Source organism: Sturnira hondurensis, unplaced genomic scaffold, assembly GCF_014824575.4.
Source record: "Sturnira hondurensis isolate 20B ecotype Veracruz unplaced genomic scaffold, ASM1482457v3 Scaffold0005563, whole genome shotgun sequence".
NCBI lineage: Eukaryota > Metazoa > Chordata > Mammalia > Chiroptera > Phyllostomidae > Sturnira > Sturnira hondurensis.
In genome coordinates this window covers 1,311,857-1,383,945 of record NW_028078194.1, presented here as the reverse complement: position 1 = coordinate 1,383,945, position 72,089 = coordinate 1,311,857, and the positions used below count along the sequence as shown (strand labels likewise).

General features: G+C 41.1%; 1 protein-coding gene and 2 pseudogenes across 2 annotated transcripts; all 3 read right to left on the bottom strand.

Annotated features, from left to right (window-relative positions):
* Nucleotides 1-8,933: 8,933 nt before the first annotated feature.
* On the bottom strand, nt 8,934-10,010 carry LOC118988012 (AP-1 complex-associated regulatory protein-like; annotated as a pseudogene).
* Nucleotides 10,011-14,330: 4,320 nt separating this feature from the next.
* LOC118988020 (AP-2 complex subunit beta-like) lies at nt 14,331-17,225 on the bottom strand (annotated as a pseudogene).
* Nucleotides 17,226-32,039: 14,814 nt separating this feature from the next.
* FAS (Fas cell surface death receptor) lies at nt 32,040-65,310 on the bottom strand. Of its 2 annotated transcripts, none has more exons than XM_037047294.1 (9): nt 65,219-65,310; nt 43,067-43,178; nt 39,071-39,208; nt 37,802-37,910; nt 35,801-35,859; nt 35,591-35,659; nt 34,352-34,410; nt 33,393-33,417; nt 32,040-32,635 (listed from the first exon to the last, which is right to left on the bottom strand). In XM_037047294.1, the coding sequence occupies exons 1-9, from the start codon at nt 65,246-65,248 to the stop codon at nt 32,271-32,273; spliced, it is 966 nt and encodes a 321-aa protein (XP_036903189.1). In that variant the 5' UTR covers nt 65,249-65,310; the 3' UTR covers nt 32,040-32,270. The 2 variants fall into 2 exon arrangements, with proteins under 2 accessions (XP_036903189.1, XP_036903190.1); XM_037047295.1 differs by having other exon boundaries at nt 35,594-35,659.
* Nucleotides 65,311-72,089: the final 6,779 nt, after the last annotated feature.

The following is a 72,089-nucleotide window of genomic DNA, read 5'->3' as shown; positions in this document are numbered from 1 at the left end:
TTTCCAGTCTAACTGCCACTAGTGGGTGTTGGGTCAACTTGTTTTTGTCTCCATCTTTACTACCAGTCTCCATGTCGATTCTTCTGTATATTTTTAAAAATTTAATCTTTATTGTACTTTTTCCCATTACTATTTAGTCCTCTTATATCTCCCTCTCCCCAGCAATCACCACACTGTTGTCCACGTTCATGAGTCCTGTTTCCTTTTTGCTCAATCCCTCCACCCCCTCACTGTCCCTCACTGGCTGTCATCCTGTACTCCATCTTGCGTCTGTATATTCTTAGTTATAGGACTTCTGTTCATCTAGGTCTCAGGTGGTTCTCAATGATGGTTGTTCTAGTAGTTTAGTTGTAATTTTGATGTGGTCATGAAAGGAGGTAAGTACAGCGGTTGCCTACTCTTCCATCTTGACTGGGAGCCTAGGTTTACTTCTAATCTTTCTTTTGAATCCTATTCTAATTCACCTTTCCACCAGATAACTTAATAAACTATCTAAGTATTTTCTCTAACAACATTTCTTTAAGTATGCATTTTGTTAAAATGTAGCACATATACAAACGTTGAGCTTAATAATTTTTTTTACAAATGAATATACCATGTAACTAGCACCCAAATAAAAAAATAAAACATTACTAATACCTTCATGCCTCTTAACAAGAATTACCTTTCTAAGAATATCTGCTATCCTGATATATAACACAGATTATTCTTCTTGTGTTTAATTTTATGTAAATGGAATAATACAGCATACACTGGCTTTTTTGTTCAATATTATATTTGTGAAAATCATCCACATTGTTGCACATGATTCACTGCTGTTGCATGAAAACATTATAATTTATACATTTATTTTACTCTTGATGTACATTTGAGTTGGTATTAGTTTGATGTTATTATAAATAATTGTGTCACATACATTTTTGTATATGTGTTATGATGATTATCTGTATGCATTACTTCTGGGTATATTTTCACAAATGAAACTGCCGGGTCATATAATAAAACTGCTCATGATCAGTCTTACCAGATACTGCCCAGCAGTATGCCAAAGCACTTGCCCCAGCATGCCCTCCCACCATGAGCAGGTAGGAGGATGCAACTTGATCCACAATATTGACAACACTTGCCGTTGCTTATCTCATTTGAGCCATTTGTGTAAGCGTGAAATGGTGATTAAATTATTTTTAATTGGTATTTGTGTAAAAACCTATAAAGTTGAGTACCGTTTCCTATATTGATTGGACATTTAAACATCTCCTTTGGTAAAGTGTCTTTTCATGCCTTTTGCCCTTTTTTATTGCATCATCTGATGTTTTGTATTCATTTCTATGATTTTATATTGCGTACAAATGTTTTTTACCTATTTCTTTTGCAAATATCTTCTCTCATTGCGTAGCGTGTCTTTTCACTACCTTAGCGATGTCTTCTCATTAACTGACACTCTCATTATTTAAGTTAAAAATGCTTCCTTTATTACATAAAGCCAGTAAAGCTTCTTTTAAGTTCAACTATTTGTGTATCTCGACAATATTCACTGTGTTATGGCTGTGATGTTGAAGATAATCTCTTCCAAGTGTCATCGGGCAGTGGCTTTCTCTGGGGGGTCATCATTTGTCATACCTGCTCCTCACTTGAACTGACATTTTAAATTATAATGCAGTCCAATGTATCTCTGTTTTTCTCTATGGATGGTACTTTTGAGTGCATTTTATTTATATAACCTTTACCTACTTCATGGTTATAAAGAAGTTCTGTATTTTCGCAGAGAAGTTCTATTATTTTATCTGTAACAGCACTTGTCCATCTAGGATTAACTTTGCTTACAGTGAGAAGTAGGGGTAAAACGCAAAAGCACAGTAACTCTTTCCACCGCTAACACATATGGCTAATTCAGTAAACAGTTTAAACTTTGAAGCAAATAGACTTAGATATATAGGCTTTTGAAAGTTCACATGTTCTTAAAATTGGCTACTCTTATCATGAAAGTGCTAGCCATGTGCTAGATTTTGGGAAAGCAAAGATGAATCAGGAATGGTCACTTATTTCCCTAGGGTCTCACAATATAAGCTAATAATTTTAATATAAGAGATGGCTACTACTATGATCAAAGAAGTCATTGGGAGGCCATTATTAAGAGAAGTGAAGGAGCTGAGATTTTACCATCCTTGTAACCTAATGAATTTATCCAACACAGCTTCATGGATACTGGCAGAAGGCACCATTCTCCTGGATCAATGACAAAAGCCTCCATTACTCATGACACAAACAAGAGGACATGTCGGCATCACTTCCCATTATCCAGCAATTCTCATGAGGGTGACACAGAGGGAGCCACGTGGAGCCTGCACAAGCAGTGGGCATGTGTCACAGCTGAGGTCCCTAAGTTTAGGGAATCTGAATCTCTCAACTACACAGAAAACCATTCTGCCACATCCCTCAGAGGGGGAAGCACTGTATTCATCTCCCAAAGTTTATAGGAACAGCATTTCCTATAAACACCCTTGAAAAGACAGGCAGAAACAAAGGGATAGTTAGTGCCTCACTCACAAGACCTGCAGAGTCGCAAGAGTTCTGTCTGGAAATTGAGGACAGCTTCCTAGAGGAGTTGCCTAATTTTAAGAATAAATTGAACACCAGGCAGAGAAGTGGAGGGGAGATACTTGAGAGAGTGGAAACAGTGAATGAAGAAGATGTGGAGGTAGAATGAGGAAAAGCACAAGGACGATTTGGAATTACTACAGAGTGAAATGTTTGTTGACACTTCAAAGATTTAACCAAATTCTGATCACCATTTAAATTTATTTATGCTACTGTTCATGTCGTTGTGGCATGGTGATGTTTATGAGACAAATCACTGTGTTGAATGCACTCAATGGGGGGATGTCAGTCAGAGTCCCACTCTACAGGGATGAATACGTTATGCCTCCCAGAGCCATGTGGAATGAATGCTCCCCTTCCCACCCCACTTTATGACAGTTCTGCAGCTCTGTGAAGGTGGGTCGTTACCCATGGCTTTCAGACCATTCAGATCTTTCAGCCACTCCACACGTGCCATAGTTTTTAAATTCTTCCCCATCTTGATCTTCTTTTTCTGGACTTATCCAGGAACACTCTAAATGTGTGTCATCTAGACTTAGACAGAATTCGGGGGTCTTAAGTTCATTTTTTATTTTATTTTATTTTATTATTGATGCAATCATGTTGTTTAGGCATTAGCAGTACAGCCCTCCCTATATGCTCATTGGGTGGCCACGCAACCCCAAGAAAAGGGTGATGAGTTCTTATTTTAAACTGCTGAGGATTTAAATGACCATATCTATTTATTGCTTCTGATTTTATTAGAATTCATGTTGCCAAAGCAGTAGGGGTGTCATCCTACCGGCCCAATCAATATTATACATGGCTTTAGACTTACCTGGCTCTGCCAAGAAAGGTGCTGACCCATTTAGAGGCAAGAATTCTTGTTACCCTAACAATATTTCCAGAATTTGGGCCAGAGGATGGTCTGCATCAACTTAATGGGAAGGAGGAGAATCGTGACTGTTAAATGTGGATTCCTGAGCACTACCCACAACAAACTAGTCCCCTAGCGAGTGGGAACTGGGAAATCTGCGTTTTTAACAAACTCCTGTGATTTTTATGCACTCACAGATTAGAAAACTCCTTGCTTAAGAGAGCCCTTATAAAATGGGCCCTTTTTTCCTGAAGGAGTTAATAGACCTCCCTGAGGAGCCAAGGCACTTCCCAGCCCATGGAGGAATTTCCCATCTACTCCTGGCATCATTCCTCCAACACCCCCCAGAGGAAAGGATGGTGCACTCTCCTAATCTCACCCTTGGAATGGAGTGGGAGCTGAGAGGGTTTTCTGTCGTCCTGAGGTGACTGACTAACACAAGTGACTCAGGAGCACAGCCTACACTGATGTAGTCAGAGGTTCACAGTTGTGAGTATGAGAAACACAGAGTTTATTCTTGTATTATTATTTATTAATTATTGGGGGTTTTCATATGGAAAACTGTAAACCTACTTTTGCCCCACCCTGTAGTATGGTGACAAAAGCTACAAATGTGAAAATATAAGTTACAATGTAACTAAAATGTAAGCACAGTGTCCTACCTAAAGGAAAACATGAGTTATTTCCAAACTTTCCAAATGATCTGTATGGGTTGAAAACATCGATGTCTGTGGCTGGGAGGGCTTGGAAGGCTTCTTCCAGAATCATGGGCTTGAGATGGGCTTTTTGAAATTAATAGAATTTGGTGATGGTCTCAGGAATAGAAGGCATTTACTCTGAGTTAACAAGAAATTTAAAAATATAAACAAATGACTAATTACAATACATACATTAAAAATACCAGTTTAACCCTGGCCAGTGTGGCTCAGTAGATTGAGCACTGGCCTATGAACAGAAAGGTTGCTGGTTCAATTCCCAGCCAGGGCACATACCTGGGTTGCAGGCCGGATCCCCAGTTGGGGGTGTGTGAGAGGCAACTGATTGATTATCTCTGTCACATTGATGTTTCTCTCCCCTGCTTTCTTCCTCCTTTTCCCTCTCTCTGAAAATAAATAAACAAAATCTTAAAAAAATTTAAATATTAGTTTATTCAGTCACACAACATGCATTCACTGAAGATTTACAGTGCATGTAATTTTTCAGTTCCCTGAGTGCTAGGGCTCTGAAATCATACTGACACCCAAAGTCTTGCTGAAGGGTTTGCAACCCAGTTGGGGGTATAAGATATAAAATTATAAAGTGATTAGTGATACAACTTAACAGCACAATGGAGTTATATAATAGGGCATTCAACTGTCTAAATCAAGGAATATGACAGTAAATGATAAGGTGATGTTTGTTTAGATACATGAGCCAAGGAAATCAGAAACAAAGTATGTTTGGCCTCTCAGTGATTTTGGAAATTCTGTGGAGAAAAGATACTGAGGCCAGTCAGTGTGTGCATGTGTGTGCGATTGTCCTGTTCCAGGAAACACAGACACAAGGTGTGGCTTAGTCTTTCCATATTTTTTCAAGTAAATTACTTCCTGACACTGTAAGAGGAAATGTGTGATATTTTCCTCTCCTCTTAAAAGTACACATTTCTAGTAATTTCCTATTTCTCCGTGCTTTGTACTACAATTTTTATTTTTCTTTTTCTAAGGCTGGGCATATTAACTTCCGACTTGATTCCAGATACAGTGAAATGTTCTTAGAGTGCAATTTTTGGTGTGACTATTTCTGTAGTGCTTTTCTGCGGGGGTATATATTTAACATTTTTTCTCTTCTTAAAATATCTGAAACACATATGACAAACTGCTGATATTTGTTACACTTGGAAGATGAGTATATGAATGTTATATTGCCCCATTGCATTCCATAATGTTGTATTATATTTCTATGTATCCAATATATACAGTATATAACATATATAATTGTATTATATTTTAAATTTTCAAGTAAAAACAAACTTTTGCCCAGTTTTAGCACTCCAATTCTTGGCACTGGGAACACTACCCACAGTTACAACCCAACACCCACCATCAACATATGATGCAAACTCCAGGGTAACTTAAATCCAACCCAGCAAGAATGAAAAAGGAGAAAAAGGTTAGCTTGGGCTGACCAGCTAACCTGTGAGCTTGAAAACCTGGTTTTACCATGAAATGGAAGGCAAAGCTCTAACTTCAGTACAACATAATCAAATTGCTGTACAGCTAAGTGCACCACACAGACAAGAAACAGAAGCAATAGTACAGTTCCACACTTATGGCTGCCCCTCTTTCTAAGGCTTCCAAACACAAAAGGCCTAGATCCTCAAAGAGGCCTTTATCAGCCCAAGCTCAGAAAAGCCTTTAGGAACTCAGGAAATGAGGTGGCTGGCTCGCTAGGGCATGAACCCCACGGGAGTCTCTCCCCACCACAGCACATAGTTCCCCCTCCTATCTGAGCACTGGAACCCCAACTGTCATCCCAATAGTTGAGGAACTATTTTTTGTTTTTGTGTTTGGAAGACAATGAAACCTTTTTTTAAAAATTGGATTTTGTTTTATTTTGCTTTATTTTATTTTATTTCATTTTTGTGTTACCTGAGAATATGTGTATTGGTTTTAAAGAGCGAGGAGAGAGAAGGGAAAGAGAGTGGGAGAGAGGGAGAAAAGGGGAGAGGGGAGATAGAGAGAGGGGTAGAGAGAGAGAGAGAAACATCAGTTGGTTGTCTCCCGTATTGAACCCACCAGGGCTTGAACCCACAACCTAGGCACGTGCCCTGACTGGGAATCAAGCCTGCATTCTCTTGGTGTATGGATGATGCTCCACCCAACTAAGTCACCTGGCCAGGTCTAGACTTTGTTTTTTAGAACAATTTACAGTTTTACAGAAAAATTGAGGCATGGTTAATGAAACAATATTTATACATTATTATTAACTAAAGTCCACACTTTATTCAGATTTCTTTAGTTTTTACTAATGTCTTTATTCTGTTCCAGGATTTCATCCAGGATACCACATCACATTGAGTCACATGTCTCCACTGGCTACTCTTGGCTGTAGCAGTTCTTTGTTTTTTGGTGAGCTTGAGAGTTTTGAGGTGTGCTCATCAGGTATTTTGTAGGATGATTCTTAGATGAGATTTGTCTGAGGTTGTCTCATGATTAAACAGGGGTTATGAGTTTGGGGAAGGAAGATCACACAAGTAAAGTGCCATTTTTATCACATGATATCAAGGCTACATACTATCAGTATGCTTAATGGATGTTCACCTTGTCACCTGTCTCAGAAAGGGTTTGCTCAGTTTCTCCGCTGTGAGGTAACTCCTGCCCACCACTTCCAAACCTTACCCTTTGGAGGAAAGTCACCGCACACAGCTCACACTGATATAAACAAATGAGGGAAGAAATCAATAACTAGGGTTGAGGAGACAAGTCTCCTGTGGGGAAAAATAATTCCCATGAAGGTTGCTGCAGATACTGCTCATTCCTAAGTGTGAGTAGGTGTGTGTGTGAGTGTGTGTGTGTGTGTGAGTGGCCTTGACATGGAAAGGTGTCCTTCCAGGATTGGGTCCTGCCTCGGCTTCCAGGAAAGGCTCTGGCCCCCATGACCCTGAACTGGAATTAGTGGGTTGAAAAATAGTTATCTTACTTGGCTTTTATCATCTTTTTTAAGTTTTTAAATGTAAAACTGTGTTTATTAACAATCCTTAAGAAGTTAGCATTCCTTCAAAAAATACTTTATGAACAAAATGCAAAGAAAATACAATAGTAGCTTATACCAAACCAAAAATATACATCTGATATATATAAACTTTATTTTTTTAAGATTTTTAAATTTATTTATCTTTAGAGAGGAAGGGAAGGAGAGAAGGAGAGAAATATCAATGTATGGTTGCTTCTTGTGAGTCCCCTCCTGGGAACTGGCCTGCAACCCAGGCATGTGCCCTGACTGGGAATCGAACCTCAGTCGTGTGGTTTGCAGGCCCACACTCAATCCACTGAGCTACACCAGCTAGGGTTATATAAACTTTAAAAAACATAACACAGGCAGTGTGGATATAGATTACCTTTCAAATATTTTCCATGATATAGCTACAACTTAAATTATGCTAAACTGGAAATAAATAATATTACTTAAAGTGTCATATGTATTTCTATGAGATAAAAAAGAAAAGATGAAATTGTATCATTGCCTAGCAGTGCAAATATTGAGAGGACTACATTATTTTTTAAATATAAGAACAGCAAAAACTTTCAGTTGTTATTTATATCTGGAACTTCCAGTATTTTTGAGAATATGCACTGTCATTTTTGCAAGAAAAAGAAAAAGCACTAAGAAGAGACTCAGAAGAGGTTGCTTACTGAAATCACATCAACCCTCAGCAAAACCAGGAAGCAGATAGGGAGTTCTTATATTCTTGGCCTTTTGAACTGGTAACTAAGCTTTAGAGCTAAGAAGGTTCGTTGTACATCACAAAAAGTGGTTTCATACATATAAGTAGACAAACCGAGTTTTATCCCATAAATGCACCTTATATTACAAGACAAAGGGAAGCTAAACAAAAATCAATAGATCTTCTCATACGAGAAAAGATTTTATTTACTTTGCAATACCCATATTGCCTTTTTAGATTTTCCTTTCTTACTAAATCATGCATTGGGAATATGCTCAGTGTAAAATCTTTCTAAGATCAGTAATTGGAAATACAAAAATTTTTTAAATGACATGTATAAATTTTATATAAATTAATTTAAAGCCAATATTTATTTATAGTGCACATAAAAGGAAGTGAAAACATAAGTGTACTTATTTTCTTCAATATTACTTTTGATTACCATTATTAAGTGTCCAAACTCTGAAAGTGTATTTTATCACATCTTATCTTTTCTTTCAGGCAAAATCAACATTATCATACTTGAATGTGCAATAAATGTAGAATTTATTTAGAGTCATGTACTAAAATTAATTGTAGCTGCTATTAGATAATAAAATTCAAATCAGTTGTAGGAATAAAAAATGTTGGAAAGGGAACACTTTTCTAAATCTTCGCCTGGTAGTCCGTCCTCATATGGTCTCACATCTGCTGAGCAGTAATGCAAAATGCCTTAACATCTTCATAGTTAGCTGCTGAAAGAAGCTCATGAAAACATACTAAATAAAACTAAAAAGTGAAAATCTATGCAGGCTGAACAGGGATGCTACAAAAGAGTTAAAATAAATGTAATCGATAACATGACAGAATGATTGTCTTTGAAACGGGGCAGATGATGAAATTACACTGAATAGTGAAGCAGTTCAGATAGAGCCCATCATTCCTAGTCCCCTCTAACACCACTTACAACATGGTTTCTACCTCCCTATAGAAGGCTCACCACGGCTTCTGCATTTCAGTTGATTCTTAGCATCATTTGGTCTTAACTACTAAGCAGGGTCACCAGATTTCACCCGCTCACTTCTTCTGTTCATCTCCATCAGGCTGATTCATGCCAGAATCAGATGGTTCCAGTACAGGATTTATAAATCCAGAATACTCAGAACTGTCACTGCCCATGTCAGCACTCACAAAATCACTCTCCCACGCTAGACCCTTGGAGTCATCAGGGGCTGCCACAGGACGATTTCCTGGCGTGGCCTCCTGTGTCAGAACACTCTCTCTTATCGGAAGCATTCAATTCAACCTTTCTTCACCTTCCCACCCCGGATCTAAGGATGTGCTGTCATCATTCCCACTACCTATTTCAGTTTTGGTCATTGAATCACGATTGTTTCTGTACTTGGTGTCAAAACTGTGGTATGCGATGAGAGTCCGTTACATAGAAGAACTTCATACTGTGACTTTGTATTTAGCAAACAAGATTCAAAGTCGTCTTCGGGTCCTGAGCTTTGACACTCTGTACCATTGGCGGGCGGTCCAGCCCCAGCACTTGGCCTTTCCTCCCAGAGCTTCTGCTGCTTGGCTGCCCTGCCTGCTTCCCACTGTGCAGCCCATAAAGCTTCTTCTTTTACTCTTCACTTCTCTTCTCGTAGGTCAGTTCTTTTCTAATTTTCATATCGAGATCTTTTGGGGCCCTGATTGGGTAGCTCAGTTGGTTAGAACATCATGCAGATACGCCAAGATTGTGGGTTCACCCCTGGTCAGAGCACACACAGGAAGTAACCAATGAATGCATACATAAGTGGAACACAAATCAATGTTTCTCTCTCTCTGAAAAGAAGATCCTTCTGTTTTTCAGCAATAGAATCATAATGCCTCAGGTCTCTTAGGTCAATAATTTCTTCCTCAGTAAGAGGTCTATGACTGCTTCCTGGGCTTTCTCCTTCATCACTTTCTACTAGCTTCTCAGACTCTCCAGTTAAACACTCACCTCCTGAGCACATTCTAAAATATTTGGATCCTTCACCACTGCAGCGACCCCACTTTCCTTCGGAGCCTTCCAGCAGTCCTTCCCCATGGCAGATGCCTGGCACTGCCCCTGAGCCCACTCCAGGCCCCTGGGCAGCCATCTCCACAGGCAACAGGACCCATGGGTGCCAGGAACCAACTGGATGGCCCAGTGGGCTGTGTGGCTGGTGAGGCTGGAACAAAGACAGTGGCTACTTTCCCAGTGCTCAGTCTCCTCGGCAGGACCAGGAGCACCAAGCTGTGGGCTCTGCATCCTCAGGCCATCTCCATGGTGCTGCATTCACCTCAGCCTTCAGCTCATCATCTTCCATGTCTTTAGAGTTCACATCTATTTCAATGTTTAATACTAAACATATTTGGGATTATTTGGAAGTTTGAAGTTTTTGTGACCAGGAATATGCTGTAGGAACTTAACTCTTGTTCATATTAATTAGCCTGTGGTAAACGCAGTTTTGGTATACATGGTTTCATCTGAACGATCCATGGTTTCCAGGGAATTATCTATGGTGTTAAATGAGGACTTACAGTACTTTACTGGTAGAGGAGGGGCAGATGGTCATAGAATGAGTTTAACCTGAAGACTTTCTCTAAAATATATTGAGGATGTGTGACCAGAGAAGCAAAATACTCTACCTTATATGTTGTAGAAAGACTAACCTGGTCGCCATTTGGAGAATGGATTCAAGTAGGGTGAGACTGGACGCTAGCTGATGAATAGTTCTGAGGGTTTTGTCTAGAAGAGTAGTAGGCAGAGTCTGAATAAATTGATAACAGAACAAAGAGCAAGGTACTGGATAAAAAATATTAAGGAGTTCCATGGACCAGCATGGGTGATAGATAGGATCTGGGAAATGAGGGAGAAACAGAAGGTGAGGATGTCTGAGTCTTCTAGCTTAAACGATTCCTCACTGAGATGGAGCAAACAGCTGGGATGTTTCATGAGTTACCATTTCCTACTTTCCGGAGAGCCCGATCTTGTTCAAAAGAGGCTTCCAGAAACATATTCAAGGCTTGAGGGTTTTTAAAAATAGTTTACCAACTAATTGTTCAATGTCTTAAATGTCTTAACAATTTCTTATCCAATGTCTACACACACACACACACACAAATCTTTCAGCCAAGAAAGGATGTAATAGCAATACAATTTAGACGTGAACTCTGCTGAAATGTGTCTGAGAATTCCTGGCAAAGAAGAACATGAAGTCATCTGAAATGACTATCTACTGCTTTATCACAAGTCATGAAAAGACACAGAACATTGCTCAGCAGGCGTATCTATTTGGGTATTTTTCCATTTGAGCGGTAAGGAGAAACTATTCTTGAGAAAAGAGGAAGGAGAGAAGATCTCTGTCCAGATTCCTCCCAACTGATGTTTCCCAACGGTCAAATTTTTCCCATAAGGAAATAAAACCCCACAATCCTGGGCTGTGTTATCCAGTCCCTTCAGTGACCTCTTGGGATGTTAGATCTAAAGCCCTGGTATGTGGTATTCTGTCTAAAGTCAGAAATGGTGAATAAAACCAGAAACTCCAAGTGTGTAGGTAGCCAGCCAAGGCGGCGATAACACACTCTGGGTGGACTTAGGCAGCAGAACGATAGGATTAAGCAGGGTTTAGGCACCATGTTGACAGGTGGAATAGTTGGGGTCCTGGGAGATACATGGAATTGAAGGAGTTTAAAGGGATGCATAAAATTTGTATCCTTACAAATTACAAATTACAAATTACTTATTACATTCTTTGCTTCCATGTCACTGCTGCACACCAGGTGGTTGAATCACATCATCTAATCTTCACAATCTCATACACATTGTACATGCAAGGCAAGTAAGACTCAGAGAAGTTCCATGTGTTGGCTAAGGCCATACTGCTAGGAATGCAGAGAAATTTGGAAAGAACGTGCAGGTCACAGTACTAGACTGGCAAGTTTAGAGGACTCCACTTGACCGGTGTCACAGGGTAGAGTATGTCTGCTTTGCTCCCACTCCATTCCTAAAGATAAGCACAGTGCCTGCCTCGTTGTTTGTTTTCAGTTAGTGCTGTCTAAATGAATTTGATAAGTAAGCCACTTGTTACTGAAAAAAAATGTTATCAATGCAATTCTTTCTCCTGTTTTCTACTGTGTGATTATTCAAAACCACAGGACTCTGGGCAACTTTTGAATGCTGAAAAAACTAGTTTCAAAGAAAAAAGGGAATCTCAATGATATACAACCTGATTTTTCACTGGAAGCAATATTTTTATCATCTATAATACATTATTTGTGAAAAGGTGCTTACTAAGAGGAAACTCTAATCCCCATCTCATCATTTAAAAGGAAATCATTAAAATTTTAACAATAAACCAGCAGACTTTTTAGTATCAAATGTTAGACTCAAGCATGTAAACTTAATTCCTAATCAGTCAGCGAGACAGTATAAAAGCCCTTGAAGTACAACACTTAGTAAGTTTTTAAGCTCCCAAAACTTTAAAACCATAATATTTCAGATATTTTGACTGCTATAATTATGTTTTCCTTTGGTGAGAATTGAATATGGAATCATTATTCAATAACACAGCATCTTGAATAGTATGAATGTCTGCCAATGACATATATTTTGAGTCTAATAACAAGAAAGAAAAGAAAGAGAAAGAATAAAATGTACTTTACAGTTATATGCAACTTTTTTGCAGAAATGAACAGGCTAATCCTACAGAAAATTATACAGAAATGCAAAGACCACAAAATTGCCAAAATATCTTTAAAAAGGAAGAACAAAAGCAGCAGGCTTACATCTTTCTATTTCAAAATATTCTGTAACCAAGGCAGTGTAGTACTGACATAAATACAGGTATACTGATAGAGGGAACAGAATTAGGAGTTCATATGTAAACTTTTACAGTTACCAACAATTGATTTTTAATGAGGGGAAAGATAATCTCATCAACAAATGGTGCTGGGACAACTGGATACCCACATACAAATGAATTAAGTTGAATTCCTATCTCATACTACACACAAAAATTAACACAATCTCATATACAATCAAACACGGGCTAAACACTAAGCAAAAAACTATGAATTCTTAGAAGAAAACTTAGAATAAATATCTGTGACCTTGAGTTAAACAATAGGCTATTAACTATAATACTAAAAGCATGACAAGAACAAAAAAATAAAGTGAATTACATTAAAATGTAAAACTTTAATGCTGCAAATAATACCATTAAGAAAATGAAAAGAACCCTGGCTGGCATGGCTCAGTGGATTGAACGTGGGCCTGTCAATGAAAGAGTCACCAGTTCGATTCCCAGTCAGGGCACATGCCCGGGTTGTGGGCCAGGTCCCCAGTAGGGGGCATGCAAAAGATAATGACACATTGATGTTTCTCTACCTCTCTTTCTCCCTCCCTTCCACTCTGTCTAAAAATAAATAAATATTTAAAAAAGAAAAAGAAAATAAAAAGACAGCCCACAAATAGGAGAAATATTGAAAATCATACATCTGGTAAGTGACTTATATCCAAAATACATAAAGAACTCTCACAGTTCAATAATAAAAAAACAAAGTTGATTAAAGTATGAGCACTGGATTTGAATATACATCTCTCCGAAGAAGATGTACAAATTGCCAAAAAGCACATCAAAAGATGTTCAGCGTCTTTAATCATTAGGAAGTTACCAATCAAAACCATGATGACCCACCCTTTCATATCCACTTAGGATGGTTATAATCAAACAGGCAAGTGTTATGGAGAATGTGGAGAAATTGGAACCTGCATTCTTTACTGCTAGAAATGTAAAATGATGAGGCCACTTGGCAAAAAATTTGACAGTTTATCAAAATGTGAAACATAGAGTCATATGATCTGGCAATTCTGCCTACTTCTCAGTATATACCTAAGAGAAATGAAAACATATGTCCACGCAAAAACTAGTACACAAACATTCATAGCAGCATTATTCGTGACACCTAGCTGTACAGACAGCCCAAATGTCCATCAACTGACAAATGAAATGTCATATATTTATACAATGGACTATTATTCGTTTGTGAAAAGGACTGAAGTACAGTTTATTTTTTGTTTCAGTGACACTTATTCTTGCTTTAATATTTTTGTCTTCTCCTGCCTTTGAAATGAGCTCTCAATTACAAAATATCAAACTACACTAAAAACTGCCAGCCACCAGCCCAGTATGGAGAAGCCCACAAATGAGGACAGATAGCAGCAGCAGGTGGCAAGAGGCTAGAAGTGATTGAAGCAGTGATTAACAAATGATCACAGGAAGCTAAAACTATCCAACAGGTCGTGTGCTAATTTAGCACAGATTACACTAGTCACTACCTCAGTGGGTGGCCTCAGTATATTTGGGTTCAGATTCTATATGGCAATATAATTTCTTCCAGTAAGAGTTCTCCACTTGCACTGATCACAGGGTGGCCGGAGGGCACCAGACGAGTCTATTAGTTTTTCAAAAGGCTGTCATAGACCTAATAGATGTACTAAGAGACTTCAGGAGGTCTACACTTCAGTGACAGCACATAATTGGGGTTTCCTGGCTGGATATGCAGCTCAGCCAAGGTCTAAATGCCACTGGTGAGCTTTAGAGATTGGTACAGCATGTCTTGCCCTTCCACATTTCTCTTGGCAATAGTATAAATGTTGTTTTGCAACTTGCTGGAAACCATGTCAGCATTGAAATGACATTCCCTAATCTGGAACTGAAGTTCATTTGCATTGGGAATACCCTTCCACATTGCAGGGAAGACCTGACACTCCATTTTGCCATCTTCTATAAAAAGCACATTGAGTGGGATGAGGCAGCTGCAGTAAAAGACATGAATATTGTTTTTCACAGCCACCTGCAGGTTATTCAGAAGTTCTATCTTCATGACTGGGCCCAAGATGTCGAGAGGCAGAGAGATACCAACACTGTGGTTTGGCATCAGTGGTGTATGAATAGCCAGAGGAGTGCTGGGGATGACGTCAAAGCTGTTCTTGTTAACTGGATTGCAAAGTCTGTCATGAGCTGCAGAGCTTTGTTGGTGAAGTTCATTTCCATATAGATGTGCACCTGACAATGAGTCAACTTTCCAGAAATTCCCAAGCCATTAGCCTTTATTGCAGGCAGCCAGACAGCCTTAGGAGCCACATACCCACCATGTGTCATGCCTACCCCTATAGAAGAGAGCTCAGATCGATCATTCAGATCACTGCCGACCACAGCAGGAGCAGGGGAAGGAGCAAAGGTTTCAGGCACTGATGATGGGATGGATTGTACCACCGCCTGACGTCCTTCAATGCCCCTGCCAAGGTCACTGCCAAGAAGACTATCTAGTCCTCCTCCCAAGAGATCCACTGCCCCCAACTGCATGGAGGATTCCTGTGGCACATTGACGGGGGGACAGAAGTCAAGGTTTAGAAGTCACCTTGAGAGGGAATAACCTGAGGCTACTGGAGGTTGGTGGCAGTGGTGGTACCAACAGTTCTGTCACCAGCATCAGTGCTCCCATGATGTATTAGCAAGTGTTTGTGATGAATTCCATGACTTCCTTCTACAAGGGCATTGGGAGGCTTATGGTACACGGATGTCAAAGAACCAATGTGGCAAATTAGCTCATCCAGTAGAGCTGGCTCAATAAGATCTGTCTCCTCAGAACCCGTGGCTTCTCAGACAAGACTACATCTTTGGGTGTGGCAGGGTCCATTGAGAGAAGCCTCCAATAAGTATAACCCCTATCTCAAAGGTCGGGATTATCAGAATCCTGTGTTGCCAAACACAAGACCTGCTGTACCAGCTCCTGTGTTTCTGATTGTTTCTTGAGAAACAGCCTCACTGTGGCAGTAAGCAGAGTGAGCTGCATCTGGGTGATTTCATCCTGAAAACCCTCCAGGAAGCACTCTTGTAACTCTTCGGCACAGTCAGTTTGTTCAGCATCTTCTCCTGCGACCCAAATCACAGCTGCTGAAGCATCTGTCTCATCCAGCGAGTCCAAATTCTCACACAGAGTAGTAGTACTTATGGAAGGTGTCCCCGATGACAACAGTAGCCTCTGGACCACATACTTTACTCTGGTCTGGATGAGATCAGGCACAGCATTGTGCAGATCACTCCACCTGATGGCACACTGTCCAAACGCCTGCACAGCTTTGCGAACAAAGTAGACACCCACCTTGGTGGCACGTTCCTTCAGTTCGGCCAGAACCTGAGCAACGTTGGCTTGGGATGCTAGATGAATCATGATGTCCAACTTCTCTAGTTTCACATAGATGGGATCACTATACTTTACAAAGAAGACTTTGATTTCCTGCATTAAGATTTCTGGCCTTTTCTGAACAATTAGGTTGATGTTCCTCAAGGCGACCTACTGCACTTGTGGTTCCCCAGCCAGCAAAGTGATGGGTGGAGGGGCCAACTTCTCCCACAGCGTGTTGGAGTAGACAGAGTCCTTGGGTAACAGCTGTAGAAATTTCATTAAAGCTTTTACTGCTGAAAGCACCACTGCTGAATTGGCATGAGACAACGGGGGAGTCACCCTCTCACAGACACTCTGGGCCTCTCAGTCATCTAGAGGGTTATGGTTGCACAGACAGTCTGGGATGAGAGCCTGGCCCCATTCCGTGCACTCATTCAGGGCTGTCAGACGCTTGTTAATATTCTGTGGATTCAGAGGGAGTAAGTGGCTGTTTGGGTGAGATTCACTGATTTCAGATAACACTGCTACAGCATTAGCTGTCGATTTCATTGGGTGTGAAATCATCCACCATTGGATGTGAAATCTTCTATGAGATCCTTCAGAGAACCCAGAAATCCCTGATCTTCCACCATTTGGACATTAATATCATGGAGTTTTGCCACACAGACAGCTGCTGTTTTCTAGACATGGGGATCTCCTCCTTCAGGCACTGTGGAGGGGTTCACAGAGACATTCTGTAATCTAGCCCCCACAGATGCACCTCATGGTTCTGACTGCCAAGGCCCAAATCAGGTCAGTGGGATCTTCACAGTCCTTCACAAAGCTGTTTACAGCCAGGATGACCATGTCTGGCTGACTCTTGGCATAGTTCATCAAGCAGAGATACACAAGCTTCTTTAGTCCCAGGGTGTCAGTCTGCATGTGATTCACTGCATTGGGACAGAGAGAGCCAACATCCTTCCCCACAGTCACAGCAACCATCACTTTCCTCACGGCCTCCTTTCTCTTTTTTTTCTCTTCACTTCAGCTTTTAATTCAAAGATTTCTCCCTTTTTGTTGGTTGTGAAGGACCTGGAGTCCGTCATGATGTTGGCTCTTAAATGTGTCCTAGAGGTGAGGGCGGGGGTGGTGGCAGCAGCCAGAGAGCACGCCTGGGTAGTGGTGTAATGGTTTCCTGCACATCTCCTGAAGTGCAGTTTCATGGCAGAACATGAAGGGGCCTTGAAAGCATGCTAAATAAAAGGAGCCAGTCACAAAAGCAACACACTGCACAACCCTGTAGATTTACAAGGTGCAGAACACAGAGACGAAAAGTAGAGAATGAGGACTCACTGCGGATGGATACGGTGATGACAACGCTGCAAATGTGGTTTATGGTGATGGCTGCACAATTCTATGAAGACACATTGTACTCCTCACTTTAAATGGGTGAATTGCATGGGAGTGTTGAAGGAAAGGAGGGAATATTTAATTTCTCCAAGCTTCAGATTCATCGTTTGTAAGAGACTTAGTCCATGGGGTTTTGTTGGAACGACAAGGCACATAAGTGCCCAGGTGAGGGCCTGACACTTGGGAAGTGCACAGCAACATTTACTGTCCAAAGAGATGAGTTTTAACCCATTTTCAACATGAATTCAGAGAAGCTGCTATGTAGAATAGACTATGCCCTGAACAAATTTACATGCAAGTTCAATTTAATATATAAGTTTAGAGGATTCAAGGCTCTTTGAAGACTATCTAGAGGTGCTCTAGGTCACTGTTTCCCAAGGGCTTGTCCCTGGAATTTATTCCTGGAGAAGGATGACAGGAATTCCAATTTCTGCATTGTGCATGGCATCTCTGGGCATGAGATGAATCCTCCACACTGTAAACCTAACCCTGCCAAGTGATTCATGCACATTCAATGCTGCAAAGGTTAAATGACCTATTAAAGTTCCCCAACTTTCTGGGTTATGCACAGGAATGAGAGAACACAACCCACATGCAGCAAAATGTGTGTTTCTGTGTTGGACTTGTCTGCCCTACTAGACAGCAAGCTCCCAAGTAGCGGAAGCTCTGCACAGCCTCTTCCACTGCAGAGGGGCCCTGACCTGAGAGAGGGAGCTTTATAAATAAGGTTAACTGCTAGTGTTACAGGAAAAAAACTCACCTCCTGTGATGGCTTCCATTAGGATCCAGCAGGCACTGTCTGTTTCTGAGTTTGTAATGAGTATTTTGCAATCTGTTCCTTAAAAACATGGAATATCTGAGATTTCCCAAGTTTCCCTGTGAATATCAAGACTTGACTTTATCAAGTCAAAGCTACAATGTCAAAGATACAAAATCAGCGATGTTCAACCCAATGATAGCTTTGACTTGATTTTGTTCAAATCTAACTTTCAAAAGGTGTGTATGTACCTTATCTGCAGAAACTCCTTTAAAAAATAACTTTAGCCTTGACTGGTGTGGCTCAGTGTGATGGGCATCCTACCACAAAGAGTAAGGTCATCAGTTCAATTCCCAATCAGGGCAGGTGCCTGGGTTTCAGGCCAGGTCCCTGGTTGGGGGCATGGGAAAGGAAATGGATTGGTGTTTCTCTGGCACATTGATGTTTCTCTCCTTCCCTTCCCTCTCTCTAAAAATAAATAAATAAAATAAAGACAAAAATTGCTTTCATGGAAATTTTTATTTTCATATAAAGCTTTTGTATATATAGATACATGTGAATAATCCCACATAATTCCAATGTTCACCATCTGGAGATAATCGTATTTAAGTTTTCACAAGTATTTATATGTTCATATCTATATGGAGATACATTCAGATGTAGATGGTTGCACAGTTTGATGTCCTTTCCCCTCATCTTTCCCTGTTCCCACTCTAGATTAGATTTCCTTGTTATATCAATTCATATCACCTATACTTTTAATTTTTTAATTATATTTTATTGATTATGCTATTACAGTTTTCTCAATTCCCTTCTTTTATCCCTCCTCCTCCCTGAACCCCCCCCCCCAACCCTTCAGCATTCCCCACCCTGCTTTGTTCATGTCCATGGGTTGTACATATAAGTTCTTTGAGTCCTCTGTTTCCTATACCATTTTTGACCTTTTCCCATCTATTTAATGCCTACCAATCATGCTTCTTCTTCTCTGTACCTTTCCTCCTATTCCTTCCCTCCCCTCCCCACTGAAAACCCTCCATGTGATTTCCATTTCTCTGATTCTGTTCCTGTTCTAGCTGTTTGCTTAGTTTTTGTTTTCATTGTTTTTCTTTTTTTTTAGATTCATTTGTTGACAGTTGTGAGTTTTCTGTCACTTTACTGCTCATAGGTTTTGATCTTCTTCAATTTCTTAGATAAGTCCCTTTAACATTTCATATAATAAGGGCTTGGTGATCATGAACTCCTTTAACTTGACTTTATCTGAGAAGCACTTTATCTGTCCTTCCATTCTAAATGATAGCTTTGCTGGATACAGGATTCTTGGATGTAAGTTCTTGCCTTTCATGACTTTGAATACTTCTTTCCAGCCCCTTCTTGCATGCAAGGTTTCTTTTGAGAGATTAGCTGATAGTCTTATCAGCTGATTCCTTTAGCTGATAAGGAACCTTATCTAAAGAAATGGGAATTCCTTTGTACGTAACTGTCTCCTTTTCTCTTGCTGCTTTTAGCATTCTCTCTTTATCTTTAATCTTGAGTAACTTAATGATATGCCTTGGTCCAACTTCTTTGGGTACAACTTCTTTGGGACTCTGGGCTTTTTGGACTTCCTGGAAGTCTATTTCCTTCGCCAGACTGGGGAAGTTTTCCTTCATTATTTGTTTAAATAAGTTTTCAATTTCTTGCTGTTGTTCTCCTTCCGGCACCCCTCTAATTCAGATATTAGAACATTTCAGGTTGTCCAAGAGATTCCTCAGCCTGTCTTCATTTTTTTGGATTCTTGTTTCTTCATTCTGCTTCTGTTGGATGTTTATTTCTTCCTTTTCTTTCAAATTGTTGCTTTGAGTCCTGGTTTCCTTCCTGCCAGTCTTGGTTCCCTGAATATTTTGCTTTATTTTACTTTGGGTAGCTTTCATTTGTTCTTTCATTTTGTGACCAAGCTCAATCAGTTCTGTGAGCATTTTGATTACCAGGGCTTTAACTTTTCCATCAGATAGGTCGGCTATCTCCTCATCATTTAGCTCTCTTCCTGAGGTTTTGCTCTATTCTTTCAGTTGGGCCCTATTTCTTGGTCTCCGGGCACCTGATAGGTTTGCAAGGGGGTGGGGACTTAGGTGTTCACCTGGGCAGCACAACCTTACTTGCTGTGCTTTTGTGCTACCTGTGGGGGAGGGGCCAGAGAGGGAACAATGCAGCTCACCTGCTCCTCTCTAGCACACTTTGCAAGAAACTCTCCTGAGACTGGGAGTTTCTTCCACCTTGGCAACCTCTGTGGTCCACAGCCACCTCTGAGTCTCAGTTTCCCTTTAAGTCAGCCCCTCCCATGCAGCTAGCCCTACCTGCCTGGTTCACTGCTTTACGTGCCTGGTTGTTGTTCTGTTTGACTGTTTCTTTAATTCCATAGTTGTCGAAGTTCCATGCAGTTTGATTATCTGGCACTTCTGGTTGTTTATTAATGTTAGATTGGTTGTTTTTCTCCTTTTGGTTGTGCAGGGAAGGAAAGGGTTTCTACCTGTGCCTCCATCTTGGCCAGAACTCTACTTTTTCTTGATACCCCTTTTAAGGAAGGAAATTATTTAGTTTATTACTATAGGTGTTTTCTGCTGCATATTTCCACCGTGAGATAAATTTAGTGAGGCAAGGACACTGTCTATCTTATTCATTGCTATATCCCCGGTGCTTAACTAAGTGCAAAAATATAGTTGAATAAATATTCAAACATATTTCTTGAGTTAACAAAATGTAATTTCAATGGCCTGTGTGTATATGTTTGTGTGATACTAAAGCCAACTAGCTGGTTGTTGGGGCCTAAAGACGGTGAATGCAATCCATTAAGAAAATCGCACCAGGAGGGCTTGGCTGAGGCAGCCCCAAACAGGATGCTGCAGCCCAGCCAGGTAGCCCCCACCCTTGTAGGCATCTCTTAATCACGAGTACTACCTACCAATTAAGATGCTGATCACGCGCCCACCCACCAACCGTTGCCAAGAGCATGCAGTGAGCATGCACAGGACAACCTATCGGGACCACCTCCCCTTTTCCCTTCCTCTCTATAAATAACAGCCCTGCCCAAAATAAAATTTGCGGCTTGATCAGAAACCTGTCTTGCTGCCTTTCTACGCGCCTCTTGCTCCCATCCCTATTCATCCGTTTCAGGTAGACTCGGGACCCCCGTTGACTGTTCCGCGGGACGGAACAGCTGGTATCTCAATCGCTTTGTCAAATGCAATCATGAAAGAATCATGTGGAAACAAAGAATGCCATGATAGCTCTCATTAGGAACCGTTACATCTTGTAGACTTGAAACAGAATACAGAATTCACAAGCACACACATACAGACACTTTATGAAAAGCAGTAGGAGGCATAGAAGGTACACGGCTGACTTGAGCCTGGTCTGGTCACCTTATCTGGTTTCAACTCAGATTCTTCTCCACATAGGGGCAGGTACCCCCTCAGTCTAACTCTAGATCTCGTGGCAAACCCATACAAGTTTTCACTGAAAGTTCATTGGGCATCTAGGGGTGGCATTATTAAGGGTTCCTGCATATGCCATTGCTCACTATTTTAGGAATGTCTCAAGAGTGTAAAGACTCAGTCTGAGCTGTCAGTGGAAAAAATGTATGAATTTGTACAAAGTTTAATCTTTTTGGAGCCTCAGTTTCATCATCTTTAAAATGGGGGTAATGATACCTATCTCAAAGTCAGGGAATAAAATGCTTTGATGAAAATAAAAGTAAAGAGGGTTCTTGCATGGACAAATGATAATACTCTGTAAATGGAAAAGTAAGACCACTTCAAACCTCTCCACATGTGCGAACCTCCATACCCACTTCTTGCAAAAAATCACCTCTGTAAACTTCTCTATTCAAACACTTGGCTCACATTGACTAGTAAAGGTAGAAATTGAGGTAAGGCTCTGAGACAATCTATTAAAACTATAACTATTGTCATCTTATTCTGGATCTTTATCCTAAGCAAACCAGCCATAAGAAATGGAAGTCTAACAAGCATTATATGTTTTATTTTTCTCGTATCACCCATGGAAGCTGAAGAAATCAGAAAAGCCTTTGATGGCATTTTATTCTCTGCAGCTTCACTTGAATATTTTTCTTAGTGCTAAGAAATGCACTTTTATGAAAGAAGCCAGACATATAAAACCACATATTACATGAGGCTTCCATTTATATGAAATATCTAAAAGAGTTAAACCCTCAGAGACAGAAAGCAGGTGGGTGGTTTCTAGGGACTGAAGGAGGAGGAGAATAAAAGTGACCACTGATGAATTTCAGGGCTTGGGGAGTGATGAAAACGTTTTGGAACTAGATAGAGGTGGTGATTGTGCAACTTGTAAGTATACCACATACCACTGAATTGTACACTTTAAAATGGTTATTTTATGGTATGTAAATTTCAGCTTCATTCAAACCAAAAAGGGGGCAGAGGAGAAAGGGACTTTCCAAATTTCAAAGCTCTTAAGAAAGTTTTTTCTCAGTGAAGTGTTGAGTAAGGTGTGATGCATAGTCCCTCACTGGCAAAGCTGCATCCTGGAGGAGGGGAGAAAGTGCCTGCAGGCAGCATTCTCTCAGCACAGGAAGGACTTGGGCGTGCAGGGTGTGGAAGGCCCCGCAAGGAGACCCCTTCCTTTGCTGACTCAAGTGTCAGCTCATTCAACAAGTGGTCTTTGTAGACCCTCCAGAGTGCAATGGAGTCCCTTTATTGTTTATTGTTTGTTTCCTGCTGCTAGACTCTCAGGCTCATAAGGGTGGTTTTGGAATATTTTATTCACATTTCAATAAAAAAAAACACCTAGAATGGTGCCTGGCTCAAAACAGTAGCTGTTTGGTAAATATTTGCTGAAAGACTAATAATCCTGCAATTCCACGTGAGCACTTTCCTTTCTCTATTATTACAAAGTCTGAACGCCATGCAAGTGAAGCAAGTTTCTACAGCCAGTTCTGAAAACTCTGCTAACTGCGGGTCTGCTGTTACCTCAGAGGAGAGCAGACATCCACATCCGGGTGTTGAGGTTATCACATCTAAACTATTATACGCCCCCTGGCCATGAGCCCAAGGGACCACACTGAGCATCTCTGCTGCTCTAGTTACTCATTCAAACAAGCCTTGTCTGCTGGGGAAACAGTCCACGGGGGCAGCATCCTCTGAAGGGTAGGGAGGCTGAATCTTTGCTTAGAAATTGTAATACCCCTGCCAATGCTGGTAAAAAAAATGCTGGTGGTTGGAACTAGCCACAGTGACCATAGTGACGGACGGCTTCTGAGGGCTGACCCTGCACAAGAGCCTGTCCGCAGCAGGGTGAGGCCCGGGCTTCAGCCATTGCCAGAAGGCACTAGGTCATTTATTTTGTAGCAAAAGTTAGCCTGACAGGGTACAAAGACAAAGCTGAGGACAATTCTGTTGAGTCTGCCAAGTCCTATCACCCAAATAAGTGAGGTGAAGTGTCTCGAAATGCTCTGCTTGTCTGAGTGTCACCCTGTTTCCACAGACTTGCTGTGAATGTAAGAGAAGGACCAGAACACAGATGTCCTTCCTGGTTAGGTAATCAGGAGTAGTGGAGATGCTGTAAAATTTTTATGCAGAAAAGAAGAGAATAAATTCCATTATAAGGGAAACTGAAAATAGCTTCTGTGCCTTCACCTCCCTCCTTCCACTGAGATGTATTTGCAGAGCGCAGTTTCTTAAATTGTGGTCCAAGGTCCTTCAGCATCACAATTATTAAGGGTGCCTGGTCCTGGTCACATGTGGATTCCAAGGCACAGTGCCCAACTTACTGAAGCATCTTAAAGACCTGGGAACATGCACTTTAAAAATTTACACTGTTGGTTCTCTCACACATTAATGGTTAAGGGACAGTGTCATTGTGCATTGTAATTTATTACACTTGCAGAGGTGTTCTGTTTGTGCCTCACTACCATAACAAGGGGCAGGTGAGATGTGGCTTCATTGTATATATGGGAAACAAAAGCTCAGAAATGTGAAATCCAAGGTCACACAGTTCAACATTGTAGCAGAGTTAGAATTTGAACCAAGATTTGCATGATTTCAGATGCAGCCCTTGACCTACCCCACATTGTGTTGTTCTTTTGCTAGAAAAGAAAAAAGAATGAAGCCCTGACCAGTGTGGCTCAATTGGTTGGGTGTCGTCTCGAAAAGCAAAAGGCTGCTGGTTCCATTCTGGGTCAGGGCGCATGCCAGGATTACAGGTTCAGTCTCCAGTTGGGATGAGTACAAGAAGAGACTGATCAATGTTTCTCTCTCGCACCAATGTTTCTTTTCTTCCCTTTCTCCCTCTCTTCCATTCTCTCTAAAAACAAAGAAATTAAATCTTTTTTAAAAGAATCAAAACAGGAATGTATTTGACAAGGATATATTTCCATGGGGATAAGTGATAACACAAGCAAGGCCAAGCTAGTACAAGGAGAAACACTGCCATCTTGTGGCCATCTGAAAGCAAAGCCTAGCCCTGGTATTGTTGGGGTCATTTCCTCTTGCTTCACCTTGGTGCCTTTTTCATTGATGGATTTGCATTGTGTCATCCTCACTCTCCACTGGTGCACCTGACTGGTCCTTTAGCTTTTGGCCTTTGGTTTTGCAGCTGAGATTTCTTTCCTAGCTGAAGTTAATCTATTCATCTAGGTCAGGGGCCACAAGATTAGTGCCATTCAATAATCCTGGTGAAATACTTTCTGGAGCCAATGTATTCTAGATCTCTAGATCCTTAGTCTTTTTTATTATTTATTTATTTTTATTTTTATTTTAAAAGATTTTTTGTCATGGTGATAAAATCTGCCTGAAAGAACCAAGGTGTGATCTCAATGTTGGTGAGTAGAAACCCCGACTCTTCTCCTCCCTTCAGCCCCAGCACCTTGACCTTTGCAAGCTCACATGGAAACATCACAACGGCTGTCACAGGGCAGGTGCAACATACAGACCACAGACCAACCTGGAAAATCCCCCAAAAGCCAGTAGTATCTGGTCAGGTAGACATGAAACACTCAGCCTCCCAGATAACTAAAAGTCTACTTAAACTATGCAAGGCATCTGTGCAAATTGTCGTTTACCACTCAGTCCTGTTTCAGAAATCTTCACATGTGCTTCCCCCGCCACCAGGGCAAACTTCCCGAGGTGCTGCACTCAGGAACCCCTGCTGACCCTTCCAGGGCTCCCTGCCTTTCTCTCTTCCCCTGCTCCACAAGACTGCCCCTCCTCCTGTCTCCCCATTCCTCCTGCTCACTTCTGCCCTGGGAGCCTTCCTTTAGATTTCAGAGCATCAGTCATTTTGCTGACCTCACACACTGGGTCAAATCCTCCAACCCTGCAACCCCTCTACCGTTTTTTATCTAATGGCATCTGTCAAAGTTGTGACTTAGCATTTATTTGGTTGTGTCACTGTCCCATGGATGTCTGCTTCTAGACTGGAGGCTCCAAGAGGAAACTGTGTTGCTAGGCCAGAGCCTAGCACAGGGTCTGGTGCAGAGTAGATGTGTGATAAGCATTCGTTGAATAAATGAGTGAATGAATGAATGGATGAACAAATGAATAAATGAACAGAGATGGGTATGAGGGTAATCCTGGTCTAACAATCTCAGCCTAGCTCCCCTCAAATCATATCTCCCCAACAATCTTTGTGAGATTATTTGGTGCCAAATATCTCAAAGTTGTTGCTTAAACCCTATCTATCTAAATCCAAACTTCAAGAAGGGAGGAGGGGGGAGGTTACACAGAATTTCAGAGTCCTGGCAAGACCTTGAAAGATGACACTTCTGCTTGAGAGCATCCTGAATAATTTTTAGTGCTCTGGCCCTTATTGCTTGTGTGACTTTGGGTGAGTTTACAGATCTTACAATCCCTGATCTCCATCTATAAACTGGGGATACCATGGCTGTTGAAAGAGTCACCAGATAACATACATTTAATCTTCCCCATTACCTATTATGTTAGTCATAGGTTTTTCCCAGGCATTTTTGCCAAGTGAAGGAAGTTCTCTTCTATTCCTACTTTCATGAAAACTTTGTCATGAATAGATGTTGAATATTGTCAAATGTTGTTTCACACAAGCATGTAGCGTGGCTAATAGTAAGCACTCAAACAAGTTAGTTCCTCCCTCTCTAACCACCTTTCTTTTACCTCCTCCTTGTAACTTCCTCACTAGCTGGTTGGCCAGCATTGCATAATATGGGAAAAAATGTCCTTCTGGTAGCTTTGAACTTGGCTAAGCTTTGTTGTATTGGGGGTTGGGAGTGAAAGAGGCCTGAATCATCCGTCAGGGCTGGCCTGAATATGTCTACTTAGAAAAGTGCATTTTCAGCACCAACCTGTTCTCCTTCAGTCCTTGTCTAGGGCTGCCCCATTCCTCAGTCACCTAGATGCACCATACCTGTCTAGGCTGGCTGCCCCAGCAGTACTTAAGTTCTGAGGCATTGCCTTCTTGCATTTCCCCACCAGGTCTTCAGTTTAGGTTTAAACAAGTCCAGTAAGAACTACAGTGTTAATGGCCACAGTGGTTAAATGTCTTCACATTCCTATGTACCATTTATATCTTAGCAAAATAAATGATACCTCATTTAATAAAGCATGATACCTCAAAATGGTAGAATGCTATGCATCCTAAAATAATATTTTATTGTAAAGGAATATTAAAAAGAAATTATCTGTATATGGAAAAGCATCCATGGCCCATTGTTGAGTAAAAGGCAGGTTATACATACACATATATGGTGTGATCACTTTTATTTACCCCTGTGTTTGTGGAAATTCATGAGAGTGGTTACTCTACTCTGTGAAAACTGGGTGAATTTGCACTGTCTTCTGTAAACTTTTCTGTATTGCCTGAATTTTAAATGACTATGTATTAGCTTCATAACTAGGGAGGAGAAACAGTGAATATACTTGCTGGGTTGTGTTTCAGAATCACAATCACAAAACCACAATGACTCCTTTGCTCCTAATGTTGTTTCGGGGATAAGCTAGGAATTGACCAGGTCACTAATTTCTGTGGTTGTTTGTACAGCAAAGTGTTCGTGAATGCTTACACATGCAAGATGAGTCAGACGTAACTACTATCCTCCTGCTTTTAGGCTGATAAACTTCACGTGTTATTAATTGCTTTAAGAGTGATAATTATAATACAGTAGCAGATTCTGTGTGTGAACCAAGCACTGTGCTAGGTACTTTGCACAGTCATCTGTAACACACACCACAAAAATGAAGCAGGCAACATGAGCCCTAGTACACAGATGGGACCCCAGTTCCACAAATGCTAGAGTTAGAAAGGTGCCTTTGGCTTGAGATACTAGAGAAGGCTTCATAAAAGAGGTGGCCTTTTGCTAAGCCTGGAAAAGGGGATGGCATTTGACCTTCGTCCTTTGTAGATGGGGAAAAGATAATTCCACAACAAAAGTTGTCCGAGAAAAGGTGAAGAGGAGAAGGCAATCATTAGGTCTGGAGGCTGGACCATTTGTTAGAATCATTGGGAAGATTTTCAGATGAAGTGCGCTTGGTGGGGAGCCCACTGAAATGAAAGCTTTGGGTGTCAGAGTTGGGAGGCAAATCTAAATTCTTGCAGTCTCTAGTCTGGGCTGCATACTTCATTCAGACAGCAGGTGTGTGGTGGGTGGTGGGAGGATGCCACAAAGGAAAAGAAATACTTTCTGGCCACCCTCATTCCAGTAGCTAGAACGTTTCTTACACTGATGGCCGTTTCTTTCTCGTAACTTCATCACTATCTGCTTGAGCAGCATTGACTCAATGCAAACAGGTTTGCTCCAGTTGCCACAGCATCATCAAAAAGAGTGAAAGGAAAGCATGAGATGAGGGCAGTCTTAACCTTTTCCTTGTTAGCATTTCATCCCCCAGTCTTTTACTGCCCTCTGGTGGCCATTTCACTGCATTGTACTGCAGAATTGTTTTTATTTCTAAAGCAGATTATCTCCAAATAGCTCCAGCTCTTTGTTTGGTCTCCTCAAGCATCCAACTGCATGGATGACCTGTCCGTGTCACTCATGTGCCTCTGGAATGCTGCAGATTAGTATAATTATAGAGAAGCTATATTTTGCGATACCCCAAGTGCTGTAGGTAGATAGCTCGTTTAACTTCAGAGTAGCACTACATGGCAACTTTTAATATCTATTCCTGTCCTAGAAGTGAGGAAACTGAGACCTAGGGAGGTTAAGGGATATGCCCAAGGTGGGGAAGTCTCAAGTCTCAGAATGGCAGAGCTTCAAATGTGCTGTTTTCAGAGCCAACCCTTGTAAGCACTTCTTTATTGCTCCTTTCTTGCCTTGAAGGACCTTAGCATATATAAGGGGAACACACACACACACACACACAGGTCAAATCGTGCATAGAACTTGCTGAAATGCCAGGGGAGGTCCTGGAGACAGTTGCCAATAACTTCAGAAGAGACTCGAGGCTTTCAGAGAGTTGGTGGTGGCTTCTTGGGGGAACCAGTAGAATGTGGTGGGATCTGGCTATGTGTGTGTTTTTTTTTCTTGGCAGGAAGAGCACAGCGTGCAGATAGTCTAGGACAGGATTTGGACTGAGGATAATGGTGTGAGAAAGAAGGAGTGTGGGACGCCTCAAGGAAGCAGTGGGAAATAGGGTAAGAATGACGCAGAAGGAGGGGAAGCAGCCTGAAAGGCCTTGGATACATGTGATAAATTTAATGATATGATCATTTCTTAGGAAAGAGATGGGGCTCCCATACAGTGAGTGGTCAGCCACTCACCACTAGCTTTCCTACCAAAACAGTCACTAACCAACACACACTGCTAGTGCATATATTTATTCCTTCATTAACCAAGTCACCCAAGACATACTGATTGCATGAGCACCTATTAATCTGTGTGTGTTAATCCTGATTTCTACCCTCAGGTGGCCTGTGGCCTCACAAGGGAGAGACAAACAACTATATAGAAGAGAGCATGATGCGTGAGCACGTCAGAGGTGTGTGGTTGAGACACCAGGGTAATGCTGCCCAGGAAATGGCACTGAAAACCGAGACCTGAGGAGTAAGTTGGAAGTAACAAGGTCAAGTGGGAGAAGGAGCAAGAAAAGAAAAACTCAGGGATGAGGAGGAACGGGACAGCAGCGTCGAGTAGTTTTCCAGGCTTTAGACTGGGAGAGGGGAAAGCATTGGGAGAGGATGCTAGAAAGGTACATGCCCCCAGGGCTCACGGAGCCCCTTAATCAAGCACAGAGTCTATTTCTAAGAGCGAAGAGAAACCACAGAGGGTGTTCAGCAGGGAAGCAACACAATGGAGTTTGCCACTTGGAAAGACCATGGTGGCTGCTGTGTGGAGTACGGACTGCAGGGCGAGGTGAAGGAAGGAGGACCAGTTAGAACCTCAGGCCCAGGAACGTGCTGCCGTGGGCGCCTCCCCGCTCAGGTGAAACAACGAGGGAAAGAGCCACACCACCAAGTCCCAAGGTCTCCTCAACGCCCGTCCTCCTCCCAGAGGAACCCCAAATTCCTGACTGAAACTCACAGAGTGGGCACAGCATGTTCCGTCACCCGCCTTCACCTCGCACAGCTGGACTTCCGCTTCCGGCCTCGAAGAACCGGTAGTGCCGTCCGCCACCAGGAAATGGGCACCGGTGGCACGGACGGTGCCCCTTCGGGGCAGAGGGACTGAGGAGGTGACCCTGTGATCACTCGGGCTCTCCGCCCACGGGCACTTCCAGACCTGGCCCAGGAGGGGACCCTCAGCAGAGCACCGTTACCTTGTTGAGGGACGAGCAGAGGTTCAAACTGAGGAAACAGGGGCTGGCAGACCTTTCAGAGCGAAAGTCCTGAAGGAAGCTGTGCGGCGAGAGAGCTCCAGACATCTGCACAGAGGGTCTCCGGGGCTGAAGACCCTGTGCACATGCAGAGGTAAGAGGCCAGAAGCTGGGAGGGAACTGCCAGGCGCTGTAGGCACGACGATTCCCAACGCTGACGTAGGGGTGACAGGCGCTGACAGCCCGACCCCCCCAGAGCGAAGAGACGTCATTGAACAGGCGCAGAAATGCGGGGTTTGCACGGCAGGGCTACACCAGCCACCACAGGGTCCGGGCTGTGGACCGTCCTGACAAAGATGCGGACCTGAGGCTTCTGGGGCGCGGCAGCCACTGGCCGCACGCGGCTACTGAACCTTCGAAATGAGTCCAGTCCAAACTGAAATGTGCTTTTCGGTGTGAATAAAATACAAACCAGATCTAGAAGGCTTTAGGATGAGAAAAAGAATGTAAACCACCTCATTAAGTTTTATATTGATTACCTGTTAAAATGGTAATGCTTTGGGAGTGGTGGGTTGATAAAATATTTTTATATTTTTAAAATATACTATTTTAAAAATAAATATAATATATTTTTAAAGTTAAATGTTTAAAAAGAGAGAGAGGCCAGTGGCCACCAAGCAGCCACAATGGAAAGATTGAAGGGGGGCGGGGGGGAGGAAAGAAAGATTGAAGGAAAGAATATCTCAAAAATTCTGTTTAGCTTTCTTATGAATATATTTCTTTTGAAATATTTACTTTCTTACTCACATGTCCAGTGCCTGACATATAGTCCTGCTATAATAAATACAATAAATACTAATGCGCTGTTCAGGAGCAGTTTTCTTGGTAGTAATGGCCTATGAAGGGAATTTGACTGCTAAGAGGAGTTTCAAAGGAAAATGCCTCCTGAGAGACCCAAGAAAGCATTGAAGACTCCTAAAGAGGAAATGCAAACAAACAAACAAACAAAAAACAAACCAAAGGCCCTAACAACAACAACAAAGAATAACCAGAAATATCAAAAACATAATTTTAATTAAATATTTTTACATCTATTTTACATTTCCAAACATAAGGAGGAAAAATCTTCCATCGATGGAAACTCTTTAGGGAGTTCTAAGTGTCTGCCTTGGTTTTTAACTCCCTTCAGTTTACATCAATGTAAATACAAATAGTCTTTATGAAAATTAACACATTTTGTGAATTTTTGAAAAGGAGGAGGGGCTTATGTGTCTAAGAAGCCACAGGACATAACAAAAACAAGCCCTAAAGCCTGACGCATAAGCTGCATTTGTAGCAAGAGAAATATGGGGAGTTACTGATCATTTTGTGGGGGACAGGGCAAAATTAGAGCCTACTTTACCAGCTTTGGTGGTAGAACATGGGCTCATGACATGCCAAAAAACTACCTCTGTGAGAGCAGCGAGTCTCTCCAACCCAGGCTAGAAGCTTCTAAGAGCAGTGTTAGATTTCAGTGGCTTTCCATGTTTCACAGATAATGCTTCCAGGTTTGAGAGGTAGAGGCGTTTGAGATGTACAACCAGGATAAAAATGGGGAGGTGGTAGCTCTCCAGGAACACATCCCTGATCGAAATGTTTTGGTGCTTAAGACAGAAGTCAATTATATTTGTATGCCAGTAAAATGGCATACAAATTTCAAGCATGATAATCAGGTCTGCATCTTCCATGTGAATGCAAAATTAAAATAGTTCACAATGCAATGCCAATCTTCTATGAAGAAATCTTCAAAGCAGAACCTTACTGAAATTCAACTCTCAGAGGTATACACCAGCGTTCCCTGAATATACTCAGAGTTGCAAACAAAGTTTATGCATACAGTGGAATCTCCAGCACCATCCCGGGGCTGGGGAGGTAATTCAGAGGCAGTCATCTCTCTGGTAATTGTGACATTGCATCAAGAGGTCATAGCTTCTATTAATTCATGGACAGGATCAGCCTGTAGACAGCTCTTTGTCTTCACATGCAGTAATTGTTTCCATATCTATAGAAAATACATTAGATACAAGACCTGATCCCAATCTTTTGTCTTTGCAAACACTCCTATTTGCGTACCTAACATGCCCCTGCATTTATTCTTCACATCTGTCTAGATTTTAAACATCCCTGAAGACAGAAACACGAGGTCCTCTAGACCCATAAATATACTAGCTGTACACGTCCAATAAGTGAAGAAAAAGCATACCCAGTAAAAAGTCAAGCAATATTTGAAGCCTCTGCCCATCAAAATCATATTTGAATGCTAATTTTTCTTCCCATTGATTGTTATTCTCAGAACAGAGTTAGTTGTTTTTCACTTGAGACCAAGCATTGGCTTTCTGTTTCATTGTTGGAGTTAGCATTTTCATGTTTATCAGTATTGTCCTTTCGGACTATGCCTTGAATTTCCTCTACAAGAGCATGAAGATTAGCTTTTTGGAGACCTTTGATCAAAGTGGAATATGCATCTTTTTTCCCGTGAAGTTGATACCAATTACGGAGCAGCTGGACCTTCTGTTCAGCTGTGTCTTGGAGGTTGTTGTTTTTGATTTCATCAATTTTGGCTTCACTGATACCATTCTTCCGAACAAACTCTTTCACTTGATTTATTGTCATTTTTTCAGCAATAATGATAATATAGTCACTCAAGTTAACATCTGAAAGAAAGAGAATAGCCTCTGAAAATTTGTTCTTTTAAATGAAATTACCATGACTGAAAACCTTGTTTATTTCTCCTCTTATAGTAAGTGCTTAAGACTACAGATTAGTCCTATAGATATAAAGAGCTGATAGGGAAACACAAAAACAGACACAGCCTTGCCTTCTAACCTCAGCTCTTCCTATATACCCAGTAATTTGCTCTATGACCTGAGCAAGAAACATAGTATCTCTGTATCTTCTTTTCTCATCCACAACAAGGTTGGAAAAGATCACTTCTAACATCCCTGTGGATCTGATGTTCAATGGCCTACAAACCTAAGAGGCAGACAAAGAGTTTATGACCATCTTATCTTTGCACCATAGCTCAAAAGAGGGAACTAAGTACAATCATCAGTGTTGTTACAGAGCTGGGATACACCAACAGTAACTGAGTCTATACAATTCAGACTAACCTCTAAGTCAATTTAAGAAGGAGTTCTATAATACACCTAAATGTTTCAAAGGGAAATTTTCCTAAGCCTCAGCATTTAGTATCTTATTGCTACCTTATCTACCTTTAACTAGAAATATGAGTCATAAAATTTAAACAAATTGCCTGAAAAGACCTTTGGTGGTAGCAGGGAGATCTGTGAGCTTAAGAAATAGCAGACCCTGCAATATGTCACTGAAATTAGAAACATTTATTTTACTCTCACATTAGCCTGTTACTCCCTTGGAAGCCACCTTTATGAAATAAAATGATAAAAGCCTTACCTGTTGGATTCATTGGGGTCATTTCCTGGGGAGAAAAAATTGTGGAGGAGGAGGGAAAAAATAAAAATACACTTAGAATAGTCTAAATGCAATCTTTCAATTCTTCCTTCATACTCAAGTACAGTCAATTGCTTGAGCTATACATAACATTAGCTAGACTAAGTGATTAAGAAGAATTCTTTCACCACTCAAGTTTTTATTCTGAAAGGTTTCAGCATTGCTAGAAACTAAGGAATATTGGCTTATTTTTACACACTAAGGAACCCCAGAAATTCATGGGGTGTGATGAGGTGATGTTTCACAGAGACTTGCAAAAACAATCACAATAAACACAATCATTCCAAAACTCTCTTTACTATAATTATTCTTATTTTTGACATAAGAAAATGGTTTAAATTAAAACTGTTTTGTTCTACACAGATTTAAGGAACCCCAACTCCCACTGGGCCCTAACCCCAAATAAGAAACTCATTATTTCTAAAGTGATCTGGTTTTTCTTCCCTGAGTAACTTTTGCTATTTGAAATGCTTTGATCCCATGTTGGAAAAAAGATACGGCAAGAGCGAGGGTAGCAAGTAGCTGAAGAAAGCTGAGCTGTATGTTTACAATGGGATTTAAGAGCTCTCTCTGTGCCTGGGCTTGGATATCGAACTCATGCCCTGGGAAAGGATGTCTCTGCAGTTTCTCTTCAGGGATAACACCAGAGTGGAACAAGGTGCATGGCCACACCCCCTTACCAACTCACTGCAAGCCACCCTCCCACTGAAGGCCTTTGCTCACTCTTAGGCTGTGTGGAGCTGGCTCCTAAACTGGGTATCTCACCTGAATCACCTTTGATGCCCCTAATCCATGTGCACACAAACACAATTAATGTTTATTTTTAAAAAGTAACGAATAAAAAGTTGAATTACTACTTTCTCTGTGTTTCTAAGAAAGCTGATGCACATTTCAACACTTACAGTATTTGGAGGTACACATTCATGGTGACCATTTCTATTCCAGCACTGTCTTTTCACCACTAAAAGATTAAAGAAATTTCCATCAAATTCCAACTCAGCCTTGAAGGAAGCACCACTCTCACACTAGAGGAGTGTGAGAGAGAAGTTCACTGAAGCTTAAAGTGACCAAACATCCCCAAGAGATAGCATTGTCCGGATTTTGGACAATGCCACCCCACCAGGTCAAGTGTCCTAGAGCTAAGTTACATCTTAATTGAGATGTCCAGTTACCTCCCACTGGCCTAGCCTGAAATTAGCTTTTGACTTCACCATTGATGTCATGTATTGTATGACATCACCAAGCTGGCCAACTCCAAACTGGATGTCGTGGCTATAGCAGGCATAGAAGCAGTGGACAGGGAAGTTGACATCTACTTGCCATGCAGTGGAATTTAATGCCCAGAAATTCAAAGACATGCACTCACAAATAACTCAAATGTACACACTCAGTGAATACATGTCCTGGAGTCACTAGGAGCTGGAAGAGGGGGATCAGCAGGTCTGCGAGCATGGCTACGGTATTTAGACAATAGAGCACGTGTTTGTGGCTGAACAGCCTCTAAAGGCCACTCTTTCCCTTCAGCTGAGCTAAAGAAACAGAGAAGGGAAAACAGAATGCTTCCGAGTGACTGAAACTGCACTGCCCTGTGTGTTATGAATGATTTATAGGGATTTTTCTGGAGGAACTGTGATTACATCCAATTTTGCCTTATTGGCTAACTTTACTTGCCTAAAATGTATTGCACAGTATTTTAAATTATGGTGGAGAAAGTATAAAAAAATCATGGAATTTGAACAAGGCTGAGGAAGCACTGAGAGGAACGAATGCATCATGTGTCCCCTGCAATGCCTTTCCCAGGAGCACCCCTGCATCTCGTGTTCTCTTAACGCAATCTTGGCGAACAGTGAAGGGTTACTGGTGATTCTTAGACATCCTGGCTGCTGCCTGGATGAAAACATAGGCACAACGGGAATACCAACTCAGTGCCCCCAAATGACTGCTGAAAAACGTAGCTGAGGGATAATACAATCTATTCATATCAGCTCTCATGGGTGCATTTAGTGTCGAGAATTAAAAATGTAACAGAGCTAGCTACCTACCTGGTAGAAGCTTTCTTATAGGTAGGAGATAGAGGAATTCTCTGAACAAGTACTTCCCAAGTTATTTCAAGATACAATTTGAACAAAGTGAGAACTTACAATAATAAATTCCTGCAAATATTGGAATCACCAGGAGGAGTAAACACCACAGTAAGTGGGATCTGGGTTCTGTAGATTGGAACATAGGACATTGTTGATGAAAACAAGCAGTCGGTAAGATTAAACAAGGTTCTCTCAAAGAATCCAAAGGGTTTTCTTCATATTTTACTATGGGAATAGGAGAAAGGAGAATAAACTAATAATAATAACCTTTTTTACATATGGTGTTGCTGGTTCGTGTGCACTTTTCATCGACTCCGTATTTACACCTAGAAAAATATAGAAGAAATTCAAAAAGCCTGGTGGACTGAGTCCTTGATCATTTTCAATGACGCACTATAAATAAGGGGCCATTACAATCATTTTTGCATCTCCATCAAACACATTCCCTCAAATATTTCTAGAGCAGCCTCTAGCTGGTAAAAATTTATAATGTAATTTGGATGTTTGGATGAAGAAAGAAAGACTGTTTTAAAGTGCCTGAGTTAAAGGAAGGTAATAAAAAATTGACAAATAAGAAAAAGGCTGAAATAGACCGTAACTTAAAATTGGCAATAAACTGTGCTCTTAAAATACCAGGAGGCAATCATAAACTGCAAAAGCAATTTCAAAGAAGTATCATAGAATAAAATGGCCAGACAATAGTCAATGCCCACGATGCTACCAAGGGGGCCTACTCAGCTGGCCCATACAGGTTTCCCGCCTTAACACCAAGTGGTAAGTAGGATACTCAAGAGGTTCTGGTGGGTTTTCTTCAGACAATCAAACACTGACAGTCAGATTGTCTGAATTGAAGCTTGGCCCCACACACTATCTAACCAGGTGAGCTTGAGCACCAACCTGAGCCTGTTTGCTCATCCATAACATGGAGATAATATTACCTGCTTGAAGGAGTTATGGTGAGAAGAAAATTAAATCAAGATTATGAAATAACTAATATTCTTGTTATTATTGGACTGACATTAATCCCTACCCACAATCCCTACTTATTTTTCTGTCATCATGAAGGTGTCTCAGACACTTGGCACTAGAAAGGAAAGGCTAGGTTAAGTGCACATGCCTTGCTTTTTTTTTTTTCAGTAAATAACAGACATCAGGCACAATGTCCCTACTTTTCAACCCTACTAGGTGAACTCCTAAATGTTTCCTAAGATGAATTACAAGTTGAAGGAGAGGCACACTGATGTAATCTTAAGTATACTTATATAATTAAGATGTATGCAAAACAATGTCTTAACAAAGCAAAAGCTGTTATTTATTTTTTAAAAATTTTAATTGTTGTTCAAGTACAGTTTTCTGCCTTTTACTCCCATCCCAGCCATACCCCCAGCCCTCTCCACCTCCCTCCTGTTTCCACCCCCACCTTGTTTTTGTCCATGTGTCCTTTATACTTGTTCTCATAAACTCCTCCCCTTTCCCCCTGAAATTCCCAGCCCTCTCTATAATATATTATGCAAATTGATATTCATAGAAATAAGACCAATAAGACAAGTGACCATTATTTGAGTCCTAATGAGTGAGGAAACTGAAACCTCAGAGAAGTTTAGTGATGTGCCCAAACTCACTCAGTTGATCAGAAAAGTGAGGTGCACATATCAGGTTTTCTAACTTTGAATCAAAACCAAGCTCTTTAGCATGAAAGACAAGGCCCTTCGTGATCTGGCCTTGGCTCCTTTGCTCTCTTTCCCATGCCCCGGACAGGTACCCAGTTCTCCACACCTTCCTCTGTCTCTTTGCAGCTGCTGTTTCCCTGCCTGAGGTGTCCTTTGGATCCAGGCACACATTCCTTCAAGACTCAAGCCATGTATCATATATTCACTGCATCTCCCTGGGCAGAGTTGAAAGGTTCTATATAACTCCTGACACCCTAGGCACTCCTAATGCTTGTCACATGGCCTTGACTCAATAACCACACCTTTTTTGGCTCTCTCTGCCCCTAGCCTGAGAGCTTGGATGCCAGCAATGTGTCTTGCTCATACTGATAGCTTAAGCAGCCAGCAGTGCTTAAGCACTGTGTCAAGCACACAGAAGGGGTTCAATACCTGTTTGGAGACTGTATGGCTGAATGAACAGATGGGCATCTAGTTGTTTGGAGGCAAAGCAAGCCTAGATCCTAAATTCTTGACTCTCAGCCCACATTGCTTCCCACTAGCAAGGCATTATCTCTCAAGGTATATCTAGTGTTTTCATCAGAAAAAGATTAAAACTTACGTGCTGCAAGGGTCACAGTGTTCACATGGAGGAGTGTTACAAAAAAAGTTTGATTTACATCTGCACTTGGTATTCTGGGCCTTGGTACAGTTTGTTTCCACTTCTAAGCCTAGAAAACCGATTTGCAGACTATTAATCACAGCAGCTAGTTATAAATTGACTATGAACAAGGGGAGGAGCTGCGTAGACTTCTGTGATCTGCCACTTACAGGAGCAGTCGCACCATCGCACCTAATGTAACATGTTTAAATGCACAGCAGGCAACCCCAGGTTGAAATGGTTGAAATCATTTAGCAAGTTTTAAGTGGATAGACAACCCAGCAACCAAGACACCCCACTTTTGCTTTAATAGCTCCCCTGTTCTTCGAGCCTAAAGTCAGGTTACCATTTAGCAGAGTTTTAAGTGGATAGACAATCCAGCAACCAAAACAGCCCCACTTTTGCTTAATAGCTCCCCTGTTCTTCGAGCCTAAAGCTGGGTCACTCAGGCATGGGTTATGGACCAACAGCATCAGCCTCACCTGGTATCTTGTTAGAAATGAAGATTGTTGGGTCCCACCCAGGACCTACTCAAGCAGACCAAGGCTAATGCTCTCACTTAAAGATTCTGATTTAATTGGTCTAAGGTGGAACCTAAACATTGGCATTTTTCATAGCTCCTCCATGATTCTAATGTGCAGCCAAGGTTGAGAAATATTGCTTTAGAGCTTGAGTAGAGACAAGAAAAACATATCCCCAGAGATTCCTTAATGTCAACCAGAACCAGGAGTGCTTCTGTTATATTTTAATCTGGGGCCCTCAAAATAGATTGGAATATTCATGAAAATTCAGGACCCCAAGTGGAATGACCAAAACAACCAGATGCCCAAAGAAGGTGAAGCATCTCACCCACTTCTCAGGATCCTCTGTCCTTAGATTTAAAGGTTTCTGAGCTCTTTCTGGCCATAAACAAGAGCCATTACATAAATGTAAATCAAAGCAGAAAAGAAAGGTTTCTGCAGTTTTGATGGGAGCTAAGGAACTTTGTTCACAGGGTTTACATGTAATCAGTCCGTTATGTCTGGGAGAATTGCCTAGGCCTCGCTCCTAAGTGTCTAGACCAGTGGTTAGCTCAGTCCCTGGTCCTGCTTCCCCCAAGTCAGCTCCATCCTGTCCCTCCCTATATGCCAACATAGCACCAGAGTAGGTTCCCATTTCCAACTGTATTACAAATGATTCTACATGGAGTACTACAATTGGTCTCCTTCCATTGCTTTTTAAGACACTTACCTTGTCCTCCATCACAAATTTTGCATCGTCTGCACTTGTCAGAATAATGTGTACTGTCTGTGTACTCCTGCCCTTCTGGGCAGGGCTCGCAGACTAGCTTGTCCCCATCAGCCTTGCAGTCACTGTGTTTCCGTTCACCTGCCAAAAATAGGATGGAACAAGCTTGGACGCTACAGCATGGGGAATATGTAAAGATGGCAATAGAACTCTGCTAACACAGGGGAAGTCAGCTTATGTACAAAGACAATGGAGGAGATGGTCATTGTAAAAATCATGCTGGGGACAGAAAGTCTCCAAAGACAACAGCTGAAAAAGTGACTGAAGGAAGATGCACACAGAAATAGGATGATTAACAACAGGAACATGGGACCAGGGAAAAAGAGATTAGAGTGACCAAATGCACTGGGGGAAAAATGCCTTACTTTTTGGTGGAGAGAGGAGAGGTTGATGGGTATGTATTCATGGTGGTTGCCACTGGCCATGACCTAAAGCGTTCACCTTGCTCTGGCTCCTCATTTTATTTTCCAAAGTCCACAGATTATGGTGAGAGACAGTGCAGTGCAGGGAAAAGGACATTGGAGGTTCTAAGGACCTCAGCCCAATCTTTAGTAGCCCTATGATCTCTAACAAAGCGCTTACTCTCTCTGAGCCTACACTTCTTCATGCATTTGATGGAGACAATAATCCCTCTCTTGCTATCAGAACTGCAAAGGGCCTGCCTCGCGAAGGCTCACAGTCCTTTCTTTCTCCCCTTTCTTTCTATCCCTTTGCCAATAAGGGTCGGAGTATGTTGTAATGGGCAGGTAGGAACATATAACAAACTCTATCATCAGATTTGTTATCATAATGCACACCATTTCAAATAATATTCATATCTGCTTTCATTTATTTCAAAAATGAAACAAGTCATTATGTTGCTATTAATGAGCAATATTCAACAATGCCCCCTCTTGGAAATTTTATTTATTTAACAGCTGTTTATTAAAGGCCTATTGTGTTCCAGGCATTTCCTGGAAGCTGAAGGTACTACAGGAAATAAACAAAGCCTTAGTCTTCCAGGACTTCGTATTCTCATGGTAGAAGAAGGCACGCATGAATAAACATATGACATCAAATGGGGAAAACTAGATTAGGGCACAAAAACAGAGAATGAGGAAGAAAGATACAGAAAATCAAAAGGGGAATTAAAGAGAAAAGCATGGCCACTAACTACAATTACTAATGGCATAACTAATTAAGAAGAATGAGCCAAGTCCAATTTGCTCTTCTCACAGGGGCAGCAAGAATACTTTATGCTGTCGTCCCTAGGTACACTGTTTCTCAACAACCTCAGAGCCTTGTTTTTGATAAAACAAATCATTGATCCTTACTACATAATCAAATTAATTTAGACACATGATATTTTAGTAAACAAAGACGATATCCATCAATAGAAAAAATAGGCAAACCATGGAAACTTGGAACCTAATTCAAATATAGTGCATCGGGACTTGATAACATCAGGGCAATACTTAAAAGACAGCAGAGCCAAAGCTCAATTCTATTTGTTTGCCAGTGGTATGATCCCAGTTTCTAAATGAATTATCCTCTTTGACAAACTACTTTTCTCTCCCTCCCTTCCTTCCTTCCTTCCTTCCTTCCTTCCTTCCTTCCTTTCTTCCTTTCTTTCTTCCTTTCTTTCTCTCTTTTTCTTGCTCTCCTTCCCTCCCTCTCTCCCACCCTCCCTCCTCCCTTCTTCCTCCCTTCCTTTCTTTATTGATGGAAATAAAAGTTAAAGGCAGCAATAATCTATATGAAAGGCTTTCAAGATTTNATCCTCTTTGACAAACTACTTTTCTCTCCCTCCCTTCCTTCCTTCCTTCCTTCCTTCCTTCCTTCCTTCCTTCCTTCCTTCCTTTCTTCCTTTCTCTCTTTTTCTTTCCCTCCTTCCCTCCCTCTCTCCCACCCTCCCTCCTCCCTTCTTCCTCCCTTCCTTTCTTTATTGATGGAAATAAAAGTTAAAGGCAGCAATAATCTATATGAAAGGCTTTCAAGATTTTTATAATTTTCCACTGATTTTGCCCTCACTTAATTCATCAACTCATTTCATCAACTTTACTGAAGTTCTCCAAAGCATTCGAACTAGTTTTCACAGAAATATAATCTGCATTTCTTTGTATTTGTATACCATTGATTATATAATATTTAATTATAATATATTTGTATCACAACACTGATAAGCATAAACATATTTGGAAGCAGTCTGAACACTGATAAAGCCTGAAATGGAACAAGTGGGAACAGAAGTGGGAGGCATGCTCAGCAGGTGTTGGGTGCCACCCAGGATGTTTCAGAGATAGAGCAGAGAGAATTAGTTAATTCAGCCAGCAGATCAGTTAGCAACCCCTTAAGAGAGTCTGTGTCCATTGAGAATTATATTAGAAATATAACAGAAATCGAAAACTGTGACTGAACATAATATTCCAGCCTTCGAATACTCCAAAATTTACTTAGTTGCACATCATTGGGTACCATAAGGAAATGTCACATGCTCAATATTTTCCTTTACTTTGACTATTTTCCTAAGACATTTTCTTGTTAATCAAGTACTCTATTAGCAGGTAAAAATTTTTCACGTTTTTGATCCACAAACATATCCAAATTTCTTCCTTAAAAAGAGCTGGTGGTATATGAGAGTTCTTATCTCATAAGCAAACTCAACAGGGCTGAGAGCACTCCTTAAATGAATGTAAAACAAAGCAACACAAAAAAGCAAATGGACAAAAATCCTGAATAGTTTGAAATGTAAAGCATATTATCTTTGTTTTAATTGGCATTTTAGGTTTAAAAAAAACATGAGAGATTTGAATTCACAGGACAAATTTATTGTGTTTAGCAAGTTATAAAAAGTCAAGAAGCCTGTCTCTCTCTCTCTCTTTCTTCTTGTATTTTTTCCCATTACCATTTAGTCCCCTTATACTCATCCCCCCAGCAATCACCACACTGTTGTTTATGTCTTTGAGTACTTTTTCCTTTTTTACTCCATCTTGTCTAGCTGTCATCCTGCTCTCCATCTATGAGTCTGTCCCCATTTTCCTTGTTAGCTTGGTTTATTCATTAAATTCTACATTTTTTATTCATAGTTGCAGAAGAGTAAATGGGCTTAAGTATAAAAGATTGGATTATAAGAGAGAGCTTCCATGAGGGTTACTAAAACCTGGACAGGAGGCCAAGGAAGAACGGTAGAATCTTCTTATAAACAGGACCCACGCCTATGCAGCAGCCTGAGTGCCGAAATACTGGGAGGCCAACCATGGCCTCCTACTATAGTCCTTTATAGTTCCAGTAGCCTGGCACATAAATCCGTGTATTGTTTTCCTTTACCTTCCTGTCTCACTTCACCGAGCAGCAAGAAGAGATTCATATCTGTATGAAACAGTAGTCAATTTACTCCATGTTGAAAAAAGCCTATGCAATTGCATTTCGTTTAGCTTCCATTTTGCTGATGTTTAAAGGATCTCCGATCTGAAACTGGTTTGCATTTCAAAATACTGATTTTAAAAAACTGTTGGTTTTTGTCTGTTGCTTCCCCAGCTCAGCTAGTTATTAAGCTGCAAAATGCAAATGTATTTTGCAGGCTTCAGTGTTTTCTAATTGAGGAGAAGTACTGAGATACTTGCTTTCAGAACGCCACAATTATGATATATTCTAATCATTTCTGATGTGACGAGCCTTAATATGCACAAATGAGTCTCCTTTTGTTAATGGAAAATGAAACTAGATAGATAAATCTTCTCATTTCAGACATACATATTATTCGTAAAGTATTTATTTATACCCTCATCAAACAAGTGTGATAAAGATGAACTGGACTAATAATTTCATAGTTGTTTTCTATTTTCTCAGTAATGCTATCATGCAGGAAAGCCAAACACTGTAAAAATATTTTTCATTATTACCATATGGTATTTTCCACCCCGGTTCTCACTCTGACTGCCGGAAGTATGTGTAACATACCAGGAAGACATGGCCGACAGCAGAATTTGTCCTGACGCTGTTGGCCTTCTGGGCACCCAGCCTCCCTTTTAGTAACATTCTGACTTGATTCCAACAGCTCAAAGGTAAGTATCTGCAAAAGAAAAGCATGAAGAAAATTTGACTGAGTTCTAAACTAAGCAACTTGGTAAGCAAGGACACACTGCCCCAAAGGGCTGCATTTGCCATGGTACCCAGGCAGAATCAGTGCTGGGGCTCTGTCCTCCTATCCACTTGCCTCCAAAAAAGGAGCAGATCCGCTGAATGACAGTCCAGATCTCGGGTTCTCTAAGGTACCCTAGAATCAGCATCATGAGTGGTAGAAGCCCTGGTGACTGTGGGTAAAGTCACTTACATTCTTTTTTTTTTTAGTCTGTAAAGTAGAAATAATCTCTTCTTCATGGGTTTGTTAATTGAATGGAATAATGCACTTAAAGGTCTTAGCACAATTTCTGGCTCATAATACACAGGTTCCCAGTAAGCACTATTATTTTCGTTATTATTATCATAAAGTTCCACTGAGGGACATCATAGTAGGGCGGGGAAAAACAGGAAATTTCAAAAGGAATGCTGTTTGAATCCCAGCTCTGCCACCAACAGTGTTGCTTTAGGCGAGTTATATAAATAACTTCACTGATCCTCAATTTCCTCATCCATACTTCCTGTCTTGAAAGGTAAAGAGTTATTGTGAAGATAAAAGTGATCATTTCTTCCAAACCTGGTACTTAGTTTATAGCATGTTCTGCTTCTTCCTTCTTCTATACATTGCCATAGAATCAACAGTTTTAGTTCATGCTTCCTGGTTACCAAATCATGCAATGAAGCCAACACAATTTTCTTCACTTTTATTCAGAAAAAAAATGAACTTCACTTAATAGAAAACCAATTTTAATCTATTTTTATTTCCTTCTTCTGAAGACACATGCACATACGTCTAAGTGACATTTGTGTCAAATTTATCTCAGTTACAGACTAGAGTTCCTTAGAAAACTCAGCTACTAAAAACATTTGGAAAAACTGAGAGCAATTTCCAGTTGATTCTTTTCTCAGGTTTCTTAGCATTTATTTTTTATCTCTCCAAACATAAATTCAAATAATCTCTTATCTTACATGGAATATGAAAATTATATTACTAAGTACAAAAAAACCTATTAGTTCTGAGGATTTCTTTCTCAAGGATATTTTTCATAGTTTTCATTGCATACATATGTTTTCATATTTTATGGTAATAATACTGACATCTTCTGAGTCAAGAGAACTAAATGTTCCACACATGTAAGTCACTACCACAGGGGTCCCCACCTCTTCCATTTTAGCCCTTCGCCCTGTGTTACCAATGCCTGTATTCCCTTCAGGTTACAGGATACCATGGGACTTACAAAGAAGGAGAGATGAAGATGTGACTGACCATTTTTCTTCCTGAGATGAAGATATTTCAAAACTCATTACTAAAATCCAGTCTTTCAAGATGGAAAGTGCCACCAAAATATCAAGAAAATAATGGACTTATTTGGGGTCACTCATTAGCAAAAGACAGAGAGCTGGGACTTTTCTAAGTCTCCTAACTCATATTACAGTGTTGTTACCCCTGCACCCAAGAGGCAGGTGAACTTTCTGCAGAACATAGCTTACTTTCTGTATGTGAACAACTCCATGTAGAGAACAACTGGTACTAAGACACAGATCTGTGGGATTATGCCAAAATATGCTGGCTTTCCTCTCAAACCACTAATTCTTGAATCCAACTGACATTTCTTGAGCACCTACTATGTGCCAGGTTCTTGGACTAAAAACATGAATTGTAGCCAAAAATGAATGTGCATGGGCATAATTTGTGTAGTAGATTTGTGCATGGGCATGATTTGTGTAATAGATTAATGACTTGGGAATGTTTTACACATTACATTTGCATAACTCATTAAACACATTTGAATCTATGATATTTTCAGGCAGCTTTGAACAAAACATTTTATTAGCATCTATTTATCTTTTCAGGATCATAATTCCCTACTTTTTACTTTCTCTACAGGTCGTGCTATCATTCTATCAATGTTAGTTCTTCTTCCAGGCCAGAAAATATATAGCTAATGAATAATAATGAAATTGGTCACTCTAGAAAATAATAATGTGATTGAAAGCATACCAAATGTTTTAATTCCTAAAATTGGAAGGGCTTTCAAATGAAAATCATTCCAATTTTTAAGAACCTTTTCCATAAGTACCTCATTGTTCTATTTGACAACCTGAAATAAAATATACTGTCCATTTAACATTCTGGACATTGCCAGCACATGAACGCTCTCAACTCACTGTAAAAATCCTTCTGTAGCTAGAAGAGGTCTGTAAGTCCTGTTTGCAACAGTTAGAAGGAAAGTGACTCTAAGCAACCGAACTAAGTAGGAGCAATTCTCTTCTGTCATCAGTCACCTCAGTTGCTGCAAAGAGGGAGTTAACAGTGAGATATCACTTCTCTGTCAATTCTCATTTCTCTCTACAAACTGGAGAAAATGGCACAGATTTAAACTCCAAGAGGTTTATAGGCTTTGAGCTTGCTGCAATGGACAAGTCAAAGGTACTCAGACTTGATACACAACAGTGTGGGAGTGTGTGTGTCCTCTAGCCAGAGGGTACTAATTTCATCTACTATTAACAAGACGATAGCATGAGCAGGCTCACAATCCCTGGTTTAAAACAATCAAGTGCTCAGGGGAGTAGCACATTTTACATTTGTGGAGTGTTGCATTAGTGCTATTTCTGAAAAACTGTGCATATACTCAGCTTTCTGGGTGCTGCCTAAAAGAAATGTACTTTCCAATTCATTTTGTTTAACTTTCAAAGGTTTTGATTGGAAATCAAAATCTACTGTCCAAGATACATTCAGAATCTGAGACACATGAAACCTGGAGCAGAGTAGGGAAGAGCTGCGAATGTCCAGACCGTGGAGCGCAGCTACCAGCCTCCTCTCCTATTTGCTCACACCTGCTGCACAGAGTCAAATTTCTGGAAATATTTTTTTATTTAGTTCATCATCAAAAAATTATGTCAAAAAAAGAAAGACAGCTCTGAAGAACATGTCGTGACTGCTACCTGATAGGATGTAAGCAGTGCTTCGTACAGCTTGTATTCTTAAATATTTTTTTTGCATTAACTCAAGATTGCAGTATGCAAAAATTTAACCCAAACTCTCCAGGCAGACACTGGGGCATTTGGGCTGTGAAAAGGCCGGAAACCCACAACGAACTAAATGATCTGAATGTTCAAAACATTTTTATCAGAAAAGCTTTTGAAAAAGCCAGAAAATAGGTTAAATCAAAGCTCTGAAATGTGAATAAACTAAGGTCGATGATAACCAAATGGGATAAAACATGAGGAATAAAAATAATTTTAAATAGTCATCGTAATAAAGATTAAAAAGAGAAACCTCAATTGTGTATAATGATGGGGATAAAAACATTAGCTATTCCATTCATAAATTAGTTGGTTGAGTACTTACTATGTGGCAGAGAGATATCTCAGAACAGAGCAGTGAACAGATAAAGACTCTTCTCTCATAGAGTGTGTTGTGAGTGAAATGTATTAGCCAGTGTTCTCCAGAGAAACAGGACCTAGAGGGTTCGTGGGTGTATGGAAAGAGAGAGAGAGACACAGAGACAGACAGAGAGAGAGAGAGAGAGAGAGATTTTAAGGAACTGACTTTTGCAATCCTGGAGGCTTGGTAAATCCAAAATCCAATGGGGTGGGATAGCAGGCAGGGTTCAGAGAAAGCAATCCTTCTGGAGGCAGAAATCCTTCCTCCGTTGTCCTTTTAAAGCCTTTAACTAACTAGATGAGGCCCACCCATACTATGGAGGGTAAGCTGCTCTACTCAAGTTTATCTATTTAAATGTTAATTTCTTTTAAAAATACCTTCAAAAAACATCCAAAATAAAGTTTGATTGAATATCTGGGTACCATGGTCCAATCCTGCTGACACATAAAATTACATATCCCGTAGGGGAAGAAATACACAGTCTGTCAGAGAGGAATCGTGCTATTTGAAAGCATAAAGCAAGCATGATGTCCTGGAGAGTTCGAGGGGTGGGGCAATGCCATTTTAGAAAAAGTGGTCTGGGAAGGCCACTGAACAAGAGGACATATGGGCAGTGACATGATGGAAGTGCAGGTGGCGAGCTGTGTGGGTGGATATCCAGGAAGGAATTTCTGGGCAGTTCACACCCAGAGGAACTTGGCTTGGCCAAAGTGGAGAAGTATCTGAGGTCCTCAGCAGAAACACCATTAGCAGCTTGCTATCAAGATAACTGAGCATTAATGTCTCTGGAACCACACAGGTAATTAACATTTTAACACTGGACACTGTAGTGGAATCATATGGCCAACTGTAACCAATAGATGCTGCAATTGCATAGAATCTTGAGATGTCAAAGCAGAAAGGGGCCATAAACATCTATTCAACTTCTAGATAGGCTTATTTTAATGGATTTCCTTGAGTTTTTCATTATATACAGGATTTTAATATTTTCTGCAAGTCAGAAGATGTGCTTCTATCTCTCCTGAATCATTCACGAAAATAAATGCCAAGAGCACCAATCCTCACAGAGTTGTTTGCCCATTCTCTCATGACATTGTCCGGCCTTTTACAAAGTCCATTGACATGTATCGATCGCTTCATGGTAGTTACAATAAGCTACTATGCATGAGCATTCTAAGTGTCTTACACTGTAGTTAAGAAAGCTAAGCACAGAGTAGATTAACTTGTCCAATAATCCATAATTAGGAGTGGTTATGAAAGGATTTGGCATTTCTAACCCAAATCTGGGCTCTGTTTCAGATTCACAATTAGTTTCCTAATTACTTTTCCTACATTTAGGCAGGCAAACAACTCAATTTGTTTTTAGACAGTGGTTGGCAAGAAGCCTCAGTGTTAGTATACAATGAGCCTTCCAAGCAAATGCATGTTGGATATAGGTGCTGGGAGAGGCAGGGTGTGGGGGTGGTCTGGCAGAAGTCAGTCCCAAGCCCTAGTCTGGGAAAACTGTGGCAGGATCACCAATACTAGGATTCTGGCTGGCACGAGGGCAGAACGTCCCAGCTCTGCTCTGCAGTTTGGGAGGAAGCAGAGTTTCCCTCTGACCAATCTGGGAACTGAATGTCCGAGAACAGCAATGGTGTCCCTGATGAGTGTAGTTTCCTGCAAGGGTGGGGACCTGAAATGTACAAATAATTAGAGACCGGAAATCCTCCTACACTAGAATCTTTGCATTTTCTCCTTTTGAAACACTTAGAAACAGGGCTGCATGAGAGTCTGCAGCTTGTTTTAGATGACGAGAAACTGAGAGAACAAATGGACATTCATTGATTTATCTGCATCAGTGATGAATCACTTTTCATAGCAAATGAGGTTACTAAGTAGAAGGAATGAAGCAGGAATGGCCAGACCCAGAAATTGATGGCAACTCCTATACACATCACTCCAATCTGACAAGCTCTCCACACTTTCCCAGGAGTTGCACACACTTAAGATCTATCACGGCAGTTGCAAATACAGTAGCATCTCAGAGACTTAATTGGAGAAACCACTTGAAGAAACTGAAACTCTCATTTAGAATTATTCCAAAAAATCAGTGAAGCAATTGGCCCTGAGAGATAAGTAGAGGCCAGGTGGTGAAAGACAAATACCATATGATCTCACCTATAAGTGGAACCTAACGAATAAAACACACAAGTGAGCAAGATAGAACCAGAGACATAGAAATAAGGAACAAACTGACCCAGACCAGAGGAGAGGGGGAAGAGGGATAATGGGGGAAAGAAGAGAAGGGTCATCAAGGAACATGTATAAAGGACCCACGGTAATGACCAACAGGTGGGGACTGCCTAAGGGAGCAGGGGTGTCAGGGGTGGTCATTGGGGGTTAGGGCAGAGGAGAGCAATGGGGGAAAATTGGGACAATGATAATTGAACAAGAATTTTAGATAAGAAAGTAAAAAGTTACCTTTTTTGTTTTTCATGAAGTTCAAAGCAAAGTGGAAAAGGATTTTAAGAAGTAGCAGAGGGTGGGGTGGGGTGGGGTGGGGTCGGGGGAGTGGCAGAAGCACAGAAGGGAGTTCATTAAATACAACCACTGTGCTCGGGTGCTGCAGAAAAATGCTCTGTGGATCACGGAGTACACTCTGATCAGGGAGTACACTCAGGGAGAACACTCTGAGTAATGGTCACCCAGAGTGTTCAGTGCTGGAGGTCGGGAATTAAGAAAACAGAAAGAAGGGTGGAAAGGGGGGAACAGTTCATGGAAAAAAGAGTTTCAGCAAGAAATTATTTTAACACAACAAATGAGCATTCATTTCTACTTGGTGAGACTATGAGTGAGTTATTTTTTTGTGTTTCATGGGGTTTTGTTTCGTTTTGTTTTGCTTAACTCATCTGTTTTTCCTGTACTGCACATGTGTTAGTTGTATAATGAAAAAAATCAAAAGGGACAACTTAAATTTAGGATTAAAGCTAGGAGGTGGCAGGATTGTATTAAGCTTGAAGATCTTTACTGATTTATCATTTGTGCTATTCTCTCTCAATGAGATTAGAAAGTCCGGGTAATGACAGTGGTGAATCTATAATAGCAGCCTAGAATTTGGAAGGTGGAAAATATGCCGAATCTTTGAATTATGAGCATTTAATCCTTCATATAAATCTTCTGTCTTTTGCTAGTCTAGGTTTCAACAGTAGTACTATAATTTTCCTAAATCCAACATCATAACCATTCACCTTTAACTGGATATATTTCATTGAAGTAGTGTTACCAGGGTCATTTTACTTGTCTTTAGTCAACTGAGACTAAGTATATCACCACTAATTATGGCAGAGTTCTTTGATAATGAAGAAAGTTTTGCCTTATTTTTTAAGTAAAACTGGACAAAAAGAGGTCTCACATTAAAAGAACCCAATTTTTTAATTTATGAAATTGAAAGCTTGGTTATATATCCCCACAAAATGGTGACCACAGTTTGCAGTAAGTACTTGCTCTGATTAAATCTTGGTGTATTTCCTTAAGCTACACTACCAGAGAAGTATACCTTACTAAGCACACCCTGACGGATTCTTATGGTGGAAACGCATCCTGAATTGCTGGACTGTCAGATAAACACAAAGACTAACCCAAAGTTTCTCATAATTTAGCAGCTCATTGTGCTATTGCTGAACTATGAATAAATAGATATATTTCTCAGAATGACGTCTATTTCTACACATTTCAAGAGAACACGGCTGACTTTCTTGTGTGGCTGATAAACTGACTTAAAAAAATCTAATAATGCAGCCCTGGCTGGTGTAGCTCAGTGGCCTGAGCATGGGCTATGAACCAAAGGGTCACCAGTTCAATTCCCAGTCAGGGCACATGCCTAGGTTGCAGGCCAGGTCCGCAGTAGGGGCCACGTGAGAGGCAACTACACATTGATGTATCTCTCCTTCTTTTTCTCCCTCCCTTCCTGGCTCTCTAAAAATAAATAAAATCTTTTTAAAAAATCTAATAATGTAGTCCTTGCTTATCCAAAGGGGGATACATTCCAAGTCCCCCAGTGGTTGCCTAAAACTGCAGGTAGTATCTAACCCTGTATATACTGACTTTTCCTACATAAAGTTTAATTTATAAATTAGGCACAGTAAGAGAGGAACTATAATAACTAATAATAAATTGTTATAACTATTGTTATAATAACTAATAACAATATATGGCAATAAAAACTATGCAAATGTGGTCTTTCTATTTCTCAAAATATCTCCTTGTACTGTACTGATCTCTTTTCTTGTGATGTGGGGTGACCCATTGCCTATGCAATGAGATGAATGATGTAGGCATTGTGACATGTGTTTGTGCTTTCGGGCCATTGTTAAATAAAATAAGGGTTATTTGAACACAGCACTGAGGCGCCACGGCAGTCTGATAACCAAGGCCATTACCAAGTGACTAACAGGCAGGTATACACGACAAAGAGATGAGTCATAGCACAGGTGGGATGAAGTGAAATGGCACAAGGTTTCATCACATTACTCAGAACAGTGTTTAATTTAAAAGTTATATATTGTTCATTTCTGGAATGTTCCATTTAACCTTTTCAGACCACATTTGACTGTGGTAACTGAGGAAAGCAGGGATGCGTAGTCACCCATACAGACTAACTACTTTAGGGGCTGTGGGGTACATTCATTTATATGTATAAATTCTAGAGAGTTGGTTTTAAAAGGCCAGGAATATTATTTTATATTTTAATGCAGTGTTTTTAAAACTGTACCTTATAATACAGGTCTAGTACTTATCCCAATGTACAAGCATCATAAAATTTTAGTCATTTAAAATTATGTGTTAATAGTGACTTAAAATTAGATATCTCAAATTGAAAGTGGACATTTTAACTCCTCCCTCGGAATTTCAAACAGATCGATGAGAATGGGTGGATGATCGGGTTCTAGGGGAGAAAGCCCCCGGGCCCCATCACGCAAACCCTCTCTCAGAATTCAGCTAAGAGCTAACAGAAGGCAATGGGTTACTTGGATGGTAGAAACAGAAAGTGAGAAAAAAATTTTACAGCGTTGACACTAGTTCTCTCCAGCTAATTCCTAAGATCTTAGACAGATAACCTGAAATTTAATATCATTGTATTTACAGCTTTAGAGCAGAAAAGGGGTTAAAGATGACTCAACCCAAGCCCATCATTTGAGGGAGGAAGCCCTGCCCCACACTGGTGTAGCACTGGTCCACGGTATTCTGCTCACTCAAGAGACTCAGGACTGTTATGGACTGACCTGTATCTCCCCTACCTCCAAACTCTTAGGTTGAAGTTCTAACTCCAGAATATTACCATATTTAAAAATCTTTAAAGAGGTAATGAAGTGAAAAATGAAGTCTGTAGGGTATGCCCTAACTCATATGAGTAGTGTCCCTGTGAGAAAGAATCTGTTTCAGGAAATTTGGTTGCAGACACAAAGGGACGATGGTGTAGAGACAGGGAGAAGGGCATTGCCAAGCCATGGAGATAGGCTTGAACAGGTCCTTTCCTCATGGTCCTTGGAAGGATTCAGTCTTGCAACAGCGTAATTGCAGACTTCTGGCTTCCAGAACCGTGAGAAACTAGTTTTTGTAGTTTAAGCCACCCAGTCGGTGGTACTGAGTTAGGCAGTCCTAGAAAATTAATACAAGGACCGAACTACAGCCTCTTGATTCACTCGGATTCTGGATTTGAAGGATGTCAGGTGCATATGGACTTGGGGTTCCATATAGTGAGGAAGCATTTCTCATAAGTGCTTCCTCATAAGCATTTCTCGCCTTTCACTATCACTGATGTCAATAAACAAAAGGTTTCAAATGGTTTTTAGATCTGGAATCATCAGGGGCTGATAGGAACCTGAACTGCTTCGTGCCAGCCTCCCAAGCCCCACAAAGTAGGTTGAAATCTCATTGTCTTGTGCTGCCGAGAACACAAATGGAAAAATACATGAAGCTCCGCTGATTAAGTCTGCTCACTTGCTTTCCAGACTTTTAGTTACTTATCAACACTAGAGGAAAAAGAAGTTCAAAAACTAACGTGAATATTTCACCTTTCCAATTAAATAATGCATCTCAACCATATTTGTGTTAAAAAATGACACTTTGTGGTAGGTACATTACTGAAAGACTGAAATAAAAATAAATTAGTTCGGCGAAACAAAATCAAAGGTCAGCAGGTTACATTTACATCAGAGGAGACATGAGCTTCACAGATTGACAGCATCTGTGTTCTGCACTTGGAAATCAGAATTTGACTTTTCATGGAGAAATAATGACCCTTCCAAAAATAAGCCTAACCACCCCCATCCCCCCCCAAAGCAAGTCATTTTTGGTGGGAGAAAAGGATAATGGAAGGATGACAAAATCCTAAACTAGTGCCCTAGAGCCCTCATGCCCAGCGGAGCCACAGTGGTAAATGACATAGGAGTAAAGCACTCAGAGGGAACAGAAAAGAATGAGTAGGAGGGGCTTCTCTAAAAGGAGCCACCCCTGGACAAAAGGGGCAGCCATCTGGTTCAGAGGAGTGGGGGCCATGGAGCCTGTGGGTCCAGTCCTTCCATTTTATAATCATATCTTATACTTTTATGGCCTCCCAGAACCCAGAGGTGCATAAATCGATAATACTGCAAGTCTTAACTAGAGGGCAGTCTGTTGTTAATTAATCCAATGCCAAATTTATTGTAATTATGCAAATTTACCCCAGCAAATTTAACCTACTGCAGGTTTGTTTTTTTTAAAGGTGACATTTTTTTAATAAAGATTTTTTATTTATTTATCTTTAAAGGGGAAAGGAAGGAGAGAAGGAGAGAAACATCAATGTATGGTTGCCTCACGAGTCCCCCGCTGGGAACTGGCCTGCAACCCAGGCATGTGTCCTGACTGGGAATCGAACCGCAATCGTGTGGTTCGCAGGCCCGCGCTCAATCCACTGAGCTACACCAGCCAGGGCCTACTGCAGATTTTGTTAAGCTCTCCCACTGGGCTGAGTACAGCTATCTGCTGATGGAAATGTGCAGTAAGATTTGCAAATTTATATGATTTCCTTGCTCAAAATGAATAACTTCACACTAAGTTCACTACCATCCCCACTTAGCAGAACGTGTGCCAGTTGTCTGATATTGCTGAGACTGCCGATTCTAAATCCCCTAAGAGGGAGTGGCACAGTTGCACAAAAGTTCATTCCGAATCAGAAGGGAGCTGTGATCGAAGAGGACGTCTGGTTCACTTCCTTTGGGGAGGATGAAGTCACCCATCTTACTATGATCAACTTCTTTCTGATTTCAGCTTTGCTACTCATGCTCTCGCTTCAAAGCAAAAAAAGAATGCAAGGAGGTTGAGTTATTCGTTCCTGCTTAAGACTGAAGTAGAGATACTTAACTGGTGTTAGCAGTCCAACCACATGAAAAAGCAAGTCACTTTATTTTTCTTTTTAAAGCAAGGATCTTCCAGAGAATGAAAAGCATTTATTAGAAAGTTAACTGCTGTTTTGTCACTGTTGTAAATGGATGCGCACACACAGCAAAAAGAAGACCACACATACACACTGTGTCAACACCTCGTGGGCTAACAAGGTATGGACTAGGTCAATGTAGGCCTGATTGTTGAAATGAGGCCTCAATTTGTACAGACATTCAGGTAGAAGAACAGACTGTGAGGATCAGGAAACTCTTCATAAGGTGCTTACAATATTTCTGAAATAATTTTAGATACTAATATGTATATATTAATATCTATAAGGCTTTGGTAATGATTATATATGTGTGTATATATATGTGTATATATATATATATACATATATAATCATTACACATATATATAATATACACATCTCTCACTACATTTAAGAAATGTTTCTTTTGCCCTGGCCGGTGTGGCTCGGTGGATTGAGTGGCAGCCTGTGAACCAGAAGATCACCTCTCTGATTCCCAGTCAGGGCAGGTGCCTGGGTTGCAGGCCCGGCCCCCAGTAAGGGGTACACAAGAGGCAATCACACATTGATATTTCTCTCCCTCTCTTTCTCCCTCCCTTTCCCTCTCTAAAAATAAATAAATAAAATATTTAGAAAGTGTTTTTTGTAATAAATTATAAGTAATAAAATAATGTAATAAGAATTATAGTAATCAAAGTTTATTTAATAGATGCCCTCTTTGTAAGGCATCCAGTAAAAATTCTGAGGTAAAATTATGTAGAAATAGGAAAAGATATATATATACATATATATATATATATATATGTATATATATATACACACACACACACATACACACACACACACATACACAAAGTGACAAAAGGCAGACTATAAATATCAGTGAGTAAACATGCAATTTTGTATATGTGCACCCAAGGTCAGGAGGCTATAAGTAAAACAAAAACACTTATATTAGTTGGCAAAATATTGAGCTTTTTTTCCCTCAAGCATTACTTTTTGGCCCTGACTGGCGTGGCTCAGTGGGTTGTGCATTGTCTTGCAAACTAGGAGGCTGCTGATTTGATTCCAGGTTAGGGCACATGCCTGGGTAGCAGGCCAGGCCCACAGTAGGAGGCATGCAAGAGGTAACCAATCAATGTTTCTCTCACACATCAATATTTCTTTGTTCCTTCCTTCCTCTCTCTCTAAAAATAAATAAATAGAATCTTTTAAAAAAGAAGGAAAAACAATGTTTGTGTCACATCAGATGATTAATATCTCTATATTTACCTATTTTTAAAAAAAGAGATGGAGTCACCATCCTAATTTGGTTTAACTTGCTTTTTATCTTATGAATCAAGTTTTAAATTATGCCATTTTATTATATTTTATCATAAGTACTTTAGCATATGTCTTTAGTACCTATCTGAAAACATGTGCTCTTCAAGGGACTTTTGAGACCCAAGATAATTTGCCAAAAAAGTATTTAACTCACCAGGGGTTTTCAAGTGGGGGATTTCCTTATTCACGTTTTAAACTATTTCTTAGAAAACAGTTATTCTCTCCAACTGGCAGGTGTATTATAGTGAGCTGGCATCCCTAAAACATTCTGTAGCCTTCAGAGAGATAGATTCCTTTGAAACACAGACACTTCTACTACAAGAACTGTTTAGAAGAAAATTACTTGGCTAGTCTCCCAAAGAAATTCACTCAGAAACAGCATCCAAATCCAGGTCCTCTTTGCCAGAGGGATGTCTCAGCTGCACAGGTTCTCCCTGAGAAGTACTGGCTCTCGACCTCAAGTCAGGATCCCCAGCCTGGAGCACCAGAGCTGGGAAGAGGCATCCACATAACACCTGGCTGTGCAAATCAGTAGGGATTCTATTTGCCAGGGAGAGATGAGAGTGCTAGAGACACAGGCGCCCTCCTAAAGGGCCAAAGCACAAAATCTCATTCACAGCCACTCACCTAGGGCGCAGGAGAGGGAGGGCAGAATGGACTAGAGTTGGTTGAGGAGGGAATGGGGTTTGTGGTTGTGGAGAGAGAGTTGAAGGGATAGCCTCTGGGATTCTTACGCTGAGTCATTCCCCTGCACTACAGACATCATCTTTCTTGGGTGGATCACTTCCCTCCGTACAGCATCAGCCATCAGGAAATGAAAGAGCTCTACGCTCTGGACTATCTGTTGCCCCACTCTGAAGAACTTGTGCCCTCCTGAGGAGTCAGCTGCCTGGGTCAGGGTGTACAGAGCTAGGCAGACTCAGGGTGTCAGTGACCAAGTTGTACAGCTTTGTGGCAGGGGCCGTTCTGCCCATGTTCCCATGAAACTTACTGATAGTGCTTCCCACCACAAAAGATCCACTAGCTCCACCCTTGGGGCTCCCCACCGCTCTATGCTCAGGACTCTTAATGGCTCTTCCCCATTGATCTCTGGGATCCCTGGGCAGATTCCAGACATGCTGAGTTGTGTGGCCCAGGGGCAAGGGCCACTTCTCCAACCTTCCCCCAAGCCTGACTGATACCTCTGACTCACAAGAGATTCACTGGTCCCACCCTCCTGACTCCTGACAGGCTGTCCTGCTGAGATCACCCTCCTGAAAGAGTTGGAAACAGAAAAAGTTGCCCGTCTCTAGGACAGGAGCCATTTTCCCCTTGTTCACCCTACCAGTGAAGAGCCCTCCCATCACATGGCCAAATCTTCATGAGTTTGGGCCTCATAAACTCTTCTGGCCTCACTCTGACAACTGCCTGAGACTCTGCCCCATCACAAAGGGAGGCCACCAGGCTAGGTAAACCCCGGGACATTTGCTGTGGCCTCAGACCCACCACTGGCACTGAGTTTGAACCTGTATCAATCTGATGAACACCACTTGACCCTGCCTGGTGACTCACTGAGAACATGCCTCATGCAACTCAAGTACCATTAAAGGCTCAGTCACTGAGCCTAACAGGCAGGTAGTAGGCAGAGGCAGGCAGAGGCAGATCTCAGGGAAGCTTAAACCTTTTGCTGAGCTGCCACTGGGCTTGGTGCTAGTGGAAGCTGGACTTGGTGTGCAGCTTTGTCCTTCCTACATACCCCAGGGCACAGTAGAAGTAGCCAAAAACTGTGCATCACTTTGTAGTTCCAAACACATTGTCCATGGCCAGTCACAGGCAGTGTGTGACACTGACCTGCACCTCCCAAGAAGCCCCAGAACAGACACACCCAGAGGATAACTCAGTCAACACCAGAACAGGATCCAATTCACTTCATGAGTAGCATAACCAAAGGAAGATCTCGGCAAGCACCAGACCCTGCTGAGGCAAAATCTACTTCATGTGGTCAGCACCTGCACAGCAGCTTGTATACTGTGGTCAGTGTCAATCTTCACCATCAACCACCCTCTCTGGGTGGTTAACACCACACATGGATGGGGAAACAGCAATCAAGGCTCAATTACAACAGGAGAGTCCACATAACCCACACAAGGGACACTTGTGGAGCACTCAGCCCAGATGATCAAGGAGACTGCACCACTGGGTCCCACAGGACACCTACTGAATAAGGGCACCCTAGCAAAACTGAGAGATATAGTACATAGAAGCAAACATAAAGAGGCAGCCAAATGGGGAGGCAAAAAACATACCCGAATGAATGAACAAGGGAAATCTCCACATAAAAAGATAAATGAAACGAAGGCAAGCAATTTATCAGATATAGAGTTCAAAAAGTAGTTATAAGGATGCTTAAGAAACTTAGTGAAAACTTCAAAAGCATGAAAGAAGACATAGACACCATAAAAACAATCAGTCAAAAATTAAGAATACAATATCTGAAATGAAGAATATACTAGAAGAAATAAACAGTAGATTAGATGAAGTAGAGGAATGAATCAGTCATTTGGAACAGAGGTAGCAAGAAACACCTAGTCAGAGCAGCCAGAAGAATTTGAAAAAATAAGGATTGTTTAAGGGACCTTTGGGACAACATGAATTAACAACACTTGTATCATAGGAGTATGAGAAAGAGAAGAGAGAGAGAGAGGGAACTAAGAAACAATTTGATGAAATAATAACTGAAAACTTCCCAAACCTGGTAAGGAAAAAGACACACAAGTCCAGAAGTACAGGGAGTCCCAAACAAGATGAACCCAAAGAGGTCTACACCAAGACACATCATAATTAAAGTGCCAAAAGTTAAAAACAAAGAGAATCTTAAAAGCAATTACCTACAAGGAAGCTCACTAAGACCGTCAGCTGATTTCTCAACAGAAAAATTTCAGGCCAGGAGGGATTGGCATGAAATATTCAAAGTGATGAAAAGCAAGTACCTAGAACCAAGACTACTTTACCCAGCAAAGGCTATCATTTAAAACTGAAGGAGAAATAAAGAGCTTCCCAGGCAAGGAAACAAACAAACAGACAAACAAACTAAAGGAGTTTGTTACCACCAGGCCAGAATTACAATAAATGCTAAATGGTCTTCTTGAAGACAAAGAACACAACAGTGGAAGGTAGTTATGAGAATGAAGCTGCAATAAATACATACATATCAATCATTACTTTATATGTAAGTGGCTTAAATGTTCCAATCACAAGAATAGGGTAACCCTGGCAGGTGGGTCAGTTGGTTGGAGTGTCATCCCGAACACCAGAAAGGATGTGGGTTCAATCCCCACTCAGGGCACATACCTAGGTTGCAGGTTCAATCCTCTGTAAGGGCCTGTACAGAAGGCAACTGATCAATGTTTCTCACACTGATATCTCTCTTTCTGTCTCTCAAGTCAATAGATATATCCTTGGTTGAGGATTAAAAATAAGACATAGGATAACTGAATGGATAAGAAAACAAGACTCATATATATGTTGTTATAAAACACCCACCTCAGAACAAAAGACACACACAGACTAAAAGCAAAGGGATTGAAAAAGATATTTCATGTAAATGAAAAGGGAAAGATCCTGGGATAGCAATACTTATATTTGACAACATAGACTTTAAAATCAAGGCTATAGTAAGAGGTAAAGAGAGATACTACATAATGATAAAGGGAGCAATCCAGCAAAAGGATGTAACCCTTCTAAACATTTATGCACCCAACATAGGAACATCTGAATATATAATGCATATCTTGATGGACATAACAGGAAAGATCAACAGTAATACAGTCATAATAGGGAGTCTTAACACCCCATTGATATCAGCGGATAGATCTTCTAGATAGAAAATCAAAGTGGCAGCATACACATACTTTTCAAGTGCACATGGAACAGTATCTCGGATAGACCACATGTTAGGACACAAAATGAGTCTCAATAAATTTGAGAAGATTGAAATCACATCAAGCATCTTCTCTGACCATAGTGACATGAAACTAGAAATCGATCAGAAGAAAAAAACCTTATAAACACACAAACACATGGAGACTAAATAACATGTTACTAAACAATGAATGGGTTAATAATGAGAGCAAGGAAGAAATTAAAATATGCCTTGAAACAAGTGAAAATGAGAACACAACAACCGAAAGCCTATGGAACAGTGCAAAAGTAGTCTTAACAGGGAAATTCATAGAATTGAAGGCCTACCTCAAGAAACAACAAAAATATCAAACATCTAACTTCACACTTAAAGGAACTTGGAGAAAGAACTACAAACACCCCTGGCTGGTGTGGCTCATGGATTGAGTGCCGGTCTGCAAACCAAAAGGTTGCCAGTTCTCTTCTTGGTCAGGGCACATGCCTGGGTTGCAGGCCAGGTCCCCAATTGGGGGTGCATGAGAGACAACCACACGTGGTTGATTTTCTCTCTTGTTCCCCGCTCCTTCCCCTCTCTCTAAAAATAAATAAATAAAATATTTTTAAAAAATAACAAAAAACAAAGCCCAATGTGAGTAGAAGAAAGAACATAATAATAATTAGAGCAGAAATCAATGAAATGGAGTATTTAAAAAAAGTACTAAAGATCAATGAAACAAAGGGCTGGTTCTTTGAAAAGATAAACAAGATTGACAAAACCTTAACAGATTAATCAAGAAAAAAGAGAGAGGACCCAAACAGACATAATCAGAAATTAAAGAGGAGAAGTAACAACTGACACCAAAGAAATACAAAGGATCATGAGAAAATATTACAAACAACTATATGCCAACAAATTGGACAATCAGGAAAAAAATGGATAAATTCCTAGAAACATATAATCTTCCAAAACTACATCAGGAAGAAGCAGAGAATATGAATAGACTGATTACAATGAATGAAATTAAAGCAATAATCAACTCCAAACAAACAAACGTCCTGGAACAGATGGCTTCCCAGGTGAATTTTACCAAACATTTGAAGAACTGACACCTATCCTGCCTTATCAAACTATTTCAAAAATTCAAGGGGAGGTAAAATCCCCAAGCTCATTTTACAAGTCCAGCATTATCCTAATTTCAAAGCCAGATAGAGACACTACAAAGAAAGAAAATTATAGGCCAATATCCTTGATGAATATAGATGCTAAAATCCTTAACAAAATATTAGCAAACCAGATCCAGCAATACATTCAAAAGATCATCCACTATGATCAACTTGAATTCATTTCAGGGATGCAAGTTTGGTACAATATCTGCAAATCAATAAATGTGATACACTCCACAAACAAAATGAAGGATAAAAATCACATGATCATACCAATAGATGCAGAAAAATCATTTGATAAATTCCAGCACCCATTTATGACAAAAACTCTCAGAAAAGTGGAAATAGAGGGAACACACCTCAACATAATAAAGGCTAATTATGAACATTGACCCCCTACTTCAATGGGCAAAAACAACAAGCATTCCCCCTAACATTGGGAAAAATACAAGGATGTCCACTTTTGCCAATCTTATTCAACACAGTACTAGAAGTCCTAGCCACAGCAATCAGACAAGAAGAAAAAATAAAAGCCATCCAAATTGGAAAGGAAGAAGTAAAACTGTCATTATTTGCAGATAATGTGATTCTCCTCATGTATAGATAACCCTAAAGACTTCACCATAAAACTGCTAAAACTAATAAACAAAATAAATATCCAGAAATTATTTCATATAGTTTTTTATATAGTAGTAATGAACTATTAGAAAGGGAAATTAAGAGAACAATCCCATTTACCATTGCATCAAAATAAAATAAAATAAAATAAAATAATAAAATAAAATAAGATACCTAGGAATAGATTTTATCAAGGATGTAAAGACTCGTACTTGAAAAATTACAACACACTGAAGAAAGAAATAGAAGAAAATACAAATAACTGGAAGCACATACCATGTTTATGGATAGGAAGAATTAAGATCATTAAAATATCTGTGCTACCCAAAGCAATCTATAGATTCAATGCAATTCACTCAAGATACCAATGGCATATTTCAAAGAACTTAAATGGATATTTCAAAAGTTTATATGGAAGCACAAAAGACCCTGAAAAGCCACAACAATGTAAAAAATAACAAAGTCAGAGACATCACACTACCTGATCAAACTGTACACAAGGCCATAGTAATGAAAAGAGCACAGTACTGGCATAAAAACAGATATACAGGTCAATAGAACAGAGTAGAGAACTGAGAAATAAACCTATCCCTTTATGCCAATTAACTTTTCATGAAGGAGGCAAGAACATACAATGGGGTAAAATAGTCTATTCAATAATTGGTGTTGAAAAAATTGGACAGATACATGCAAAATTAGACCATCTTCTTATACCATATAGAAGAAGAAATTCAAAATGGATTAAAGACTTAAATATAAGACTCAAAACCATAAATATCCTAGAAGAATACAGGCAGTAAAATCTCAGTCATTTCTCATAGTATTATTTTTTTCTGATTGTCCCCTCAGGCAAGGGAAACTAAAGAAAAAATAAACAAGTGGGACTACATCAAACTAAAAGTTTGTGTCCATCAAAGGACCATCAACCAAATGAAAAGACAACCAACCCACTGAATGGGAGAGCATATTTGCCAATGATATATGCAATGAGGGGTTAATATCCAAAGTTTATAAAAAACTTAAACAACCGAACACCAAAAAGACAAACAATCCAATTTAAAAATGGGCAAAGGACCTGAATAGATACTTCTCTAAGAAAAGATACTGATGGCCAATGACATATAAAAAGATGCAACATCACTAATCATCAGAGAAATGAAAATGAGAACCACAATGAGATATCACCTCACATCTGTCAGGATGGCTATCATCAGTAAATCAACAAACAACGGTTGGCAAACATGTGGAGAAAGAGAGACCTTCATGTATTGTTGGGGGGAATGCAGATTAGTGTAGCCACTGTGAAAAGCAGTATGGAGATACCTCAAAAAATTGAACATGGGCTCTGCAGCATTATTAATAATAGCCAAGATCTGGAAACAGCCCAATCGCCATCAGTAGACGAGTGGATAAAAAAGATGTATTTATTTACACAGTGGAATACTACTCAACCATAAAAAGAAGGAACTTTTATCTTTTGCAACAGCATGGATGGACCTGGAGAAATAAGCCTGTCAAAGGAGAACAAGTACCATATTATTTCACTTTCATGTGGAACCTAAACAACAATATAAAGAAACAAAGAGAAACAGATTCATGGGCACAGAGAACAAACAGACAGCTGTCAGAGGGGATGGTGCTTGGAGGGCTTTGTGAAAAAGGTGAATGGGTTAAGCAAAACCAACCAACCAAACAAACAAACAAATGAAAGCTTACAGACACAGACAACACTAGGTGATCTGATTACCAGAGGAAAAGGGGGTGGGGGGAGGTAGAAAAGGATACGGGGAGATGGCTGGTGATGGAAGGAGACTTGACTTGGGTGGTGAACACCCAATACAATATACAGATGATGCATTACAGAATTGTATACCTGAAACCTATATAATTTTATTAATCAATGTTACCCCAATAAATTAATTTTTTAAAAAAGAAACTGCTTTCAAGATAGAGGTGTGATATTGGGCAAGTGGTTGATGCAAGGCAGGACTCTGTAGCTCAATCTGAAAACAGTCCATCCATTTAGAAAGGAGACATAGAGGGTAGACTACAGAATGTAAACAATGATTATCTAGGTGACAGGGTTATGTCAGATTATTTTTCTTTTTACTCATCTGCACTTATAAATTTTATTTAATAAACCTTAATTTCCTAGGCCATATATCACATAAATTATAAACAAATTGTATTTAATTTAAATTATAGGTATTATAATATATAAATATTAATAACAGTATGTCCATGTGAATGTACATGAATACATTTTTTTTAGAAAAGCACGCTTTCCTTTTTGCTTTAAATATGCACCTCTACTAAAGATTCTGTACTATAAGAGTTAAATAAGCATAGCTCTTGGCTTTGATAATTTTGCTACATATATTGGTATTGCTGTCCCAAGAACTAGGAGGAATTCCAAAGAAACAACACTGCAATAATTCAGCTGTTAACTACAAGGAAGAGAAGGGTATATGTGTGTCTGTGCGTGTGTGTTTTAATTTATTGATGACAGAAAGAGGGAGGGGGGAGAGAGAGAGAGAAAGAAAGAGAGAGAGAGAAAGAAAGAGAGAGAGAAAGAAAGAAAGAAAGAAAGAAAAAGAGAGAAAGAAAGAAAGAGAGAAAGACAGGACAAGACAGGAAGGAAGGAGGGAGGGAGGAGAAGAGAAAGGAGAGGGGAGGGGAGGGGAGGGGAGAGGAAAAGAACAAAAGAGAGAGAGAAAAACCACTTCATCGACGCACTCACTGATTGGTTCTTGTCTGTGCCCGGACCACACCCTTGGCTATCAGGACAATCTTCTAACCAACTGAACTACCTGGCCAAGACCAGAAGTTTGGGGTTTGAGATTTTATAAAAGGTATCTCCATTTTTAATCTTAATTTTTCTCTAAAGAAGTTTCCGAAGAAACCCAAATATTCCACTTTATTTCTGAAGGGACGGGGGAGAATATTTTTTCCATCATAAGAAATTGCCAGACATTAAGGCGTGTGCATGTATTTTCCTTTCAACCTGGTGTAGTCTGGGAACGAACGCAGTCAACAAACTGCCTTTGGAATAAGATCTGAATTAAATCCCAGCCCTGTCACAGACAGCGTACAATCTCACTTGAATGAATTAAAGTTTCTGAACCTCACTTTGCCATCTCTAAAATGGAGATGAGGACACCTTCCTCGCTACACAGCCGCTTCGAGAATTGACCGAGATGACATTCACTAACACTCCTAACACGGTGCCTGGAACTTCGGTGGGACCCAGTAAAATTAGAATCCATTGGTTTTCATAGGCTTTGGAACTAAAGAGACCTTCCTGATGACAAGATTCTTCCGTTAGCCGTCATCAAGCTGGCATTTCTGGGACAGGGGCTCTCTGCAAAAGATGTGGGTGCTGCTCAGGCTTCTAGGCCAAGTACACACACCAGGGAGCGTGAGATGTGGGGAGGCCGAGTTCGCAAACTACGAGAATGCAAGCTTAGAAAGATTCTAAGAAGAAAAGAGGAGCAGAAAGAAAGTTTTAAAAATTGAGACAGGGACTGACTTACTACTGTCTCAAGGACACGGATTCCCGGAAGGGAAACAAGTTTCTTTTTCTGTCGCGACAAGAGTAAACACGGCTGCTGAGACTCTAAGCAGTGCCAGGACAACTTTGCAAGAAAGAAACGGTGCGTTCCAAAGCCTCCGGTGCCACCGCTGCCTCGGGGCGATTTATACCCTAAACTTCACAACTGCGGGAAAGTGGGCCATGTCAGTTCCTGCGAGCGCCAGTTCTGCCACGTCCTGGCAGCGAACACACCCACCCGCCCAGAGCGGACCTTTAGCCGGACTGGTAGGGACCTGTCCAGAAGAGCCCCTCATCTCTCCATCCCGGCCGTCCCTGCAGCGACTCGAAACCTCCGGGTCCCTGCCGCCCCCAGCCGCCCCCTCTCGGCGCGGCTCCCGGCGGTCGCGCTGAAGCGCGACCCGTCTGCCCTTCTGCCCCGTCTGCCTGGCACCGAGCCCCAACAAAAGCGAGTTCCCGGGTTTCCCGAGACCGGCCGTGGAGGGAAAGCCCCAGCAGCCCCGGGGGCCGATCTGCCGATCGCCAGCAGTTGTGGCCCGCACGGTCCGAACCCCCGCGCGCGCATCCCCGGGCCACCAATAGGGACGCGGCTTCCCCCCGCCCGGTCGCCCCGGGCTCGGGCGGGAGAACACTCACCAGGGGCAGGAGAACCCCGATCGGGAACATGGCTTCTTCAATTCCCAGCCGCTCAGGTCGGCCACGCCGGGAGAATGACAGCCCCGCCGGGTCGCTCCGGGAGCCAGGCCCCGCCCCGGGCTCTGACGCCGGGCGCCAGAAGTCCCTTTCCCCGCGGCCGGAGCGGCGGATCACCTGCGCGCGGCTCTCCGCGACGCCGGAGGCGACTGAGCGGGACGCGCCCCTCCCCCACCCCGGGGACCGGGGTGAGGGCAGGGAAGGAAACTTCGCTGGGGAACTCCCGGCTTGGGGAAGGCGCCTTTGATTCAGCTGCTCGACCCGCCTTGCGGCGCACGGGGGCGGGGTGCCTGGGGTGCAGAAAGAGTCAGGGTTTATTGCACAAACGGGCAATCCCCATTCGGGGCGTTTCCGCAGTCGCCTGGTGGGTCGCGTTCCGCCGAGGACCCTGCGATCGACTGGCCGTCCGATCGCAGCTCCTCCGTAGTCTTCCCCGGGAAGGTTGGGCGGAACCTGGGCCTCCGCGTCTTGCCGGGGTGCCAGGAATCGAGCTTACTGCCGCGGACCCTCAGAGGAAGACCTGGCCTTCGGGCGAGGCGCCCGGGAGCCCCGACTACTTTATGCAGCGACAGTTGAATAATCTTCAACCGAGAAGATTCATATATTGTGCTATGGGGATTCTGGAAAGAGAGGAGCCTTTAGCTTTTATTTCTCTGGAGGAGAATAACGCTTACCAGTCATGACGAAGCACACAGCTCCAGCCTTACTAAACGTTCACAATTACTTCCCCTTCTTTGTTACTCATTATTTCCTGGTAGATTTTCTTTCTTTAAAAAAATATATAATTCTTTGGTGCTCTGGGTAACACTATTGTTTTGGAAATGTAAATCTGCGTGGGTGGTTTTGCAAGAATTTTAGAGAAAGGGAAGTCTGGAAGATGACTTGGGTTTCGCCCCGCACTTATCCCGCCAGGTCTGTAAACACTGATCTGCCCCTTCTACCAGCGAATGCGAGTGAGTGCTGCGAGGAAGACCCCGCTGTGCCAGTCCCTCTCCGGCGGTCCCCAGCCCACAACCAACACAAAAAGGAGTGGATGAGGGTAAGGCTAATGGTCTGTTATCTCTGCGGCTTTACTGCGCATCTTAAGCTATTGTGAAAAAAACAGTTCACTGAAATTTTTTTTAAAAGGCATCTATAAGAAGAACGAAAGAAGGGGGAAGAAAGAGAGGGCGAGGAACAAAATCAACATCTCTTGAGAGTGAATTATAAGCCAGCAACTTTGACAGGTGGTTCTTTCTTACTTAATATTTATCATTTTAGCCCAGCGAGTTGAGTGACTATTAAACCCAATTTACAAGTAAAGAATTGTAGCCCCCCCCCAAAAAAAAAAGTTTAAGCAACACTGGCAACATTGACTAGTGAATAAATAGCAGAGCCAGGAATTAAACGTAGATATTCTTGTTCCCGAGGCCTTGACCTTTCCAACCACCCCTACTCCTACGTCTAATTACCCTCAAGTTCAATGAGATAATAATAGGTGCTGGAGGGGGGATATTTCATGGTCAAATGATTTTAGAAAATTTGGGGTTAATTTAATTCAAACAGACCTCTTAAGCCAAAAACTCTCAGAGCTCCTGACATGCTAATATGCGTTATGAATAGCTAAGATGGAGCTATGATATATACTTCCTCCCAAACTTCTTTGTCTTCTTTAGAAAGTCCTCTGGGGAGGACCTATTGAATGATCACTTCTTGAATGCTGGTGTTCTGGGGAAAACACTTTGGACATCTTTAAAGGTCATTTTTATTTTAATGACACATTCCTAAGGCTGGAATCCTTCAAGAGGAAAAAAATACAATTTTAATAATAGAATGTCAGGCCTTCTACCAGATGTGGGATATATTTTGGACCCAAAACATACCATATAAGTTAAAGCTTGCTTCTATTCTGAAGATACCCTTGCCACTGAACATCTTATTTTTAGTAACATTTAAACACATATCTGAATATGTAAAAAACTGGGGAGAAAACAATCTTCAACACCTTTCCACCACCGAGTTTATTTTTATTCCCCTTCCCCATAGACCTCATGTTTTAAAAATTTTTGTTAACCAAATTGCTGTAGCAATAAATTGACTTTATTAATTCCCAACTGTAGTGAGCATGTACGACTGTTTTTCCTACATCTTTCCCCTTCCTTCCTGGTAACAGCACTTCCAAGTTGCCTTTGGAAAAATTGCCCCTCTTCCCTCTTGTTAACTATTTAGTGTGTGTAACTGTATTAGTCACTTTCAGAAAAACAGAACCAATGGAACAGATACATTGCAGTGTATATCGAGATCTCTATCTATGCTTAGACAGGTAGATAGATGGATAGATGTATTTTAAGGAATTGGTTTCAGTTGTTGTAGAGCCTGGCAAGTCCAAAACTGCAAGGTAGGCTGGTAGGCTGGAGACCCAGGAAAGAATACAGTTTGAGTCCAAAGTCCCTCTTTCTCAGGGAAACTCTTTCGTAAGACATTCCACTCACTGAATGAGACCCAAGCACATTATGAAGGACAACTACTTTACTTACAGCCTACCGGTTTAATTGCTAATCCCAACCAAAAAATGCCTTCACTGAAACATCTAAAGTACTACCAAATATTTGGGTCCTGAGGCCTAGCCGAGTGGACCATCACAGGAGCAGGGACACCAATCCCAAGGCTTTTGTTTGCAGGTAGGTGGGTGGAGGAGGGAGACAAGGAGCTCCATATGGTTAAGGCAGCTAGCACCTCCCATTCAATAGGGGTAAACTTTGTGGCTTTTGCTGGAAACAGGAGGACACAATCCCTCCTCCACTGGATTTGGAGTGGGAATGTGTGAAGTATGGGACTCAGGCGGTCGTGAAGGAAGTTTGAGAACCTGCCAGCCCTGAAGCCAGAGCCACCCCACACTGAGAGGAGACCTCACTGAGAGGCAGAGCCTGACAGTGTCACCGGGGGTCCCCACAGTAACCCAATTCAATCTATTCTCAATTTTTGCTTAAGCCTGATTCTTACAACTAATAGAATCCTAACTTATATCATCAGAGCTTATGATCAGCATAAGAAGTCCTCTGTTACCAAAATTAGTTGTTGCAAGTTATCTATTACAGTTTCCGCCTTAAATAAGGGTAATTGCCTAAAATATACAGGGACATTACTTCATTACTAAAATTTTCTTGTATCACTAGAGGGTGCCAGATACCACATCAGCCAAGTGAGGAAGAAAATTATATAATTCCTATCAATTATTGGAAATATATTTAGGTAGTTTTAAATTTTTTTCTTTTTATTTTTTAATTGTTGTTCAGGTACAGTTTTCTGCCTTTTCCCCCCATCCCAGCCCAGCCCCCCAGCCCTCCCCACTTTCTTCCTATTTCCACACCCCCCTCCGTTTTTTGTCCATGTGTCCTTTATAATTTGTTCCTGCAAACGCTTCACCCTTTCCCCCTGTATTTAGGTTCTTAGGAAAGGGAAGAGAAAGGAGAAAGAGCTTTGATTTAGGCAGATAATCTGTGACCCTGCTCACAGAAACATTTTCATTTCCCTGAGAAGGTATTTCTAACAGGGTTAAAGAAATGATGTATGCAAAGCACCTACCACATTCAAATATGAGCTACTACTTTTGCATTGCTCACCCTAAATGAGGTGCCTTCACAGGCCAGTTGGCTTTTGGGGTTACAGTTCAAATGGAAAGCCAAGGTAAGTAGTTTACAAGCCCCTCCTGTACCATATTCTGCATGCACGTGTTCCTGGGTCCCGCAGTGCTGCCCATGGCATGGGCTTGGGGCCTGGCTGACCGGGGCTGCAGAGGCTGGCCCCCAAGATGTGGAGCAAGTTATTCAATCTCCCACCTTCTCCCACCATCAAACTGGTACACCAACCTCCCTCTTGAGCAAGAACCTGAAGAAGACAACAGCTTAAACAGAATCCAACAGAATCCTTGGATGTAAGACACCTTTGGGACTGCCAGCTCAACACTCCCACTCTAAACCAGACTGTTCTGCCAGCCCCAGAAGCCAAGCACCAGCCTTAGCTAAGATCCTTCCAGCACTGGCCGCCCTGCCTCCCCAGGCGATTCCTTTGGGTAGAACACTTTCCAGCGGTGAGATGTTCTCCCCGGGGGCCATTTCTTCCTGTCGTTTGACAAGTGTTTGTCCAATATCCTCTATGCAAAAGACCCTACTTATAAACAGAAACAGAAGAGCAGGCAATAATAGCGAATCTCCTCCCAACCCCAGGTTGGAAGGGAAATTTTTTCATCTGAAACCTTCCCATAGTCCTTCACAAACCTGTGTCTTAAGAGTTTGTTTTTTTATCCAGGTAACAAGGGTAATGAGTCAGCCTGACTCCCTAATCATAGGAAACCAAGGGGAATTGACTTTTCTGGCAACCTCCACACCAAGGAAAGACTCAAAGCAGGCATTCCCCACCTCCCTCTGGCTGCAAAATCCCCTTGGGATTTCTAAACTATCCAAGAATTTATCAAGATTCTTTTTAAATGTTCTTCAAACTTATTTTCACTTAAACCATGAAAATATGTTGGGAGGAATCATTTAAGGAGATAGAATTGTTGAGTCAAACAAAAATAAAGTATAATTAATAATAATGATATCTATTGCTTATATAGTGCTGGGGAAATTTGTGAGTTCTTTGTGTGCCTGTTAACTCATCTGAACCTCTTACCTCCCTCCTGAAGGAGGTCCTGTTCCTATCTCACTTGGCAGATGAGAAACATGTAGTGACTTGCCCAAAGTCACGTGGTTACTCAGTGGCAGAAGTGAATTTCTGAAGCCTGGGCTGAATCCACTTCCTCTTCAAAAAAGAGTTGCCTCAGTGGCCTTATGATTAAGTCGTAAACTCCCTAAGGAAGTACAAATTTTTTGTTGTTCTGTTGAACACATGCTTTCCTATTATTGATTAAAATCATATTTTTATCATTTTTCTTAATGTCAGGCTTTATTTCCCAAGATTGCAATTTTGAGAGCTAATGAACTCTTTGTTGCACTGGTGATTCTATCGAGCAGGAAATTTTGTTCTCCTTTCTGACAATCTTGCCTATGCAGGTTGGATTGCAATAAAAATGGCAATGATTAAGATTGTGTGTTCATAACCCTGCACTCTAACTCTGTGCTTCCTAGACCTTACTATGCAGAAAAATCACTGGGTGACATTATTAAAATTCATATCCTGTTTCAGTGGGTCTGAAGGAGAGCATGAGATGCTGTATTCCTCACTGGCTCCCACGTGATGTTGAGGGTGCCACCTGGAAAGGACACCTGTCGGCGAGGGTCTCCCAGCTCAGGGACACAATCCTTCAGTCCGGTTGGATCTCATACATATAAAAAACTAGCTGACTCCACTTTGAACAGATTGGCCAGTTGTATTATTATTCAAGGATCTCTTTTGTGGTAATAGTTAGAAAATGTGGAAAAGTCAACAAATTAAATCATGTCATAACAAACACATTTTTATCCACTGTCCATTTAGCCTACTATTTTTTACTACTTAGGCCCAATTTTCACTCAGCAGGGACAAGTCTGCCTTGACTGCATAAATAATTTCTTCCCATCAAGAAAAAAAAAAGAAACTTAGTTCATTTGCAAACACACTGAGCTTTTATTTCCGTGAACAGAAAAAAAAAAAAAACTGGCTAGAAGCTTGCTGATTCTCTCAGCCAATCAGAAAAACGTGACCATAAATGTCCATGAATTCCCCCCTCAGTGAAGCTCTGCTCCTTTTATTTCTGTCGTGGGGCCATGTGTCTTACAGTTCTGTGCCACATACTCTGCCTTTTATGTCTAAATTTCCTCTCCTAAAAATAAGCCCTCCGTGGGATCTCTCTAAAAATCTATTGTCTTTTATGTTAAAAGCCGGTGACTTAGGACACGTGCAGCTTTTGGTTACCTTTTAATAATATCAAACACATTTAGAGCACTTAATATGAGCTGGGTGTTACTTTAAAGGCTTTATAAATAGGATTCCATTTAATGCTCATACAAATCCTGTGAGGCAGGTCTTCTCATGTCCATTACATAGGTGCAATAACATACCCATTACATAGGTGCAATAACTGAGGTGGTTAAGGATCTTGCTTTAGTCATACAGTGAGCAAGTTGCAGAGCTGGGGCTTGAACCAAATAATTGCTTCTTCCCTTTAACAGTGTGCTACCTTCTTCCTGACCCAGCATGTGTGAGCTAATTAGACATTCACTATATGTTAGACCCTGTTACATATTATCCCACTTGATTTTCATGCCCACATCTATGAGGAAAGAATAACTTTTCTTATTCATGTAAACAGGTACCTTGATCAAGTTCCTGAGGCAAGTTAAGGAAGCCAGATCTGCCTGATTCTAAAGCCAGGGGTTTTTTTTGCCCAATATTTTACCTCCTGCCTTTTTAAGTGGATGAGACAGTTTTCCTGGGGGGCGCTTAATAGAGGGTCAGTCTATTAAAAAAAACCAGAGCACATCCTAGAACACGTCATATAATCTAAGACAGGGACACTTTCTGGAAGGGTCTAAAACACCTTGCCTAACCTTCTGCCACCCTTTTCCCATCTCACCTCTCCCACCTTCTTCCTACGACGCCATGTCTCCCACCCCTGCCCATCTGCCTCTTTGCGGCTCCCCCAACAGCTGACATCGGATGGAGTTGGGAACTGCCCCTCTTGCCTCCCCTGGGCATCCCGCAATGCCCTAACATCCCATCTCTTCATTTTGCTGTTCTTTCCTTGCGTACTAATCTGACCCGCACTCAAAATAGAATGTTCTCTTTTTTTCCATTTGTAAATATAGCAAAAGGCCATGAAGCCTGATGATCAGGGATAAAGCAGTGGCCAGTCCCT

Excerpts from the sequence above, each read along its gene's own strand:
- FAS (XM_037047294.1), bottom strand. The coding sequence starts at position 65,248 with ATGTTCCCGATCGGGGTTCTCCTGCCCCTG. Across the intron at positions 33,418-34,351 it reads AATGTGTACCTCCAAATACT|GAAATGACCCCAATGAATCC; the intron begins GTAAGTGTTGAA and ends TTTTCTCCCCAG. Across the intron at positions 32,636-33,392 it reads GACCCCAATGAATCCAACAG|ATGTTAACTTGAGTGACTAT; the intron begins GTAAGGCTTTTA and ends TCTTTCTTTCAG.